At 38.1% G+C, this 72,089-nt stretch overlaps 2 protein-coding genes across 2 annotated transcripts; both read right to left on the bottom strand.

Moving 5' to 3' along the window:
* Positions 1–3,209: 3,209 nt before the first annotated feature.
* Positions 3,210–6,750, bottom strand: sox7 (SRY-box transcription factor 7). The gene is made up of 2 exons (XM_079831282.1): positions 6,214–6,750; positions 3,210–5,034 (listed from the first exon to the last, which is right to left on the bottom strand). Exons 1-2 carry the CDS (start codon positions 6,443–6,445, stop codon positions 4,079–4,081), a joined length of 1,188 nt encoding a protein of 395 aa, XP_079687408.1. The 5' UTR covers positions 6,446–6,750; the 3' UTR covers positions 3,210–4,078.
* An 11,098-nt stretch (positions 6,751–17,848) lies between these two features.
* pinx1 (PIN2 (TERF1) interacting telomerase inhibitor 1) lies at positions 17,849–61,103 on the bottom strand. The gene is made up of 7 exons (XM_079831391.1): positions 60,850–61,103; positions 58,021–58,130; positions 54,168–54,260; positions 53,994–54,075; positions 53,641–53,730; positions 38,243–38,328; positions 17,849–20,900 (listed from the first exon to the last, which is right to left on the bottom strand). Exons 1-7 carry the CDS (start codon positions 60,866–60,868, stop codon positions 20,250–20,252), a joined length of 1,131 nt encoding a protein of 376 aa, XP_079687517.1. The 5' UTR covers positions 60,869–61,103; the 3' UTR covers positions 17,849–20,249.
* Positions 61,104–72,089: the final 10,986 nt, after the last annotated feature.

Genomic DNA, 72,089 nt, shown 5'->3' with positions numbered 1-72,089 from the left:
TTGAACCACTGGAGTCACATGGACTATTTTAACGATGTCTTTACTACCTTTCTGGGCCTTGAAAATGGTTGTTGCATTGCTGTCTATGGAGGGGTCCGAGAGCTCTCGGATTTCATCAAAAAATCGTAATTTGTGTTCTGAAGATGAACAAAGGTTTTACGGGTTTGGAACGACATGAGGGTGAGTAATTCATGACAGGATTTTCATTTTGGGGTGAACCTTTAATCTTCGGCAGTAGAGAGAAAAGAATCTTACTGATTCTCTAATGATAGTGAATCGCAGTTTCTCTATGTTTCACATACTTTTCGCATACTCTCTTTAGTACTTCTTTTGAATAATTACTTCACTTCTGTGTGTAGTATGAATGTAATCTGGATGTACTACATCCACCATTTTGTCATTATCACATGAGCTACCAGCCTCAGTTATGTCGCTTCACTAGGCTTGAAGCGGCCTTGCACAGATTGATGTATGATATCAAAGTACTGCGAGAGCAGACGGCTCCGTATACTTTTGAATAGCTCTCGCGGTACTTCACAAATCCTATCCTCTGGCCTCATGGGATAGTAAAGTGTCCATCGTATGCACACTTCTTGCCGGAAGTAGTAGGTCATCTGGGTACTTTTTGCCTACTGTTTTATTAGCACTGTGAATTCGGACATACTACTTCTGTCACATACTGTTTTTCGCCTACTATATAGTATGATAGTTTGCAATTTCACTAAAACAGCCCACTTTACCTGAATTCACCTATAGGTACCTAGATTAAAGTCGCCATGAAATCAAAATGGACAATTCTTATTTGTTATAGAATATTCCAGTATTTATTATACATGATTTATTTGTGCACATCATTATTTTTTTGGTTACACTTTATTTTAAGGTGCCGTAGTTATATTGTACTTACTCAGATAAGTACTGAGTAATATTAATTAACTACATGTTAGGGTTTGGTTTAGGGTTAGTTACTTGTAATTATGGATCATTTACTGTTATTACTAGAGTAAGTACATATGTGACCCTGCACCACAAAACCAGTCATAAGTCGCACGGGTATATTTGTGGCAATAACCAACAATACATTGTATGGGTCAAAATTATGGATTTTTCTTTGGATATTAAGTAAAGATCATGTTCCATTAAGATATTTTGTAAATTTCCTACCATAAATATATAAAATTTGTATTATTAGTAGTAATATGCATTGCTAAGGACTTCATTTGGACAACTTTTAAGGCAATCTTCTCAATATTTAGATTTTTCTGCACCCTCAGATTGTTCAGTTGTTCCTCAGCCAAATATTGTCCTATCGTAACAAATGGAAGCTTATTTATTCAGCTTTCAGATGATGTACAAATCGCAATTTAAAAAATGTGACCCTTATGACTGGTTTTGTGGTCCAGGGTCACATATTGTAAAGTGTAACTACTTCACCTTGAAATAAAGTGTTACCTTTTTTTTTTATTATTCATTTGCCCTCATAATCTTTAATACAAATATCTTCCCCTCCCATTTGCACGGAAATCTCTTATCTGATTATGTGTTTACTGGCATGAGGGCGAGACAACTTGTCACTCACATCATGACATCACAGCAATAGCAAACCACAACCAAACAATTGTTCTTGTTTGAGAGGCCGTTTCCCTCACAACTTTCATTTCATGCCGATTTTAAATACACGTTGCACATCACCTCGGTCTTAAGCAGTAAGGACACAATGGCGAGGTCAATTGTAGACAAATGACTGTTTCACTCTAACTGAAATCAAAAATGTACAGTATATAAACATATTGATATTGAAGTGTGTGTGGGTTACCATGACACAATGCCCTTCCCCAAGGCCAGTGGTATTGAGCCCACTTACTCTGACCCTAAAGGTGTCCGCATGTATCAGAAGCCACAATTCAGAGCTCGGCCTGCGGCTGGTGGCCCCAATCACCCCCTTTCTCCCAAACCTTAAGCATTCAGTCACAGGCTGTTAATAACAACCTCAGTTGTGAAAAGAACATGATGAATGTGCCTTGACTGAAACATTTCATAACAACGCATACGTCGCATCATAACCACGAGCTACTAGCGCTTGTCTTTGGAGCCGGTGACAGAGACAGATTAAGAAAATCTGTGCTGAGCCCGGTGTGTGGCCAAACCAGAGGAGGGTCAAATCGAAGCCCTAAAAAAACCACAGTGTGAGATATTAATCAACGAGAGCCATGTTTCCTCCCAGCTAAAATGAACAGCAGGTTCCCTTTCCCTCGCCATGGGCTCTTTTAATGCGGGGACCGGCCGGGGCCCAAACATCCTGACGGAGAGAGGCTTTACTCTTATCAGGCAGGAAACACTGCTTCTCCGCCACATCCTCTTTACAAGAAACACGACTCAACCGTTCCCAAAAAACGCAGGAAGACCAAGCCAGACTCCAGGATTTGTCAAACGCCCGCCACCGCCTCCCTCTCTCCCCCACTTCAGATTCCTTTTATCAAAAAAGAGGAGGAATTTGAAAAGAGAGGGAGAGACAGAGGGAGAAAAATAAATAAAAAACGTGTAAAACAGTTGACGGGGACGAGGTGTATTTATTTATTTCGCAGAGATTATGAAAGTCTGCATCAGCAAGATAGGACGGGCAGCAGAGGGGGGCGAAGGTAGGGTAGGAGGGGAGTTCCAGCGTTCTGCTTAAGACACGCACCCAGAATAAGACAGGGGGAAACAAAAGGCCCGTGGAGATGGAGGCGGAGAGAAAAACAGCAGAGCCTGTTTTACACTAATCCTTTGATCCGCGGAGGAGTGAAACTGAGTGCGTAATGGGTGTTGCTGATAGCAAACTACGAACGTAGGGTGGATACCGCCAGTGGTTATGGTAACGGCCTGCCACAAACAACACCAAAAATTTACAGGTCAGCTTCTTGAAAGGACCTCAAACGGTAGCGCTCATAGGCATGGAAAAAAGCTCCAAAAAATATATAAAATTAAAAAAATTTTTTAGCTATAAATAAAAAATGTCTAAGAAATAACTGTGGATAAAAATTCATGAACATTTGTATTCTGTAACTTCCCATAAATCAGTTTCTATACCCAGTAATGATAAATAACTTACTTTTTATATACTATCACTATTATAATAATGAAAGAGCTGAATAATAATAATTACACTGAAAACCTGTAATTACAAAAGCAAGAGGCTTTTTTCCTGTATTTATATTGTGTTTTTATTTAGCGGCATCTAATTCAGATGGGACCTCAGAACATTCACTTTTAATATATCACAAAACGATGCAACATTTCTTCTCAAGTCCAGACCGACAGACAGAATCACTGTGCTGTACTTATATGGGCAAACACAAAGCAATTCATCATGAAATCGGACATCCCCAAGTCCTTTTCATCAAGGACGGTGTTCAACAAATATCAATAATGAGCTACGTTCATCCGCTTGTTATTGACATCTGTGTGGACATCCAATGTGAGACTGCCAAACGTATAAACTCAACATTTTATTCAAATTAAATTATTATGGCAAACCTAAATCGGCATACAATAGTATTCATTATTATTCTTTTAACAGTTTATGAGCATACATATAATTTTTTTTAAATGAATGCAAAGGGAAAAGAAAAGGCAAAATTTCCTTCAAAATGTTCCTATGAAGGAAGAGACCAGCCTCACTTAAATAATTCTTGAGGTAAAACAATTGAGGTTTGAAAAAAAGACAAACGAACAAAAACAAAAAAAAAAAAAAGAATATATCTGGACTGAAAAAACCAATACAATAAGCTTTAATGCAAAGCAATTCGATATATAAATAAGCTTTATCGCATATGTACATGCTTTTGTGGCAAGATATGAGAGCATTTCTATGTTTGTCCATTTTTTTCTTTTTTTTTACTTCCGTTCTCCTTTTGGAAACAAAGATGGGAATGAACTTCAGTTTTTTTTTAATCTATGCATCCCTGAGGTGTCCTTTGACTTCCTGTAGCTTCTCTTTTCCGCTCCCTCCACAGCCCCCCTTTCACCTGCCAGTCATACTGCTGACCCACGTTGAGCCCACAGTCTCTGTCTGTGTCAATTGTCCCTGTTTTGGTGTTTATGAAATGCTGTAGTTGTTGTAGTAGGCTGCCGTGGCGTCAGCCAATACGGAGATGAGACTAGTTTCCGTAGCGCTGCTCGTGCAAACGGAAGCCGGCGTTACCTGGATGTGTCCCGTGACTGTCATCCCACCTTGCTCAGGGTGATAACTAGTGGAATTTAGGTACTGGTCGAACTCGTCTCGGTCGACCTCACCCAGCAATTCAGCCTGGCTCAGCTGGTCCAGACCCTCCAGGTGCCCCTGTTCTGGAGGGGGTGAAAGCTGGCCGAGGTGCCCCTGGTGCCCGTGATGGATCTGAACCTGTGGGAATGAAGGGCTGTAATAGGACAGCGGATGTGCTGGGATAAAGGTCGCCCCACTTCCCTGGTGAGACATCTGAATGTGGCCCAGATGTGAGCTCCCACAGTGCAGAGGTGCCTGCTGGGAGTAATCGGGATGGTAAGGGGGTGGACTGCTCATGTGTGCCGGCGTGTGACGCCTGTCGTCTGGGCAAGAGGTGGAAGACGAACAGGAGCTGGTGGAGACTGAGCTGGAGGACGAGTAGTAGGTCTGGTGTTCGTGATCTACGACATCCAGAGGCGACATCTCAGGTGGCGTGGGCAAGCCGTACGGGTACGTATCGAAGCTGCTGTTGGAACTTGCGGGGTCTCTGAACACTCTGACGCCGGGCAGAGATGCGCTGGGAGAACCGAAGCCACCACTCACGCCACTCTCGTCGTCTTTATCCAGAGGGTGACAGCAGCCTCGCGGATCCGGGAGGGAGTTTTGGTCGGGACCGAGAGTGGTCAGGAGGAAGCCGGGGTCCACGCGTTTACAAATGCGCTTCAGCTGCTTCTTCCTACGGGGGCGATATTTATAATTGGGGTAGTCCTGCATGTGCTGCACCCTCAGACGCTCTGCTTCCTCCACGTACGGTCTCTTCTGCGGTGGAGTTAAAGCTTTCCATGACTTTCCTGTTAGAGAGGAAAAAAGAACAGACACATGAGACTTTATAATGTATTTTTAAAGGATCCATTTGGAGTTTTTGAGATTGACCAATTACAATCAAAATAGCTTAACAATCACATTAGCACCAACACAACATAATCACATGGTTTTTTATAAGCATCGCAACAGAGCCACATTTAGTTTCTCTAGTTTAATGTCTTCAGCATTTTTGAATATTTCAAAAGAAATAATAAAAATAAACAACTAGTATAATTGTTTATAATGTCAGTTTTTCACAAAATAAACAAAACTTTTTAACGGTACATTAGTTGTTGCTTGGCATTAATTGTGTAATGTTTGAGTTCCAATATTGGCAGTATATTGAGTTTTCATTTTTAGCTTTTAAAAATACTTGAAAGAGTTTTTAAAACCAGAGCAGTACATTTGCCTGTAAATGCCAATAACTGTTAAATAATGTGTAGTAGTAAACAACAACAACAACACAACACAAAAATGATACACAAGCAAATTATAATTGGAAAACTTCTTATTAATTCATTAAATTTTTTCATTATCATTAGTTGCTATTTCCTATACAAACCTTACAAATGAATGAATTTAAAATAATTTTTTGTATGTTAATTATATATGTAATTATTTTAGGAATTATTGTCTATTATTTAGATGCTTTAAATATTTACATTAGTTTTTACATTTTATATAAACCTTATATATAAAAATTTATAAAGGCCTAGTATTTAATGTTGAATGTTGAAAAAAAGTCTCCCACACTTGTGAAATTATAAATATGTACCCTTGATCTAAATACAATTAAATACAATCTAAAGATGTGCCGCATTTCACCGTGACTGCTTTATTTATTTCGGTTTTGTTTCAGTTTATTTTCAATTCAGGTTAGTTTCGGATAGTTTCACGCACTCTGTGTGCTTTACGCTAGCAAAAAAAGTATTTTAATTTATGTCTACAATTCCTTTACAATTAGTAGCTTCAGTTAAAATACAATTAAACATCTCCCTTTCTGTAGGCTAATCAATGCAAAAAAACAACAACAACAACTTTGTAACAGTGAATGTCTCACAATGAAGTCTCACAAAACTTGTCACTGACAACATAATCTACTTTAATAATAATAAATATGAGATGTTAATATTAATATTAGACAATTAATAATGACAATATCTTACCCAGCATCTTGCTAAGCTCCGCGTTGTGGAGATCGGGATTCTGCACCGCGAGTCTCTTGCGCTCATCTTTGGCCCACACCATGAAGGCGTTCATGGGTCTCCTGATGCGCGGCTCCGACACCTTGTCCGCGGGAGCTCTGTGGGAGGTGTGTCCGTCAGGTACGTCCGCGTTTCCCGCAGAGCACTCAAAGCTCTCCGGCCAGGACGAATACGCACTTATCAGAGCAGCCATGTGCGCTCTCAAAACTTCCCTTATGTTTCAAACTTTGTTTCTCGGGCGCGAATGTGACCTGGAGATTTTCCTTCGGTTTTGAATCTAAAGCAAAGCAAACCCGCGATAGGAGATGACTTTGACTGAGCAGCTGGTGGTTGAAGAGCACTGTGAGAGAGATCAGTGTATGGTCCTCGACTCCCCCTCTGAAGCTGTGATTCACTGTTTCCTCCGGCATTGGGAAGCGCTTTATATGTGAGGAGCAGCTTCCAGCACAGGCCCACGGGAGGATCTCAGCTCCTCCTTGACTGCAACCTGAGACCAACGACAGAAAAAACGAGGTGTCAAAAATATTTCAACAGCTTTACTAGCCTACTACTAAATCACGTCATTAGCTGTCGGTTGGGTTTGTTTTCATGACACTTTATTTTGACGGTGGACGCTGCTGCCCGTTTTCAGTCAACGTAGAAGACACTTCATAACAATTATTCAATAGACAACAAGATACTAGAATATTAATTTAAAGATATAGCCTATTTAACGTTCACTAAAAAAGTTTTTTTTTCTCTTCTGGTTTATTTGACAAGATAGGAGGGCCTGTTTGTGAGGGGAGAGCGCGGCACAACCTAACGCTTTTTGACTTTATCATTTTGTGTAAATCCACTTGGGGTTCAGAGTATTTATTTTTTCCCCACGTTAATTTCACAAATATCTAGTACACTTATGTGGTTTTGTTTAATTTATACAGTATATACTTTTTTCTTGATTTACCTCGAAAGAATGGAAGTGAAATGTGACAACATGCCCCATAGGTGGGAGCTAAGCAAGATGGGGTACATTGTAACATGTGAGGGGCATGTTTTAACATGAGCACATGTCATGACAGCTTAAAATGTTATCTGATCTAGTAGAAAAAGTATATACAAGACAAACTGAAATATTTTGTCAATAAAATACAATTATTAACTTTTTCAAATAAAACAACGGGATAATTTAATTTGAGTTTGACAACAAACACATTGCAAAACACAGCTAGCATAGTTCAAAACATCATAATAATGAATAATTTATGAACACTGACTCTCAGTCTATATTCACCTGTTTCTCAATAGAATTCATAAAAGTATAGAATATAATAGCATAGTTCTAATAGGGGCTCAATGTAACGCAGTGTGACAACATGCCCCACCTGTGCAACTGGGATTTTCTGCTGGTTAGATCAGCATTAAAGAACTATCTCAACTGTTAAATAACAGATATAAGATTCAAATCATATTAGAGTTGTCTAATTTTACATAAACACAAAAAAAACGGAGATGAAAAATGAACTTAATTAGGAAATTTACTTTTGCCATGGTTAAATTTTTTTTCAGTGATATCTTCCAAATATTTTTTTCTCTATATAGTACTGATGTGCCAACTATTAAATACACTAAGTTCCGTCATGCTGGTATGTGTGGAAAGTTTAAACCATGTGTGTTACAACTAACCCTTCGTCAGGTTGTGCCCCGCTCACCCCTACTAATACAGGTTCTTCAATGGTTCTTAAATTCAATAAAGCACTTTCTCAATATGAATAATTTTCTGGTTCTTTGGAAATTAAAAAAAGTTTATGCCACTTTACAGGTTCTTCAGATCAAGGTATCTGGATTTTTCAAAGCACCGGTATATGTTCTGAAGTGATATTGAAGTGACACAATGACATTATCAAGAAATGATGATAACACATTCTCACAATTTTCCAATTTCAAAACGAAAATGCATCTATTGTATAGCCTTAGGAAGCTATTTAAAAATTGTAGAAAAATAAGTTATTTAGCCAGTAAAGCAGAAGAGGCGGCTATATTGTGAATAGTCACGGCTGGTGTTATTAGACACAACCTGCATTAAAAATAGCAGTCAGAAGCCAGGACCGGGATTATCCTTTTTATGAATTTTGATTTAAAATTTGGAAGCCTGATGATGCCAGGCTGGAAAGAGTGCAAGTGGGGTTATTTGGCATATGGATATAAAATTAGAATAATTAACAATACATTCATGTTGGGGTTGGTTGGCACTGATTTGTTTTACATGAATGTTTTGACCAACTAGTTCCAAATTAAAGCTAAGGATATTAAGCAAATAAAAACTGGTTTCCGCTTTGCTACAAAGGACTAATAATGTTGATTAAAGACAGCAATAGTGTTGACATGCTGCTTAAAAAAATGCTATATTTAGCTAAAAGAAACCTGTTTTGAAGGGGCAGTCTGCAAGGATATGTTTATTTCACAGTCACAAAAGCGTGACACAGAACAGATTTCCCCGTACGGGCTCTACATCATATTACTCATCAAAACCGGTCATTGTGCACATCTCAGATAGTTCAGATCCTCATACTTCTGGTGCTCCACACTGACTTGAGGGCTGCTGTACGTTTGGGTGGATTGAACCCCTGTTGTCATGATCAGACGGTGGAGATCCTGTTGACAGCTTTACTGGTAGTTTATGAAAGCTGCAGGAAAGACAAGAGTTCAGAATAAACCAATAGAAGCTGAACAGAGAAACTGATCCCAGAACTGACTTCAATGAATGTTAGAAGTATCGTTGTGTGAACGACCTTTGAATGAGAGCTCAGGTTCCAGTGCAGCGAACAAGCAGAGGATGAACACCAATAAAATGCGGGACTATTCCTTGCAGGAACAGGAAGAGGAGCTTGTTGCCCCAGATTGCAAAAACATTACCAGTGAATATGACACTACACTTCCTGCTCTCCTCGTCCTATACCTGGGTGTGATGAGGTGCAAACTATGTTTAGGCCTACTCATTTGTTCCGATCACTAGACAAACATCTTTTTCCTTCGCATTTTGAGGCATGATTTCCTGCTTTGTTTGATTGACATTGAGGAAATGCAGACGGATCTGCTGCTTTGTGTCGAGTGTATCTGTCTATCCTCCATGCAGGGTTTAGACCATTATATTTGGACCATACAGACTTTATGTAGCCACGCCCCTTTTCAGCGCTGCATGCGCTCGTTGTGTTCTGTCCTCTGGTTTGTATTTCCACAGCATGAAGGTAAGATCTTACGGATTTATGAATGATCCACTCATTTTCAAATCTTCCCAGTCTAACTGACATTTGTTATGATATCTGCTTCAAACATTACAATGCCGCAAATCCACTTCACCTGCTATAATTACTCTTCGACAGTGATGCCAGTTACCGCAAAAAAGGAAGTTCAAACAAAAACGTCTAAAGATGGCTTCACGCTTGTTTCTCTGCTGCATAAGGTCTATGTACACTGCAATGCATGAGGCTAATAAGATTGATGTTGGCATGATATTAAAGCAAACACGCTGTAAAAAATGCGGCAATAAAATGTCATATGCTTGGTATGATAAGAATAAATAAGAATAAACGCTGCTGTAAATAACGACCCAATTCAAAGGTTTACGTGCTTTTCTTCTTTTTATTTTTTGAGCGGTGATGAAATATATTGCTCTTGTAAATACTTGCCAGCATTTATAGAAATACAAGTCTAGAAATCCATCCAAATTACAGCGAAGTGCAACCGCACGGTGCTCTGCAGTGGTCAAAAAGGATATAAACAGTGAATTTTGAAGTGATATATTCTTAAAAAATTAGAGATGTGGATTCGGACAGCAATTAAATTACCTCACGACCTTGGTGTTTGTCTAAAACGGTGTTTGTTCGCTGATTGGACCGGTAAAAATTTGTTTGGAGAAAACCTAAGAATATACCGCAGTCCCAGACGGAGTACTGAAGGAAAATGAAAATTGAGCCGAAGTACGTAGGAGGGCGTAGCCAGGCTAATTTAAAAGTACAAGTCATTTTAACTCACTATATTACAATTTACATTCAACTGACTTTTTGAATTTTGAGTTGAATCTTGTATAACTTAAATGAAAAAGTTGAAATTGCTTAACTTATTTTGATGAGTTAAATTAACTTAAAAACATATGGTTGTCATAACTTCTTGATCCTATCATTTTTACAGTGCACCTATTAAGAGGTTTTAGGTAATTAAGGTAGAGGAGAGTGGGAGATGAGGGTAGTGCCCCCTTAAAGGGTTAGTTCACCCAAAAATGAAAATTCTGTCATTAATTACTCACCCTCATGTCGTTCGACACCCGTAAGACCTCCGTTCATATTCGGAACACAAATGAAGATATTTTTGTTGAAAGCTGATGGCTGAGAAAGGCTTCAGACAGGCCTCCATTGGCATTCAGTACACTTATACTCCCAAGACCCATAAAAGGCACTTAAAACGTCGTTACAAAGTCCATCTCACCACAGTGACTCTACAATAATTTTACGATGTGACGACAATAGTTTTTGTGCGAAAAAAAAATCAAAATAACACCTTTATCCAACTTGTTATTGTCTTCCGTGTATGCCTCCACGACGCATGCGCGAGAATATGACGCAGATCCGGCGTTCGGACACATGACCCAGAAGCGATTTGTTTACAAGCAGAGGAAGACGCGCGTGTCTAAGCTGTTGAATTCTACATTGATCGTGCTTTAGGTCTCGGCGTAGTTCTCAAAATGGGGCTTAAGTGTGCATTTCATGGATTCCCGAACGCTGGCGCTACGTCATATTCTCGCGCATACGTCGTGGAGGCACACACGGAAGACAATAACAAGTTGGGTAATGGTGTAATTTTGATTTTTTTTTGCGCACAAAAACTATTGTCGTCGCATCGTAAAATTATTGTAGAGCCACTGTGGTGAGATAGGCTTTGTAACAACGTTTTAAGTGCCTTTTATGGGTCTTGGGAGTATTAATGTACTGAATGCCAATGGAGGCCTGTCTGAAGCCTTTCTCAGCCATCAGCTTTCAACAAAAATATCTTCATTTGTGTTCAGAAGATGAACAGAGGTCTTAAGGGTGTCGAACGACATGAGGGTGAGTAATTAATGACAGAATTTTCATTTTTTGGGTGAACTAACCCTTTAATCTAAAACTGACCATTTTTGTCACATTACTATACATTTTCAAGGGGCAATGTTAAAATTTGGGGTCAGGAAGATTACATTTTTTTCACTGAGGCTGCTCACCAAGGCTGTTTAGTTGATTAAAAATACAGTAAATAAAAACTGTAATATTCGAAAATATTGTTCCAATTTAAATAACTGTTTTCATTTAATGTATTTTAAAATGTAGTTTATTCCTGTGAGGAATTTTTACTTTAGTCTTCAGAGTCACAGGATCCTTCTTTGTAAATCCATGTTAATTATTTGGCCGTAAATTATTAAATGATGCAGTTTTTTTCAAAAGGGTAGTCATGGGGGTAAAGTGTGTCAGAAACGTTGTTAGCTGTCAGTCAATCAGCTGTGCTGATTACATGTAATCAGATTCCAAAAATGTATCACTTGTAATTAGACTATATTACATTTTAAAATACTCATAATGGATTACATAATCTAAAATATTTGCCTTTAGAATTAGTTGACTATAAACTGACAGCTTTGGGCAGATTTCTTGCAAACTGTAGTCTGTTACTGATGACAAATTATATGATGAAAATTGTAGATATAGTAACTAGTTAGTAATCTAGTTTAGGCTACTCCTTTTAGATTACTTTTGACTCATGATTACGTGATTGCATGTTTTTTCACACAATGACAGTAAATTATAAAAATAATAAATTAAAATAATTATTAAAAAAGAATCCCTAATTCTTAGAATAAATGTATTTTCTAAAAATGTGCCATATCCGTTTAGCTTTGACTATATTCACAGAATGGATCATGTAAATAAATTTGTGATTCTTCTAAATTTGGAGACAAACACATCCCTCAATTACACCATGTGTGAAATGAATGATTATGCAAGTTACTAAACACTGCTGATATACACCGATCAGGCATAACTAATATTGTGTTCCCCCCCTTTTGCTGCCAAAACAGCCCTGACCCGTCGAGGCATGGACTCTACTAGACCCCTGAAGGTGTGCTGTGGTATCTGGCACCAAGATGTTATCAGCAGATCCTTTAAGTCCTGTAAGTTGCGATGGGGGGGCTCCATGGATCACACTTATTTTTTCAGCACATCCCACTGATGCTCGATTGGATTGAGACTTGGGGAATTTGGAGGCCAAATCAACACCTCAAACTCGTTGTTGTGCTCCTCAAACCTTTCCTGAACCATTTTTGCTTTGTGGCAGGGCACATTATCCTGCTGAAAGAGGCCACAGCCTCCAGGGAATACCATTTCCATGCGTAGGTAGGTGGTACGTGTCAAAGTAACATCCACATGGATGGCAGGACCCAAGGTTTCCCAGCAGAACATTGCCCAAAGCATCACACTGCCTCCGCCGGCATGCCTTCTTCCCATAGTGCATCCTGGTGCCATGTGTTCCCCAGGTAAGCGCCGCACACGCACCCGGCTATCCATGTGATGTAAAAGAAAACATGATTCATCAGACCAGACCACCTTCTTCCATTGCTCCGTTTTCCAGTTCTGATGCTCATGTGCCCACTGTTGACGCTTTCAGCGGTGGACAGGGGTCAGCTTGGGCACCCTGACTGGTCTGCGGCTATGCAGCCCCATACGCAACAAACTGATGCACTGTGTATTCTGACACCTTTTTATCAGAACCAGCATTAACTTCTCGAGCAATTTGAGGAACAGTAGCTCGTGTTTGATTGGAAAACACGGGCCAGCCTTCACTTCCCACATGGATTAATGAGCCTTGGCCGGTTCACCACTGTTCCTTCCATGGACCACTTTTGATAGATACCACTGCAGACCGGGAACACCCCACAAGAGCTGCAGTTTCGGGGATCCAGTCATCTAGCCATCACAATTTGGCCTTTGTCAAACTCGCTCAAATCCTTACGCTTGCCCATTTTTCCTGCTTCTAACACATCAACTTCAAGGACAAAATGTTCACTTGCTGCCTTATATATCCCACCCACTAACAGGTGCCGTGATGAAGATATAATCAGTGTTATTTATTATTACTTATGTTATAGTAATAGTGTTATGCCTGATCGGTGTATAGCTGTGAAACACTGTCTTCATCATATCCAGTGACCTTCATTAATTATTGATCTGCACAAAATTTTGAACAAAATATTTAAAACCTAGAAAACTTTGAATGTGTAATATAATATCTGTTTTCATGCTTATTGTCGTTTGTCCAAGTAATGCAGGGATTCCAAAAAAATGTTGTCAGACAAATCTCTTTTACCTAAAATATTTACTTGGAGACCCCTCACCTCTGAGATTTTAAGTTAATTTTTCAATAATTTAACAGCACATTTGCATGTTCACAGTTCTCTGAAGTCGAATAATGGTTAAGTTGACATGCAGGTAAACAAATAAAATATTCATATTTTATTGTTCAACCATTTTAATTTGAATCTAAAAGTAATAAAAAAGTAGTCAAAATACATTACCTAAAAGGAGTAATCTAGATTACGTTACTAACTGCAATATTCGTCATGTAATTTGTCATCAGTAACGGACAAAAATTTGCAAGTAATCTGTATTATATAAATAATATTGTATTATTAAATAAAGACTAAAGGCAAATACTGCATTTGATTCTATTAACTGAAATAGTTTTTACAATTATTGCTGTTACCTATAAAATTAAATCAGGATCAAATACAATATTTTTGCAATATTATCAATATTAAGCACCCATGGAACTAACATGACACAGCTTACCCCTATTGTGGTTAAAGTTGTGTAACTGTACCACTTTGTTTTTATATGTATTCATAAAATCATCATTTATCATTCACTAGAGGGTAAAATAAGCAAAACGTGTCACTCCCCCTATACCAATTTAAGGATTTGACAAAATAATCTGCATGTTACTTTTTTTTTTAAAGCAACAATTGAAACAATATCCATTTTTTGATCCCTCTCCTTTTGACAAGCACCTCAATAGATTCTGGACATGGACCGTGGGAATAGGTAGGATGTAGCTCCATTATTTCATCATCACAAACGGGTTTGACGATGCTTTCAGATTTACCTCAGAAGCAGATGCCATTTATAGCGGCAGTCAAGACACATAAACAAACTAAGCCATTGCTGTGTGTGGCAGATTCTACAATTATTGTTCGGAGTAACATAAGCTGTCTGTTTCCTTTTCCCTCTTTTTGCTCCAGCGCCCACTCAGACTCCAAACAAGATTATCTTGTTGGGGTTTCTGCTATTCTCTCAAAATGGCGTATTCTTGAAAATGTTACTTTTGGCCCGTCTCTTTAATGGATTCTTGACACAGGTGAACAAACAGCGCAGGAAAACGTCAGTTCCATTGGATTTGATTAATCTGGTAAAACAGGACATCCTTTGGTATGGCAGATTTTCAGAGGATCAATATTGACCGTGTGACAAGGTCATTAGGATTTTAAACAAAAGCATCATATTTGTTTGCCAGTTACTCTGCACCATCTCAAGACTTCAGTCATATATACTTAACATACATTGGATAAGCTCAGCCCAATGGGCAACATTATCATTATGAAAAAGACCACAAAGCTACACATTAGCGTGACAAAGAAAAGCAGGGTCGCACGATTAATCATGCGCTTATAAAAAGGAAGAAGTGTTTGTTTGGCGTCATCATTAAGGATACGTGTATAATAGGGGAGATTAAAATTAAGTCCCATGATCCATGTCCAAAAAAAACGTCTATTTGTATAAATCATACTGACAGTAAACACTGCTGACATGTTGGGCTGGTCAAGTTATTCCAGAGAAGACAAAGATGATGGACTAATGGCAGATTCGAATCAAGACAATCATTTTCCTATAAAACTGGTGAACTTGAATTGGAATGACTCATTTCGTCACGTAAACCATAAATAGCCCTTCAGCCATCATTTGATGCGAATGTTTTAAAGGTGGAAAGGGCTATTACACAATTTGTACAAGCAATATTCACAGAGCTGGTTTGTCAACATTGCTTTGTCAAGTTATGCAAGTAAAGAATGATTCTTCATTGTAATGGAGCTTGAGGTGACTTTTCCCACCTGCCACAAATTTCACAATACACTATAAATAAGCTATTTTAAACACGGTACACTAGTATAAAGCTTAAATAAAAGGAACTGAGACCTTTGTTTTGACTATTTTCAGTCATTTCCAATCATTTTAATGTATGGTTTTGAGAGAGTGCATGTGTTACTCATAGTAATGCCATTTATGATCTGGCAAAACTCAGAATTTAAGACACGAGTCAGAACTTGGACTGGAATGGATTCTCCATTATGTAGAATACTGTAAATGTAAATATACATTTATATTTGGTTCCATTTACCACTATTTGGGGGTATTTTGTTCTGGAAAATTACGTGTTCATATAAAAAAAAAAAAAAACCTTTAAATAGAACAAGAATTATATGAATTAACTTCTATAGGTGGCATCTGAAACATTATTAATATAGTTTCTCAAAACATCTGCATATGTTCATTATTATGAAATGACAGAAGAAAAACTTTTCCCAACTTGGTAACACTTTACAATTAGGTTGTACATTAGTTAATGCGTTAGTTAGCATGAACTAACCACGAACAACACCTCTGTTCGGCGTTAATCTTAACTCATACATATATTAATGCATCTATTCACGTTAACAGTGCAATTAGTTAACATGAACTAACCATGAACAATGCCTGTAGCTTTAAGGTTATCTTCCTGTACATATTTACATTCGTTTACGTAGCAGTTGACACACACTAAGGATGAACATTTCTAACTCACCATCTTACCCTAAATGCTGTAGTGTACTTTATCAACATTATTAAACAAAGCATGTATTAATGGTTTTTGAGAACCGTATTATCAAGTGTACACTATTTCAACATTAACTGATGTGTTAACATTTGTTGGTGCATTACAAAGCAGTATAATAAATGCTTTGTTAATGGAAAGTCATGTTAAAAAGAAGTCTTCACTTCTTCAAGTCTTCGTCAGTTAATGTTGAAATGGTGTACACTTTACAATAAAGGTTCTCAAAAAACATTAATACATGCTTTATTAATGGTAAGTCATGTTAATAAAAGTCTACAAATGTTAGTAACAGGCGGGCCCGTCGCAAGGGGGGTGCAAGGCCCTGTGCGAATGTGATGTGCGAGGCCCGGGGGTATATTAACGGGGGTCTATTGTTGCTATGGTAACATTTTTTTTTGTTTATGTGAATATTTAAGAAAATCGTATATTCAGTTTAACAGCGATAGGTTCAAGAAGTTAAACCGTGTAACTGAACTGCGCATTTTGACGCTTAAATTATATTCTAAATTATGAATGGGTCAAATGCGTTTGCAAAACGGCATGAATTAATTTGGACTGCTCTCTCACCGAATCATCTGAAGCGATTCTTCAGTCAGTAAAACAGACAGTATTGACAGAACAACCAGCGCTGTTTTTATGTAGTTTTCCTCTGTGAACATGCGCTAAATGCATGTCTGACAATTTCTTTGCTTTTTGCAGTTTTCAGATTTAAAAACGTTTAAAACGTCTAGACTACACTCATTCTGCAGCACCGTTGCACTCACTCCGAAAGGTGCGCAGCCTACTAGTTAGGCTATGCTTATTTAACTTTATAGGTAAGGGATAATGTACATCCAGCCGGATGTTATCGCAGAATAAACCCATAGACAGTAAAAGGAAAGGACACAGCGACCCCATCGGCTTCGACGGGGAAAAGTGAAGTTAAATAGAAGCACTCACTTCCTGATGGCTGGACGTACTGCACAGCCGCAGACTGAGCTTGACGACGTAGATGTGATTTAAACAACCAGTCTGACAGTTGTAAGTCTTCTAGTAGTTGTGCAAAGTGAAATCTGAATCACGTTGTTGAAATATTTTGTCCCGTTGCTTTTGGCTCTCTATGGGCTTCTCCCCTGACTTTATCGGACTTTAGCCTCCACGTCCCCCTGATTGCCTCATAGACAGCAAAAGATTGCCTGCGAGCTTCTCCTCCCGTCTATATGGTAATTTCTCTACTATGCGTCAGGGAGTCGCGTGTTTATGATGCAATCGGTAGCCTATTTTTACAAAAACGGCTTCTACTGGGCGATACAAGGTAATGGAGCCTTTTATACATTGTCGTGTTTCTTTAGAAATAAACAATGGACAAATGGAGTCTTTAAACGCCTCAAATGTAAAGTTATTCGCTGCCAAAGTGACACAAAAATGAATGGGAGTCAATGGGATGCTAACAGCAGGTGATGGCTTGGTTAGCAATGGCTGCCCCAATGGAAGGTACGCTTTCCAGGTGCTGGATTACCCCCTTGAATAAACCCCGACAGAGTGATCAGGAGCCCGATGCAAAGCGGAGGGGTCTTGCGTCACTCTGAAGGGGTTTATTCCGATAACAACCGCCTGGATGTACATTATCCCGCTTATTACACGGCTACTTGTCTCAAGTAAATTAGACACAAAATATTGTCTTGAGTTTAAATATTTTATTAGCTCTTACGCAAAGCTTCCATAAAAAAAAAAAAAAAGCCTTTAAGCCTTTATCCATTGCTGAAAATATTTGTTTTTACCATATATGTTGAAATGAATGCGTCCATTGTAACCTCTGGTGGTTAAGTGTTTTTCAGCCACAAGATGGCGCCAGACAGTCAACGACAGCAGAGTGACACGTTAAGCATACAAGTAGTACCGGTCAAGATAACTCGTAGTACCTGGATGAGCAGTGTGTTATTCACATGGACATTGTATAGGGACGTAAAGTAGGAACGAGCTGGCCGTTGCCATCTTGGCAGCGCGTCATCGCACATCACTCCCGGATAATAGAACATGGGCAAAGAGGCGGGACGTGGGTGGAGCTGAAGTGACGCGATGACTAACAGATAGCAGATAAATGGCTATCCACCTGTCACTCAAAGTGGCCACGCCCTTAATTATGCAGAACTTTAATGCTTTATATAATATAAACGAATGAGTTATAAAAAATTCACCCCCCTCACAGTTGTCATGAAGGGCAAAATTAGCCGTATAGACCAAAACCACAATTTTTACCAGGCTGTAAACATGTTTTCTTCTGTAAAGTTGGGCATTTGAACATGGGGCTCAAGAGAGAGATTCTGCTCCCTTCTGGAGCCTGTCTCTAGCAGCCAGTCGATGAATGGCAGTTTGATTCACTTCTGCATTGGCTTCAAGAGAAACTGCGGGAGGTTGTTCACTTTGGCGGTTGTTATCTGGAAATAATATACCGCTGGAATGTGCGATTGACCAATCAGAATCAAGTATTCAACAGAGCCGTGAACTAATGTTAAATAAAAACCTTTTGTGCATACCGTCAGATGAAATCTTGTGGGCGTCCATGCTTTCTCTGTCCATTCAATAAATGTACATCCATGAATGCGTGCAGATTTCTAGCGTATATTTAGACTATTTGAATTTCTTAGCTAATATCTATGGTTTGACCCATTTCAGAGGCGACCAAAAGCAGAATTTGAATGGACTGAATAAATCTCTATACGAACTTGATGTGCGAGGCCGCGCTGATATATAGCCTATGCGCATGAATCACTCTCACACATAGAGAAATATTGTAAGTTACTACAAAATACATTTTAACAAGCAGAATAATACAGCATTACGATACACATTTTGTCTTTTTACATCATCAAGTCAGCTGTCACTTTACTTTGCGCGAGGCCCTGTGCGGTCGCACACTTGGCACAGCCCTTGTGACGGTACTGGTTAGTAACACATTAATGTTGAAATAGTGTACACTTTAAAATAAGGGTCACAAAACCCATTAATAAATGCTTTGTTGAATGTAAGCATTAATAATAAAGTATTCCGTATTCAACTTATGGAAAAAGAGTAGTGCTTCTAGCAGTTCAAAATGCTTACGAGCGTAACTGGTGTGCAATGTCGACAGACATGGCGCAAACATTTTGAACTGTGAGAGGCACTACGCTTTTTCAGTAAGTTGAATACGGAAGGCGGTCCGCCAGAAGCTAGATAATTTACTTTATATAGTTTTAAATAAGGATATTTGTCTTACACAAACGCATCAATTCGCTTCAGAAGGCCTTTATTAACCCTCGGAGCCGTGTGGTGCAGTTATATGATGGACGGATGCACTTTTATGGACTTCAAAAACAGAGCCACATTCACTGCCATTATAATGCTTGGTTAGCCAGGACTTATTTTAATATAACCTCTTGATTGTATTCGTCTGAAAGAAGAATGTCATATACACCTAGGATGACTTGAGGGTGAGTAAATCATGGGCTAATCTATCCCTTTAATGTGAATTGATGCATTAATATACGTGCGAGTTAACGTTAACAAAGATTAACTAATGCTGAGCATATGTGTTGTTCATGGTTAGTTCATGTTAACTAATGTTAACTAATACAACCTTATTGTAAATTTTAACCAAAAACCTAACTACAATTCTGTAGCTTTTTTTGATCTCTGAATGATGAATGAAACACCATTTCATCTCAATATATCATATATATTGTATAGGGTGATCTTTGGTTGATTGGGACACAATTTGCCATCAAGATGACTGGGAAAAAAGTGCCCCAATCAACCTGAATTCACCCTACATACTACGGCCTATATTGGTCTTGTAGAAAGCATAATGCTGCTTTCTGAAAACCTGACAACATAAAAAAAATCTCTTACATATAAATAAACGCGCAACTTCACTTTGAATTGACTTTCATGTTTTTAATGTTTTGTGATTTAGTTTAAAGATGGAGAAACAAACCAATTATGAATTTCAATTCATGGGCTTCATTGCCATTCATTTTGGCGATATCGATATTAAAATCATGATGATATCAAAAAGCCAAGAGTTTCAAAAGCAGTCAGTACAAAATAATTTTTTACTGTTTTTTCTTGTTCTTTTTGGGCATCACTTCCTCAGTCGCTCCCTCCTCTCTATCCTGTTGTCTCTTTTTCTTTTTATCTGAAACTTTAGGGTCCATATTCTCAGTTTCTACTGTTATATGTTCATCTGTATGAACCTCTAGAGATGTTTTTTTCTCCTTCCTCTTCCTTGTGGTGGGAGCCTCTTCTTCAGTGGCACCACCCGTTACTGTAGGGGCGCTGCACGCATCCTCCTCTCTCTCTTCTCGTTTCCTCTTGTTCTTTTTCTTTTTCTGTGAGTAACTAGGCTCTTCAACACTCCCTCCTGTTACTGAGGTCCGAGCATCTTCCTCTACCTTTTCCCCTGTGCCATCTCGATCACTCTCTCTGTCCCTTTTCTTCTTTTTCTTCTTTTTGGACGGTTCCATATCACTGGTGTTCAGGGAGTCCTCCACGGAGGCAGATGTAGTCAGTGGAGATGATGCGTTGCTGCTGACGGCTGGGTCACATGTTCCCCGAGCCTTCTTGATCTTGGCCATCCGCTGGGCAAAGTACTCTTGCATGGTCAGTGTGCTGGTCACTGTATTTAGTTCCTTCTCTGGGTTTGAATTGGTTACGGTGTCACTGTCCTCTTCTCTCTCTTCCTGAGAGTCAGATCCACTGCTTCCCTGAATTAAAGAAATGGAACAAACATGAGAACACGTTATGACATGAGTTATTTAATAATTTATTGTTTAAATATTTGATAATAAAATGTAATAAAATTGTATAAATAATATAAAATTATTATTATTATTTTTTTACAATTAAAAAACAACAACACTAGTACTTTTACTACATTATCATCACTATTATTATGTGATAATACAGTATATATATATAATAATAATGCAGTATTATACATTTTGTTTTGTTTTTTAATTATAAAAATATATACCCTTATCACGTAGTAATAATAATAATAATAATAGTAATAGCGTTTATATGTATTTATTTATTTATTTATTTATGTGTGTGTGTGTATTATAAATTGTATAATATTACTATATTATACAGTTTGTTTTCATTCGTTTAATTAAAAAAAAAAAAATTATATATATATATATTTTTTTTTTATTACTATATTATACAGTTTGTTTTCATTTGTTTAATTAAAAAAAAAAAAAATTATATATATATATATATATATATATATATATATATATATATATATATATATATATATATATATATATATATATATATATATATATATATATATATATATATATATTTATATATATATTTTTTTTTTTTTTTTTTTTTTTTTTTTTTTTTTTTAATTAAACGAATGAAAACAAACTGTATAATATAGTAATATTATACAATTTATAATACACACACACACATAAATAAATAAATACATAAACGCTATTACTATTATTATTATTATTACTACGTGATAAGGGTATATATTTTTATAATTAAAAAACAAAGCAAAATGTATAATACTGCATTATTATTATTATTACTATTATTATACAATTTATATACAATTTTATAATAAAACAATTACAAATGATTAGAATTATTATTATTATTATTATTATTATTATTATTATTATCATCATCATCGTGATTATACAGTAAATTTTACTAAAATGAAAAATTAACATTTTAAAACACACTTTTTACTAAAATTATTATTAATATTCGTATTATTAAGGGATAATACAGCATGATATTTTTATAATAAAAACTGTATAATAAATACATATTAATGCATTACATGTATTGTTGTTGTTAATAATAACAATAAATGTAATACACTAGTATTGTATTATACAGTTTTTATTAAAAAAATATCATACTGTATTATATCACTTAATAATAACAACAACAATAATAATAATAATAATAATGATAATAATAATAATAATAATAATAATAATGTAATAACAGTACTATTCCAAAGATTCGAAAACACATTGTGCAAGTGGAACAAACTGATGAAATGATCGCGTCAAGTGTGAGTAACTGACCCTGTCAGTCAGGAAGGAACAGGACAATTCATTTAAAGTAACATGATGTACACACCCACATACGTGTCATTAAATGCTTAAACTGTTGTCAATCAACTTCCTGTCATGCTGAGACTTGTCCCAGGTATCTAATGACATCGCAGAATTGCGTCTGAAGTATCAGACGTTTACAAAACAATCTTGCTTCATTTTTAAAGAAAAAAATAGAAAAGGTCTAAAGAGACATACATTTCTTCCTCTAAATCGATCAAGAATCTGATTCTGTTCATTTCTTCATATTTTCTGTTGTATAATATTCACCACCACCTTTATAAAGAAAACGGTTTAAAAGGAGGCGTATCTACAAGTCACTGTGCAAATGACTGGATTAAACAACTGATTCCTGAAAAACTTGCCTGATGAGTAAGAGTCAGTGCTCGCTTTGGCCAAACTAAGACCGTGATTATAAGCATTAAGAGAGAGAACAAACTTTCCACCGTAACACACGGTTTAATCATAACAGGCAAACTATAGCAAGACACAGTGACTATGTTGAAAGACCACAGAGGAACACTTTAGATTAAACTGTCGTCCTCCAATACTTTATCACGGTGACTCTCTCTCCCATTCGTCTTCATTTTGCTAATGGCCTCCTCAATGCATAATGATTTGCAGTGAAGAATACCCACTTCTGAAGCCTGCGCTAAACCACGCTGGTGCTCTACATTACGCGAGAGACGGTGGTGAAAACGGCATTTTTCAAAAGATGTATGGAGGGACCGGACGGAAAAAAAAAACAGTGTGCAAAGGATTTGTACAGCCAAGAAACAACAATACACATATGGACTACCTACAATTCTTACAAGGTTAAAAAGCATTCTATATACAAATAGTGAAAAATGGCTCAACTACACACACATTACAATAATAATTATAAATATTGGGTATTCATATATGGGTATTGGTACAACCCACTCTTAGCAGGACTATTTTAAAACACTTAACGTGAAAAACACAGGTTTTATTGATTGAAATACTGCAGCAGGTGCTGTATATGGATCACAAGTGGCCAAAACTTGCATCTTGCAAGAGGTCTTCAGTCTCTGCTGATGATGTTCATTCAGATGATGTGCGGAGTTGTGGGTCGACCAAGACCAAGGTTAGGAACCAATGCTCTAGATGGTCATTGTGACTACAAGTTGCTGCCACAGGCCCCTCAAAAGTTGGAAGTAGCCCAGAGGGAGACTGGAGAACTGCAGATGTAGGCTCATTAAAACAGAAGTCTCACTTTTCCCTCCCCAAAAAATAAAATCTATATTTCTGGTTTAAGGGGACCAAAAGAGGTCTTCAGAGGAGATGCGGCTGACAGCGTGTAGCAGGGACTTAGAGAAACGACTGGGGGGCATTTTGGAGCGAACTGTGAAATTACTCTCCGGAGAGAAAGAACGAGGGAGGAGAAGAAGAAGAGGAAGAGAGATGGAGCGAGTGGGGAAATCCTCTTCATCGGAGAGGTGGTGATAGTGTGTGTGTGTGGTGCGACGTCTCACCGCCTGGGGACCTCCATTAGGCTTATCTCTCTAATGTGCCGAGAGAAGTGCTGCTGGTAGCATTCCCTCAACAGTGCTGAGCACGGATTGGGTTATACCACACACATGCAAGCACACAACAAGCAAACAAACAAGCCAGCAGGAAGGCTGACACGGAGATAACGCAAGTCCAGGTTTCATGACTATGCTTGGACGTCCTAATGAGGGTGTAAACACAACAAAAATGGCCCCTGAAATGTTCTCAGACACTCTCTGGCTTCTTCTGCCTCCACATTCCCCTCGTTCTTTCTCTCCTCCTGGCAGATGGGAGGCCCCAGGAAGAGGATGCGTTCCCCGAACTGTGTGCAGCGTTCAGATAAGGCCCCTGCAGCAGGAGCTATGGGCTCTTTCCTGCTCCGCTCTCCCCAGGCATGGGCGGCTGGAGGGGTGGGGGTGGCGCGGCAGTGGGGTTGGACTTGGAAGGGGGCGTCGGGACATTCAAAAGGCCGCGATGAGGAAACAAGAACAAGACATCGTGGCTGACGCCAACACATTGCAGCAGACAGTCCAAAGCAGCCAGGGACAGTGGGAAAAAAAAAAAAAAAAAAACCTTTTTGAAATGCCTCAATGTGTTTAACAAACCAACAATAAAACAAATCGTGAACACTCTTGAATTTGCTGCTGAAAACTGCAACTAATTTGTCCCACTCTGTGGTATGTCAGAGAGTCCCTAATTTATAACACAAAAGTAATATTCCTCCCAGCATTGAGACACGGCGCTCTGACTACGCTAGTTTAACACCGCAAATGCTGCGTCAGCAATGAGAACTTCTAGTGTCCAGGGATTAAAGACTGCAATATGGTACAATAATACTGTGCTATATATAAAGTTAAGATTATTTCTAGTACAGATATTTTGTAATACTTTTAGAATAACCCTGGCTGAGGATGTGAAACCATCAAACAATACCTGTAGTAATGCATTAATAAAGTTACAATAATAAGTTCAGTTTGTTAGCAATGTGCTATCATTATAAAAATGACAAAATAAATGTATATTTATTCATTTTTAAATGAAAATAATGGTTTGCTTTGGTCTCTTTTGGTTTGATTGTATCTTGCAAACCAGACTTAAAATTGTCATATTTCTGCAATAATAACCCGTTTAGATAAACTTAAAAGACTTAACATAAATAAACGTACATAAATGTGCCTGACTAGCTCTTGTTGTAGCATTCAACTGTAGAAAACATCATTAGATGTTAAAAAAAGCTGTAGTTGAATGATCAATCAATCTTCATTCGGGGGACTTTTATTTCAAAGAGACATCAATGGTGCTTTTCCTCTTTTTAAATCACCCCAATGTTTGAGGATGGAAGCATTTGAGGATAATTTACTCCTTCGAGGGTTCCAAGTTAAACTATATTCTAAACAAAACGGATCACGGCCCATTACGCTCGCAGGCCAGTGGATAATATTGAGACAATATTAGGAAGAGGGCTGATTGTGTGAGCGTGTTCTCATTGTCCTGCCACTATTATAAATTTGGTGGTGGCCTGGGCTTATGGATCGGGACCCAGATTACCCAGCTGTCCCTCCCTGATGAGGAGAAAGGACCCTCCGCGCCATCCTTCATATCATTCACGTGGGCGGACAGCAAAACAGGTGGCACCCACGCAATACAGTGCTTTGCATGGTTTAATGAGCATTTTAACATGCATCATGATATAATACATTATGTTAACGTAATGTAACGAAGTAGAACAAAGCAAATGGTCCAATTACAAGCCATCCTTTGATTCAAAGTACTTTAAATGTATGCTTGGTATAATGCTCTTTAACAAGGCAACAATACACAAGTTAAGTACACAAAACTTTAGACAACTTGCTCATTTAAAACAATGCATTCAAATGTTGCGTAAAATGGCTTCATAGCATTGGATCAAATTGAAATACAGATTAATGGATGCAAGCACATTGCTGCTTATAATAATAATTATTATTATTATATTAATATTGTTAATAATAATAAACCAGATATACACCAAAGGCATTCTTTTGGGTTGTATGGTGTATGTTCATTTGGTATTATAACAATAATTATAATAATTCATAATAATAATAAATACATTTGTATTAATATTAGGGCTGTCAAACGATTAATCGTGTGTGTGTGTGCGCATTCAAATATACATAATTATACACAGTACACACATATTATGTAAACAAAATTTTATTTTGGATGCGATTAATCACGATTGTTTGACAGCACTAATTAATATTACCATTGTCATCATTATTAATTTAACTACACATACACAAAATACATTGTTTGGGTGCATGGTGCATTTTAAATTGGTATAATAATGGTAATAATAAATAGTGTTTTAATAAAGATATTATTGTTGTTATTATTATTATTATTGTTATCATCATTAAACCAGATATACACCAAAAACATTCTTTTAGGTTGCATGGTGTGTTAATTTGGTATCAATAATATTATTATTATTATTATTAATACAATTTAAAATTTAAAACAGGCAACATAAAAGTAAATACATTTTTTTTAAAAATTCAAAACCCTGAAACGGAATGAATAAAATAGGGTAAATGAAGGTGTAATTGATGAAGGGGTTTTTGAATAACAAAAGACGTAGACCTAATGCAAACAGTAAGCCTGCGTGATGCAGACCTCTCCACCAACCCTAGACTTCATTACTTATCACGAGTAACAAATGGCAACAACACACTGCATAGGGCATCATCACTAAACTCTGCTTGCTTTACAATGTAAAGTGCTTGCCTTTCTGTGCCCTCCAAGGAGCTGATGTGTCAGCCCCAAGATGGAGGACACACCATTTATTCTCTGCCCTGCGGTGATTTATTAGATTAAACTGGCGGTGATTAAATGCAAGCCGAGACCCACGAAAACAGCAGTGGTGGTGGCTCTCAGGAGCGTCGGGTGGTTAGCTTCCTCTGTTCGCACTGTAATCACCATGCCAGGGCAGCCCTGCCTGGGCTTACAATGACTGCTGAAGTTGGCCACTTCAGTTACCCTTTTTAGTTAATGCCGTTTTTATTTTCACACTAATTTGTACATGTCAGTGGGTTGGGAATGGGCGTAAAGCCAGTAGCCGGATGGTATGTAGCAAGCAGTCATTTTGGTCCGTTTCTTCATTATTCTGTAGCCCTGTCAACAGCGTAAGGGAGGTTGTGCTTTTGTTTGAGGCAATTAGATGTTATCTGAGAACATATTAGGGCTCTCTTGCTTGAAAACAAACATGCCTTTGAACACCGGCGCACAGGCGTCGGTTACCGCATTAGTTGAGAAGTTAAACATGCTGGACCACATGGTTGCAACGTGCCAGTTTGCACTGCGGTCTGGTCCTGACTGAGCACACATCTTCTAGTCATAATATATGCAGTCCTATTGTGGGCTCTTGCAATTTATTGTGCAATAATGGGAAAAAGCTTTCTGGTTCTACGTTTTTCACTTTTTTATTTTTAGCAATTTGCTACAGAGGACAGAAAATTATAGGGATAGAAAAAAGGAATCTGGAAATGTCGCACGCCAGATTTGAACTTGCACCACCCGCATAAGCACCAGAACTCAATACTAACCACCAAGCCATGGTTCCAACATTTACACTATCGTTTAAAAGTTTGGGTCAGTAATTTTATATATTAATATTTTTATTTAGCAGGGATGCATTAAATTGATCAAAAGTGACAGGTAAGACAGTTATAAATGTTACACAAGTCTTTTAATTTCATATTAATTTCTATTCATCAAAGCAGCATGACATTTTTTCCCACAAATATTAAATATTAGGCAGCACAACTGTTTTCAATATTGATAAGAAATGTTTCTTGAGGATCAAATCAGCATTTTACAACAAGACATTGTGACACTGAAGACTGCTGAAAATTCATACTGAAAATTCTAATTTTAAAATACATTACAATACATAGTTATTTTAAATTGTAATATTTCACAATATTGCAGTTTTTACTGTACATTCTGACCAAATAAATGCAGCCTTGGAGCATAAGAGACTTCTATTAAACCCATTTAAACTTGCCGACCGCAAACTTTTAAACAGTAGTGCAACTTTAAAATAAAAAGACTAATTTGCTAACAAATAAATGTTGAATTGGTAATGAAGCTAATCTTTAGAATTTTAAAGTCTGTAGTAACCTCTCATATAATTTCCAAAACATCATATATGTGTGTAATAATATATTAAATGTGAAATAGAGCTCCCATAATAAAACCGCTGAGTTTTAAAGCCTGCTGGCATATTTGGAGCTCAACTTTTGCATCCTCAGCAGCATTTCACTATTCAACTCCGCCCACCAGCCGACTCCCATGCGGCCAATGACATCGCTGCCTCTCGCCCCTTCACCATATCTGCCAAATGGTGCAGCCTCTTCTCCTCATTTGGTGAGGTGGCGGCATCGGGGGAACGGACAAGTCAACTGGCTGGCGATCCTTCATGAGGACGGGCGTGGGCTGATTCAGAACAGCTACAGGTACCACCCTCCAGTCTGAGGGCTTTGTGTTAGAGCTGCCGTGGGAGTGGGAGAGGCCACAGGGGGTCACGCCAACCCCTGGAAACACAGCGCGACGAAATGTCTGACTGGAACCATGGAGACAACCACAGACGCTAACCCTCTCGCCGCTTACTTTAATAAAAGAAAATCACAATTCACAACAGTTTAAAAAAAAGAAAAGAAAAAAAAACAATATATAGACGGTTTGCGCATACCGGTATGCATGTAGTATGTTTATGTAGTGTGAAGAGTGGTAAAAAAGGTACACAGATGTAATATTTGCTGAATAAAAGATATGCATGACCATTCCTAATAATAATAATAATAATAATAATAATAATAATAAGAGAGTTATATATACACATTTTTGAACCACACAAATCTGGACTTAATTATTAAAATATTCAAGTACAATTTATATATTAGAATTTTGAGTTGGGAAAATATTTTAATGTTTTTGAAAGTAGTCTCTTCTGGTCACCAAGGCTGCATTTATTTGATTGAAAATACAGTAAAACAGTAATATTGTGAAATACAATATAAAAAGACTTCTCTATTTTAATATATTTACAATATAATTTATTCCTGTGATGGAAAAGTTGAATTTTAATAAAATAGATACATTCTAGATAGATTCTTTGAGGAATAGAAAACATTTATTGGAACTGGAAATATGTGGAAACATTGTAAATCTCTTTACTGTCTGATCAATTAAAAATGTATAAAGTCATCTTACTGAGCACAAACTTTTGAATGGTAGTGTACATATTGTACATTTTGAAATTAGTTTATTTTAAGCAACGCACTTCCAGCAACAGGTAGCAATTGATCTCTTTTGGGCATAATTTTGGGGTAAATCACAGGCACAAATATTAAAAAATAAAAAGTAAAATGGCCAAAACCATACTAAATTTATTTGGATTTAAAATCACAAGAAATATCAAATTTATCATTGGATTTTCAAACTAAAAGTCTATTGTTTCAGGCTTCAAACTGAAAAATCTAGGGCACAATAATATTGAAACTAAAACTTTGATGTGGACATTATGCTGAATAGACGATATTTATTGAGCAATTTAAAGTACGCAGACCAAATCAGACGATTGTCTGAAATGCATTCCACACACACACACACACAGACAGAGTTTCACACAAAATATATAAGTGTAGGCCTTAGCGATCCACCATTGACGCAAAGAGCAGTGGTAAAAAATGACTAAGTTTCACTGATGTATGAAGCAGGAGGGAGTCCATTTATCAGCGGGCCCTCAGCGGTCGCCTGCTCGGGTCCCTCAAGTCACAGGCCGCGACGCTCCCCTTTTGACTGATTAATTAGCCAATCACAGGACATTTTTCACCAGCAGCAGGAGGGTTTATTTCAGCTAATGCTGGGGCCTCGCAAACCGAGCCACGTTCAAGCAAACTCGGCTCTTTCCTTTGGGCCTGCCGGAGTGGAGGGGGCTACGGAGGGGCCGAGGGAGATAAATCACACCCACTCCTCATGACTCCGTACACACTAGCCTACAGCCTAACTAAGGCCCCCGAGAAGAGAACGAGCCAACGAGAGAAATGGGATGGGGAGGGAATGAAATAAGAGACATCAAGAATAAATACTGAAAGCTAAAAACACACAAAAAAATGTGATGAAGTAAAAGACGGTTGTGAGCAAGGCACAAATGCACTAGTCATGAACATTGCTCTCCCTGCCACTGAGACTTTCCCACATCCTTCAGAGAAAAAGGCAGTGATGGATGGCAGCACGGCCTCCAGACAGCAGTCTGTTCGGACACTGCTGGCTCTCTAACAAGGGGGCCGGGGCCCACTAGGGGGCCTCAGCAAATTTCCAAAGACCCGCAAGATGGGTTAAAAATATTTTGAAAAAAGACAAAACAAGATTTAAGATCAGAAGAAAAACTGATAAAAATTAAGATGGAAGCTTGCATTATGATTCCTACTTTAGGTTTCTTCAACAACTGTTTATTTATTCCTTTTTATTTAAGAACAAGGATTCCCACGGCCTTGGAAAACCTGGATATAGGAGGACATTTTTAAATTGTGGAAAAGTCATGGAAATTTCTGGATTAATATATTTTTTTATAATTATGTAATGGTCTGAAATATTTTATTGAGTGGAAATTGCTATTTGTGAGTCAAAACTGATCACAGAAAAGTTGAAATACATTGGTAAAAGAAAAAAGAAAAAAAAGCGCAAACACTAAAGTACATTAAGTTATTGGAATTATGGCATTATTTTAATGAATTTATAATTATTTTAATATATTGCCACTCCTGGTTTCTATAAATAAAAAAGGGGATATACACTCACCTAAAGGATTATTAGGAATACCTGTTCAATTTCTCATTAATGCAATTATCTAATCAACCAATCACATGGCAGTTGCTTCAATGTATTTAGGGGTGTGGTCCTGGTCAAGACAATCTCCTGAACTCCAAACTGAATGTCAGAATGGGAAAGAAAGGTGATTTAAGCAATTTTGAGCGTGGCATGGTTGTTGGTGCCAGACGGGCCGGTCTGAGTATTTCAAAATCTGCTCAGTTACTGGGATTTTCACGCACAACCATTTCTAGGGTTTACAAAGAATGGTGTGAAAAGGGAAAAACATCCAGTATGCGGCAGTCCTGTGGGCGAAAATGCCTTGTTGATGCTAGAGGTCAGAGGAGAATGGGCCGACTGATTCAAGCTGATAGAAGAGCAACTTTGACTGAAATAACCACTCGTTACAACCGAGGTATGCAGCAAAGCATTTTTGAAGCCACAACACGCACAACCTTGAGGCGGATGGGCTACAACAGCAGAAGACCCCACAGGGTACCACTCATCTCCACTACAAATAGGAAAAAGAGGCTACAATTTGCACGAGCTCACCAAAATTGGACAGTTGAAAACTGGAAAAATGTTGCCTGGTTTGATGAGTCTCGATTTCTGTTGAGACATTCAGATGGTAGAGTCAGAATTTGGCATAAACAGAATGAGAACATGGATCCATCATGCCTTGTTACCACTGTGCAGGCTGGTGGTGGTGGTGTAATGGTGTAATGGTATGGGGGATGTTTTCTTGGCACACTTTAGGCCCCTTAGTGTCAATTGGGCATCGTTTAAATGCCACGGCCTACCTAAGCATTGTTTCTGACCATATCCATCCCTTTATGACCACCATGTACCCATCCTCTGATGGCTACTTCCAGCAGGATAATGCACCATGTCACAAAGCTCGAATCATTTCAAATTGGTTTCTTGAACATGACAATGAGTTCACTGTACTAAAATCTGGCCCCCACAGTCACCAGATCTCAACCCAATAGAGCATCTTTGGGATGTGGTGGAACGGGAGCTTCGTGCCCTGGATGTGCATCCCACAAATCTCCATCAACTGCAAGATGCTATCCTATCAGTATGGGCCAACATTTCTAAAGAATGCTTTCAGCACCTTGTTGAATCAATGCCACGTAGAATCAAGGCAGTTCTGAAGGCGAAAGGGGGTCAAACACAGTATTAGTATGGTGTTCCTAATAATCCTTTAGGTGAGTGTATAGTGTCCATCACAATCTGTCAATGTGTTTATGCGAACAAAAAAAGTGGGCAACTGGATTTTGAGAGAAAAATGAAGAGCAATTAGGTCACTTTCCAATTTTTGTTGAACTTCCTCAGAGATGTGATATTTCCAAGACCTTGAAACATTAAGTAGTGCCTAAAAAAAAAAAAAAAAAAAATTCAAAACTCATGTTACCACAAAAAAAAACCTACAACAAAACAATTGCCACTCCGTAACAGTTTTAAATCAAGGTAACGAGATCAGGGGAGACTTGGAACGGGCTCCCATGTGCACGTATGTGTGTGTCAGAGAACACTGTGACAAGAGATAAGGGACTGGCAGGAAGCTCTGAGAGAGGGGAGGAAAACCCCTGGTGCAAGAGGTGGGAGTGAGGGCGACCAAGACACAGCAGTAGTGAGATCGGCCCTTTGCATGGTCGCTAACTGCGTGATGCACTTAAAACCTGCAAGGTAACAGCGATGACACAGGCTCAGTCACTAAAAACTGTATTAAACAGGTTTACAATCACCTTCACGTCCCGTTGTGAACCCAGGATGCATCTATGAGGCAAAAATCTTCCACAGGCTGCATCACCGCACAAGCACACAATGCACACATAAACAACGCCCCCTCTTTGGCTTCCTATGCAGGCCTAACTGCCCCTCGTTTACAGGGCTCGCCACCAGCCCTTCGCCATACGGCCTCCTGGGATACCATTGTGAGCCTGTTCAGATTGGTTTTCAATCCGGTCAATGAAGTCCCTCCAGAGTAGGACAATAACAAACTGCAACAAAACGATTAGCGGAAGAAAAAAAAAAATATATAGCACACTGCCGGCACTTCCAAATTCAAGCAAAGCATGAGATGCTGCTATTGTGTTGCTTTCTCAGTAAAGAGGCAGTTCGGCGGGGGCTTCAGACCTGCAGCACATACATTATGTACTTGGAATTGCTATGTCACGAAGGCTGAGGTAACCACAGACAACCAAGAATGAAAGGTCAAGAAAATGAAACTGGGATGTAATGTGAAAAACTAAAAATGGCACCTGAACACCAAGATATAAAATGTATTAATTTAAAAAAAAAATTAAATCCCAATAACCAATAGATTACTTTTGAAAAATGTCAATATGACCTCTGTTCAGACTCCCTCATTTCATTTATTCAGTTTATAACACAACCCATAAGTATGTCGCAAGAATGTGAAATTCCATACACAACTGGCACTTAGCAACTAGATCACTAAAAACTAAACAAAACAAAGTAACCAAATCTTTACAAGACACATTAATAAATTGGGCAATTACCTGTTTGCTCAGTTTGTTACACTGAGGAATGAATTTACTTGCATTTCCTTCAAGGCAACACTGTTTTTCCTTCTCTCTTTCCACAATTGCCCACAATAAATTCAACTGGAACTGCTTACCGTATATTCAAACTTTAATTGTAAACTTTCTACTTAAAATGTTTAAGATTAAATAGTAGTTGAAAATCCCCATTGACATGGTTAATTTTGTTTTGAATGGCAAAGATTCTAACAATCTTTTTTTATTTATTCGCATTCTGAATTGTGGTATAAGAAAACACCAAAATAACCAAGCGTTTTACACTGTATGCGAATCAACATATAACACAACACCGTCTTTGCACAGCAGCCAGAAAACGAGACATGCCGAGTGTCATGACAACAGCAAAGCTGCTCTGATACGACATTTCATTCACGAGCCAAAGCTTAAAACCTAAGCTTACCTAAAACTATTCTTCTGCTGCCTTGCAAGCAATGGTGTTTCTTTGTGGGAATACAAATCTCACTAAGAACTAAACCACAAACAAAAAAAATCCAGTATACATTTACATTTATATTTAGGACGTGTCCGCTTGCAAAGTGTCGAAATAATTACAATACCAAATTTAAAGGTGGACTTCCAAAGGAAATACAAACACAACCATGGCTGGTGGAGCTACCTTCAAACTGAATCCAAACTATTAGAGCCATGTAAGCCAAAAAGTCTACTAAATAATCCCTTCAAACCAACTTCTTCAAACCAAGTTTTGAAGGGATCATCAGTAATTCTGTTTTTTTTTTACTTCCATCACTGCCTCCTGTACCTAGGAGATGATGGGGAAACGGAGTTTGATCGTGCCCACCAGCACATAATCAGAAATACACTACCTGTGATTTGACCACAGAGGTGGCCGACAGGACTATGGGGTGAAAGAGGAAAGAGCGGGAGCAAATCCGTTAAGGGGATTTGAGCGGGATCCCTGCCTACAGTGACTTGTGTGTGGAGTCAGACTGCACGCTATGACACGGCTCATTATCAGCCTGCAACTTGCTGCGAGCGGGTCACGTGAAAGCAGAGGTCAGCGGTGCTTACAGGTGGGCTGGACCGTAAGGTGACATGCAACCCGCAGCAATAGCTTTGCCACATCTCAATATCATTCTCATGTTTTATGTAACACTTCAAATGTCAGCTCAACATTGAGGAAAAGCTCATATTTGGATCTTTAAGGATTTTTCTGGTTTAAACAAGTGCATTTGAGGCATAATGCTGGTTACCATAAACAACCTTATTCTTTTGCTTTTTTTTTTTAATGCCAGTGATTTCAGCAAGTCTATAAAATCATTACAAATCACACTGTACAAGATGGATCTAATAATTTTGGGTAGGACATATTGTATAGTTATTATAGAATAATAAAATGTCATCAGCATGTGTTAAGTGGAAACCAAACAGAGCAAGATGAATCTCATTTTGGCAATTGTGGTTTTTATGTGGGTTGAAAAAAAAAGAAGAGGAAGCGAAAGGAGAATAAGGACATGGCCATGGCAAGGGAAAAGAGGCCAACATTGCAAGCCAATTTTGTAAATGGAGCTAGAGGTAAGTAGTACAATACGCCATTTCATGTTGCATTTTTATTGGCTAGTCAGTAGACATAGGTTGTAGCAGCAATTTTCAGTCCATCTTTGGTCGCAAGACCGTGACAGCGGCCATTTTTGAAAATCTGTGTGCAAATTTTTAGGATCCACGACCCCAGAAATCACCATGATTGGTCATCTTTCGTCTGGGACAGCCCAAAATCTTACAATGTGTACTGGGCATTAGGTTAAGGTGAGGCACTTACAATGAAAGTGAATGGGGCCATTTTTTGAAAAGTAAAAATTGGTGCTGGCGAGTATATGAGACTGTCAATCGCCAGTTAGCCGGTAACATTTTTATAAATTCACACAATGCAAAATTGTGAGAACATGAATGTGAACGACGTTCGCGGCAGATGACAGGCCAGTGCTGCATCTTCGCAAAAGTTTTAGCCATGCCAATTTAAATATTAATGCTCAAGAAGATGCGAAAGGGAACTCAATTCATTACTCACATGCTGTGTGGGAAGTTACAGTGGGCAGAACAAGTATTTGATACACTGATGATTTTGCAGGTTTTCCTACTTACAAAGCATGTAGAAGTCTGTAATTTTTATCACAGGTACACTTCAACTGAACAAACAAAAATTGCTGGTCTCAACAAAAGTCCAGAAATTCACATTGTATTATTTTTTAATAATTATTTTGCATTTTATTGCATGACAGACCTGTTCGTTTTTCTTTAAGAAGCCCTCCTGTTCTCCACTAATTACCTGTATTAACTGCACCTGTTTGAACTCGTTACCTGTATAAAAGACACCTGTCCACACACTCAATCAAACAGACTCCAACCTCTCCACAATGGCCAAGACAAGATAGCTGTGTAAGAACATCAGGGATAAAGTTGTAGACCTGCACAAGGCTAGGATGGGCTACAGGACAACAGACAAGCAGCTTGGTGAGAAGGCGAGAACTGTTGGCGCAATTTTTAGAAAATGGAAGAAGTTCAAGATGACGGTCAATCTCCCTCGGCCTGGGCACCATGCAAGATCTCACCTCGTAGGGCATCAATGATCATGAGGAAGGTGAGGTATCAGCCTAGAACTACATGGCAGGACCTGGTCAATGACCTGAAGAGAGCTGGGACCACAGTCTCAAAGAAAACCATTAGGAACACACTATGCCGTCATGGATTAAAATCCTGCAGCGCACGCAAGGTCCCCCTGCTCAAGCCAGCACATGTCCAGGCCCGTCTGAAGATTGCCAATGACAAGCTGGATGATCCTGAGGAGGAATGGGAGAAGGTCATGTGGTCTGATGAGACAAAAATAGAGCTTTTTGGTCTAAACTCCACTCGCCGCGTTTGGAGGAAGAAGAAGGATGAGTACAACCCCAAGAACACCATCCCAACCGTGAAGCATGGAGGTGGAAACATCAATTTTTGGGGATGCTTTTCTGCGAAGGGGACAGGACTACTTCACCGTATTGAGGGGAGGATGGATGGGGCCATGTATCGCGAGATCTTGGCCAACAACCTCCTTCCCTCAGTAAGAGCATTGAAGATGGGTCGTGGCTGGGTCTTCCAGCATGACAACGACCCGAAACACACAGCCAGGGTAACTAAGAAATGTGGCTCCATAAGAAGCATCTCAAGGTTCTGGAGTGGCCTAGCCAGTCTCCAGGCCTGAACCCAATAGAGAATCTTTGGAGGGAGCTGAAAGTCCGTATTGCCCAGCGACAGCCCCGAAACCTGAAGGATCTGGAGAAGATCTGTATGGAGGAGTGGGCCAAAATCCCTGCTGCAGTGTGCGCAAACCTGGTCAAGAACTACAGGAAACGCATGATCTCTGTAATAGCAAACAAAGGTTTCTGTACCAAATATTAAGTTCTGCTATTCTGATGTATCAAATACTTATGTCTTGCAATAAAATGCAAATTAATAACTTAAAAATCATACAATGTGATTTTCTGGATTTTTGTTTTAGATTCCGTCACTCAAAAAACAGACTTCTACATGCTTTGTAAGTGGGCAAACCTGCAGAATCAGCAGTGTATCAAATACTTGTTCTCCCCACTCTATGTGTGCAAACATCTTATAAAATCAGCGCACAAATACTGAGTGCACTTCTTGCAAGTGAACAGACATTCAAACAAAATTGTCAAAATGTCCATCTTGGAAAGTATCCTTGTAAACATAACACAGCCGGTTATGGCTTTAGTGAACGTAAAGAAAAGAGTTGAGAAATAAAACACATGTGTAACAGTGCATTAGCTCTTAAAAGTGACAGCAGCCTAATATTCCTGCTGCCGTCTGTGTTTTTAATGTTAATCAAACAACAAAAGACAAAAAAAATAAATCACTCATTGCTCTTGACTGAGTAACTATTATACTTTAATAAGGATTAATCTATGTTTCATGGCTGGTAAAACATATTTATGGCCATTACATTTCAAGTCACCAGCCATTGGCAGATGCAGTGTTGGGGAAAGTTACTTTGAAAAGTAATGCATTACAATATTGTGTTACTCCCTTAAAAAGTAACTAATTAAGATACTTAGTTACTTTTTAAGAGGCTTCAAGGGCGCAGCACTGCTTTGCTGTGCTGCCATTCTGGATAACGGAAGAAAAGGATGCCGGAAAAACCTAGTAATTTTTGCTCATGGTATAACTAAATCATCGAAGGTCAGCAGCAAGACATTGGTCAATAAAAGTAGATTAAATGGATAAAAATATTTGTTTTAGTTAACATTATTGGAGGTTTGCATAGTATTCTGATTTTGCATTTTACTGATTTTATTCATTTTGAGGAGTACTGAATCTTTGTGCAAATGAGATGAATAAATGCTCACATTTCATCTAGAACTATAATAACCATCATGTTTACACACAACGCCTCTGCACTTACTCTCGATTTTTCTCAACATGGGGACAGGAGAGATGTCAGTCAAATAAATTTGAAAAGTAATGAGTTCCTTTACTCGTTACTTGAAAAAGTAAACTGATTACGTAACTCAAATTACTTCCCCAACACTGGGCAGGTGTGACTGTTAGTTTCTAGATTTGCGTTGTCATGGTAACATTGTAAAATTGGATATAACATTACACATGAAAGTTTAAGCTTTTTCTTCGCACAATTTTTTTTAATTGTAGGCACAATTATTTGAATGTTAAAATGATTTAAAGTGATCTAAAAAAAAGGCCCCATTCAATTGTAGGCGTTTCACTGTAACGGTGAGATCACAGAAAAAAAAATGCTAAAAATGTATATTGTATTATTGTCAATAGTGTAGTAATGTATGAATCACAGCTTGCACAGCTTTCTGTTGGTCAATGCGGCAAATCAGTAAAAAACTTGAACCTGTTGAAATCTGCGTGTGGAAACCCACATGAAATTCTCAATCGTATGGATTGACAAATATGATTTTTTTGGGGGTAAATAAGCATTATGCTTATACTAATCTTAAATAAAAAAATTAAAATTAAAAATTGTGTCGCCAAAGTTACACCGCTTACCTCATTTTGGTCTCTTGTTTCTTGTTTCGATCGCTTCCCAAAAATACAAGCCAGGTCTGTTTTGCTGCGACTGGACAGGTCCTTTCCTGTGAGAAAAGGTTAAAAACATGGGAGACTTTTTATAGATCTTTGACATTATTCCACACAATAGAACATTTGTGTAAACATTTTGAGTTTTGCTTCATTGTAAGGGCAGCAGAGTTAATTTCAACCTGTCCTTCTGTCAAACTATCATGCACTACCAATTACATATTTAAAAAGACATTATTGATCATTACTTTCCAATTTAAAAGGGGAAACGTGTTTATGCATTTCACAAACGTCTGGAGAGATGAAAAGGAAATGTTTCCGGTCGCAACCTGTTGACAAATGGATATTTTTCTAGTGGCGTTGAACGGTGTAAACTATTGATTTTAATGGATAAGGGTCACAGGACAGTTTTGAACTCCTGCCGAGAGGAAAGGTTTAGAGGTAAAAAAGGGCACATTGCGTGGTCGCAGGGGATGAAACGGCTGAGGAAAAACAAACGGTGCAGGGCCGGCCCCACCTCACACCTCCCGTTTTCCAACAGCTCAAAGGCTCCAGGAGTGCCTGGGCGCCCGTCTCAGCCGCGAGTCCTGTTCGTACAGCTGCATCCTCTTCCTCCAAGCAGCTCCTGATAACACTCGCTTATTTATTGCTCTAGGGTCTTTTTCAGCGTGGCTTTCAAAGGGGAGACCTTGCCTTCAAGTAACCAAGGTATCCTGTAAGCAGTCTAAACAAAAGGCCAGGCCGAACAAGCTTTCCACTGATCATAGTGGACATCAAGTGGAGCCTAAAAATGACCTTTTTACTTTTGGAAAAGAGATCTATCAACTAACAAAGGTTAGTTTTGGGTGTAACTACAAGTGCCACAGAAAACCTTTAGAGGATTAACTCAACCAAAAAGGAACATTTGAATCATGTACTGATTGAAACTTCTGTCATTAAAGTGTAACTTCAGTGATTTAGCATTAGGCTTTGTGTATCAGTAGAAACCCGGTAGTATATTCAAATGATGGTATTTCCCCCCCTCATATCCCCCTGAGACGAGAGAATTATGCATTTTATTTCTGGAAAAAATCCTCTGATGACGCAAATATCGTCATTTTGAATCATCTGAGGATTTTTTGGCCAGAGGCTAAAGACTACAGCCACTAGATGGAGCTGTTCCACATGGTATCAACCCGCCCATAGGGGAGAGATCTCACGCACAGGCGGCCGCACAGACAATCATAACGGAGCGCGGTGCAGAGTAAAGTGAGTGTTTCAACTTTTCAATGAATTCCTGTGATAGTTTAGCTTCCATATGCGATCTGAAAACGTGCCAGACTGACGCTTTACGTTACCTCAGCTCGAATGAAATCTGACACTGCTGCGACTGTGCCGACTTTCGTTCGGCTCACTCACACTTTATTGAAAAGACACGTTCAGTTTTTAATTGTAGTGTTTATTCTCTAACTGAACAAAATTATTGTATTACTATGAAGATCAAAACGACAGTGTATGGAGTGGCCTCGTAGGGCAGCGAAACAAGTGCATTCTGGGAGTTGTTGTCTTTCATCCACATGAGACAAAAATAAATTCTGTCTTTTCTCAGTCTCGAAGGCACCAAATTCAAAAATAATTTCACATTTCTACTGCACAAATGACAGTTTAATTACAAAGCTTAATGCTAAATCACTGAAGTTACCCTTTAATTACTCATCCTCATGTCATTCCAAACTCCTTCGGAACACAAATTAAGATATTTTTGATGAAATCCGAGGGGTTTCTGAACCAGTCACAGGCAGCAACGTCAATGCAACTTCCAAGGCCCACAAAGGTAGCAAAGACATCGTTAAAATAGTCCATGTGACTACAGTGTAGGGCTGTAATCAACCAAAGAAAATCTTGGTCGACTGAAGTCCTGAAATTTTCGACTAAAAATCGACTAAAAATTACGTTAGGAAAAAAAACGTTAAATTAATTAGCTGCACACTGTGCGCAGTACTTGGTAGCCTTGTTGTCTGCCTAAATGAATTATAAATAAATATAAACTAGTAGGCTATTTGCAGTATATTAAATCGTTTATAAGCTGATTATTTTGCACTGAAACGAGTCAGACACACGAGTCTGTCGGCTCTGACAGCATTGCATCACGTGCACCTGCGCAATATAATAGCCTATGATTTCCGAAAATATAGTCCTATGTTGTCAACTATTGATATCATCACAAGAACTTTTGAGGAATATACAACATCATTTAGACAATTGTTATTGTCATATGTATTATAATTGACAGATAGTATCATTTCAGCCGCTCTGTGCAGCTCGAACATAGGAGCTCAGCTCACCTTCGCAGCTGAGACACGAATAGACTATTAACTTAAAGCTTTTACTCTTAAACAAAAGGCACATCCACTTTAATAAAAAAGGAATATTTATTAAACAAACCAGATCAAGAGCAGAAAAAACGCTCACAATTAAATAAATAATACAGCAAACTACCGGTACTTCAATCGGTCTCTCTTATCCAGTGGGTTGTGCTAATCCAAAAGAAGTGAAAACAAGGGGGGTGTTCTGAAGACAGAATGTTACCAGTGAAACAGGGGTGCTCTGAAAACACCCCCATTAGCAATTAGTGCTTTCCACCTGATGAAATGAACACGGCAAAACTGAGAGTACAGATCCACTTTTGCGGCACGACTGAAGCGTGGTGTTGTGACGCTTCCCCTCATGTGTATATTGATGGGCGTTCCTCAAATTTACCGCTATGGGCATGCGCAAGTGTTTCGCTAGTCCTTTGTTTTTCATTCCCCACTGGCTCAAACGCACGCCCATCAACATACACATGAGGGGAAGCGTCACAACACCACGCTTCAGTCGTGCCACAAAAGTGGATCAAGTTCTGACTCATCCTGTCTACTTACAAAAAAGGCCAAAAATATATCTTTGGGGAAAAAAAAAAACAGTGCTGTCAAAATTAGTGCAAGGCATGCGATTCATATTTTCAGTTTTAACGTGTTAAAAATATTTAACGCAATTACCGCAGCATCCGTTTTTCTATCATCCTTTGGCTAGCATTACATTATATGATCACGCTCTTATGCATGCTTATATCATTTAAGCGTGACAAGACAAAGAGAATGTGTTGTCTGTGAATGTCCTGTCTATGTCACACACACACACACACACACACACACACACACACACACACACACACACACACACACACACACACACACACACACACACACACACACACACACACACACACACACACACACACACACACACACACACACACACACACACACACACACACACACACACACACACACACACACACACACACACACACACACACACACACACACACACACACACACACACACACACACACGACAGTATCAGAACAGAATTATGCCAAATCGCCTGTTTTATCAAGTATTCTCATAAGAGCAGTCTTAAATGAGTTAAATAACATCTTAAATTACCTTAAAGAGTTGTGAGAAAATCAGATGCATGTGACAGCGCATCAGATCGGCGTCATGATCGAAAGGTGACAGCAGCCTAATAAACCAGTTGCTATGATGTCTGTCATTAATTTTAATCAAAGAATAAAAAGCTATCAGAGAAGATTGTTGCTTTAAAGGGTAACCCAACCCCTGGTCAGAGCCTAACTCCACCCACTGGCAATATTATAAAAAAATGCTGGAAAAGTGGTCGAGCCCAGCAGAGACAGAGGGGACGAACCGAGGGCGGGGCTGAGCGGGGGGCATGCACCTGAGACCCGCAGTGATGGATTGATTGACAGTTGTCAGTCAGACTCGCAAAGATACAGAGTGACTGGAGTGACGCCAGTAGCTTTGCAATGGAGCGGCCATTCGAAGAGGACTTATCTCCCCCACCTTCACCTGAAGTGGAGGAGGGTGAATTGTCTGTGGACACAGGGCCGCTGGCTCAAACTGCGATCTTAACTCCCGATGCCGACGATGCTACCGAAGCAGCAACGATGCTACCGAAGCAGCAACGCAAGAGAGAATGGAACCACTGACCTAATCTATGAACAGTCAAATCCTGATACTGAATGCCACTAAAAATAGATCAGATACATGCAATGTATTTATATTCAAATGAACTGAATCAATAGGCAGAGCAGGACCAATAAGTTAAAATCGAATAGCCTATTATAAACAGATTTCCTCAAATAAAAGTTAGACTATCTACGCAAGCACGTTACGGTATTGTTGTGCGTTACCACGGCAACCACTTGTGTGTCAAGGTTTGAAAGCATGTCTCATGTATGAAAAGTATCTATACACACGACGGACGGCAAAAATAGCGCAAGAAAAGCTTGACGTGTACTGACAACTGCCTTATTTAACCGTATTTTCGTCATTAGAATGTAAATAGCAAGTTTCAAGTGAGTTTCATTCATAATGTTTCTACTTCATGTAACATGAGAGTTCATTCTGGAGTGAAGCAGTTCTCATGTGATCAAAACATTTCTTAGGGCGTGGTGAGCTCGTGCCAGGGGTGTGGGTAGTGAGCCGTTGGAAGAGCTAACATGCGTCACGATGGCAAACAACATCCAATAGGACAATTTAACTGCAGTAGCCACCGTCCAACCTTAAGAGGGCACTAATAAAGCCCAAGTCTTGTAGATCATTAACTAAAAAAAGTTGTTTTAGGGTTTAGTTACCCTTCAATTAGCATTAATTAATAATTTATGCAGTTAAGAAAGGCGTTTAATGACTTCAACTTTAATACATTTCTGTATATGTCTAACAGGTAGGAAGACCACAGGTAAATATGAGATTTATAATAATGGGTTAATGTGAAGATTGTTTTAAAGGGGTCATAGAATGGTACATGCACTTTTACAAGTTGATTATACGGAAATGTGTGTTGGCAGTGCCTGTACACAACCATCCTATAATGATAAAAATACATCCAGTGTTTTTTTTTAATCTCCTTATATATTTTCCCCTGTCTCAAATCGAGCCGTCTGATCGTGTGACGTTACACGGTGTACGCCCCTCCTAAGATTGTTGATTGACAGCAGCGTTTCAACACAGACCCGCCCTGAGCGAGCTGACATCAGTCCGCCATTGTTGATACGCTGGAGCAGAATGGCGTCTAAGCGATTGTGGTGTTGTGTTGTTGGGTGTAATAACGAACACAGCAGTCATTTTGATGTTCCTAAATCCGAACCGCTGAAGACCCAGTGGCTGCGGAGTTGTTTTAGAAGGGAATATTCCCCCAGATCAACGTCAATGTTTGTGCGAATCATTTCTCAGCAGACTGCTTTATAAACGAGCGTCAGTATAAAGCAGGTTTTGCTAATAAGCTGCTCTTGAAAAAAGGATTGTGTTCCTGCTGCACCTCAGGAAGATGTGAGTGTAACGTTTTATTAACCTTTATATTAATCTTTGCAAATCGCTTGCATGCTTCACAATGAATGAGGCTAAAGTTTACAGGGTAAGTTACATTACGGCATGCTTTCTGTGTATGACGTTCTCAATATAATTCATAATCCCACGTTTATAATGAACAACGCGTTATGTTTGTTATTACAAACTGTGTACTCCGGTGATAAAGTTAACGTGGTAACACTACACTAAGCTTACTTTTGTACATGGTTTATAACGGTGTCTGTTACTGATTAAGAAGTAATGTAAAAAAAAAATCTTATAACATAACATCAATCTGTCAATGAACTAACATATACATCAGTAAACACATAGCAACTACGCTACTCTGCCAGTACAAAGATAGATCAAAGTGACATGACGTTAACCAACCATTCAGAAACGTCCTGTTCGAACTTCGATGGGTTCGTCATCTGTTCCTGGTCCGACTCCGGTTCAAAATGATAAGGTTGCTCAGATGTTTCCTCAGAGACTCCCGTTGCCATTATTTCTCGAAAATATACCCTCAAATGTTGTCAAGGCAACACTCCACGTGTGTTGTGGTGTTGTGTCGGGTCGAACCGAACGCCCCACAGAGCAGAGGGGGCGGGGTGAGCAAAGCTCATTATCATTTAAAGTCACATACACTGAAATGACTTGCTGAAAACTGAGCTGGTTTTGACCAGGTAAAATGAGTGTTTTCTTACAATACTAATGAGAATTTTTAATTAAAGTATATTACAAACTTTTCATTTAGACACTAAAGAATCATATTAACTTGTACAAAAATGTCATTCTATGACCCCTTTAAGTTCACTTAAAAGCTGCAAGTCCGCAAGTTTTGCCTTTTGTCGCCATCTCTGTTGAAAATCTGGAACTCCAGTTAGTTGCGGAATGATTATATTTACGTGGGTTGTGGATATTCACGGCTCATCAGCGCAGATGAATCTAAAGGCTGATTTATACTTCTGTGTCAGACCTACGCCGTATCCTCTACGGCGCAAGTTACGCGTTGGTTTTCATTTATACTTCTGCGTTGTTGTCTGCGTCAATATGCAATTCCACATGCAGACCGTTAGTTGGCAGTGTCTACGGGAATGTTGATGGTAACCCAGAGTATCAAGGCAAACGGCGAAGAAGCATGTTTACATTGTCGGAGTCAAGTCAACTTTAAGTCAAGTCAAGTCAACTTTATTTATATAGCGCTTTTAACAATGTAGATTGTTTCAAAGCAGCTTTACAGTGTTAGACAGGAAAATAATGCAGCATAATTTTATTCAGCTGTATAGCCATTCTGGAAAAATTTCAAGTATCATACAGTGACAGTGTGGGCTTTAGATTAATAATTTGATCAGTAATTTAGTTTAAATGGTTAATTTAGTTTATTATTTAGATGTATTTCGATGTTTAGTTGAAAAATTTTGTGTCCCCAACTGAGCACGCCAAGCCAGAGGCAACAGTGGCAAGGAAACCAAAACCCCATCAGGTGACCTAATGGAGAAAAATAAACCTTGGGAGAAACCAGGCTCAGTCGGGGTGCCAGTTCTCCTCTGGCCAATTAACAAACAGCGTATTATTATTATTCTGGCAGTTTTACAGCTCGGAGGTCATAATAGATCAGAATATTCGAGGGACCGGGGGCAACATGCTGGAGACGGGTTTATTGAGGATGATGTTGATTAAATAATTATTAAAGTGCAATATTCGAATGATCGGAGGCAACACGCAGGAGACGGGTTTATTGAGATGCCGTGTCGATGAGGCAGTTTCAGGGGGAGTCTAATCACGGTCTCCCAGACACTTATCAGCAGCCGTCATGGCGACAGATATCGGCTTTTCTTGCGGCTTGAGTTGTTGTATGTAATACAAATTAAGCATCTCTAGTTGATTAGTAGAGTTACAAAAGAGGCGATCTGGCGCTGGAATGCATTTTTTAAATCATGCCGAGTGCTCGTGACGCTTTTTTCAGTATCGGCTCATGCACAGACAAGCGCTTCAATCGATTGCTGTTGCGGAGACCATTCATTCCGTTGAAATCACAAAACGAAATAAACCCTAATGTGTCCCTGTTCTTGATATACAATCACTGATTAACATCTTTGGTTTTAATGAGAAAATAAATAAACTATACACAGCGGATCTATGTATTTATTCACTAACATAAACAATCGCTGCACAACAAAATATTGTGTTATATAGCAGATATAAGGATGAAACTATCATCCCATTTCTGGACACACACATTCCTATCGCAGATTTATTTATTTATTGACCTGAGGGAGGGGTTCTGGCAGACCAATCACGGCGCTTGCGGTCCGCGTAGAATTGACGCGTTTTTACATTTTTGGAGAGGTGCGCGTCAGGGTACGTCGTAGGGTACGCGCGCATCACACAGCCTACGGCGTACACTCGACGCCGAAGTATAAATTGGCCTTAAGGAGTAATATATGTGGGCTGTCACTGCACCGGTGTGGATACTGTACTTCGGAATTACAGATACTACACTATGTCTTGGAAGTACGACCAAAATAATAAGTTTCACCGAAAAAAGTACAAGTAACATGTCTGCCACTTTTGTTCTGACTGAGGGGGGGAAAAAGCAGAAATAAATGAAGCTACCATCAGTGATTAAATCTAACGATCGATTAGCTCATAATTTACATAAAACCATGCAAATTATTAGTATCGTTATACCTCGTTCTAAATTTGTTAATGTTAACAACATTAGGATTGCGTGCCTATGTGTATTTATTGTGTATTGGCGTTTTTTCTGTACAGTCTAATCTTTTGATTTTGACTACGGGTGAATCTCCAGTTGTCACTGATGATTGTTGTTTGGACCTTTCTGGATTACAATCCGCCATCAAAATTATAAATGTAATTATTCCAGTTGCTGTGAGGAACATGCGATACGCTCCTCACATGCAATACTGCTACTAGCCGGAATCCTTCTTTATGTATACAGACGTGACGTAACGACGCAAAGACATGCTCGAATTTCCCGCGGAAATCCACCAGTACCACTAATAACACATTATTACCGTTGTGAATCGGGGCTAAGATGAGGAGATCGTTTTGAACACTGGCTGGTTATGTACTTGCTCAATTTGAGTTTGGATCGTTTTTAACCAAAAAGTGTTATCGACAGCAGCTTTAAATTAAAAGTTGTTATTTTTTTAAAGCCTAATGTTGAAATTGATATAGCTTTCAGTTATACTATAATGTTGAATGTCTATCATGTAACGTTTTTTAAATAATCTATTACATCGAGACAGTAGCCGTATTAGCGTCAGTGATACTGGCCTTCATTCATAAAAAGATGCCATTTCAACAAATAGTTAAAATATAGTCTTTAAGTTGTTTCTACACTAATTTGGAGAGTAACTGAAATTACAAATATATATATATATATATATATATATATATATATATATATATATATATATATATATATATATATATATATATATATATATATATATATATATATATATATATATATATATATATATATATATATATATATATATATATATTTTTTTTTTTTTTTTTTTTTTTTTTTTTTTTTTTTTTGTTGTTTTTTTTGTTAAACGAATAAATCCTGATTAATACAGAAAAAAAATGTGTGGTTATGTAATTTTTTCAATCGATTGACAGCACTAAAATAAATAAGTGATGTCCGATTACCTGTGGCAGTTGTTTTCACAAGTTCCCACTTACAAATGATCGAATAGAGTAAAAGAGTAATAAAAAAAAAAAATTGGGGTGCTGTCCGAGAGGAGGCCCAAACACGGAGTGCTGCCCTTTATCCCCTACTGGGAATAGGAACCAGGCAAGAGTGAGTCGTCGGGGTGGCGAAGGGATGCAGAAAACGGTTGAGGTAATTCGGTGGGACATTTGTGTATATAATATATGCCTCTCTCGACCTGATTAGATAGACCATTTGAACGTGTTCCACCCGACCTTTGTTTATAAAACATATGTCGCTTGAATTCTGCAATCTCTCGAGATGCAGACATGCAAAATGCTGACAATTGCTTAGTTATTGACACTTGGCCTGCATTCGAAAATCTTTATTTGAAAATGGCAACATTTTTATTTTTAGAATCTTTATTTGAATATGGCAATGGGATCCCTAGTTCTACAATATTTCTATGATTAAATCACTGACAGAGACTCCTCCCCCATCAGCCAATTACTGTGTGTGCATAGTTAGTAAGCATGTCGACATCATCCATAGCAACGAGGTTAAACCCACCCTTTCTCTTAGCTGAAGGCTTCTCTCTGTTCCCTAGTAAAAGTCGGTCACCGCAGCTTTGTGAATGTATTAAGAGGAATACCCAAGAACTTTTACTGCTTTTTAGGAGAACTCTTAGTGGTGAGATCAAATGTTTTGTGAATACGGCCCCAGACATTTATTTTCTTTAAATAACAAGAAAATGAGTGTTGTCATTGCTTTAAAAGGCTTCACCGGGTGTATGGTGCCCTTTTTGCTTAACTTTGTCATTTTAGAGATTGACAGTCCCAGTCATCATTTACTGTGATTATATTGAAAGTAGTAATACATTTTAACTTTAAAGCATTTTTATTTTATTTTTATGATTATCATTTTGTTTTTAAGCGTCGGTGAGTGGCAGTATAGTCTAGCGGTGCACATGAGGTTATGAAATCCCGTTGGGAGCAAGGTCACTGTTGAGATGGCAACGAATGTGACGGAACTCTGGCCAAACCAGATTAGCAATCACAGAGGCTTTTTTGGATCGACTTCCTAATCTGACAAGTGAAATACTAATTGACTGCCCCATAAGACACCTGGATAAGATCTAAGCTTTTCAGTTGCAATTAAATGAACAAAGAAAAAGGCTTTTCTGGAACAAGAAGTGAAGGTGACAAAAACGATCAGGAGGTGTTCTTTTAACTGCTTAAATAGCAATGATGAAAATATCATACGCACTGGTTTGTTTCTCAAAAGAAATTGGGTTAATTATTAATGAACGGGTCCAAAATTGTTCCGTTCATCTGTGTAACAGCTTGACCCACTCAGATGATGAAGTGCTTGCAGTTCAGCTCACATCAAGAAATGCTGGATCAGTTGATAAATGGGCAGCCAATTAAATCTGGGTTACTGGTTTACGCTGCTTGTGTCTGAGATGGGTGCTGGAGACGCTGGTGCCTTTCTCCTGTTCTGAAAGCCATCAATCTTTGAAACAAGCTACCTCCAACCTGTCTAGAGCGGTGCTCAGCTTGCTTCCATTCTAAAGGATCAGTCCAAAATCACTTATTAAAAATGACATTAAAAAAAATTGTAGAAATATATGCAGTTGCACCTTTATTATCTTTTGTCAGGATATGAATCAACAACAAGAGACCTCTATACACTACATTTAAGGTTGCTAATATTATAGTCAAACATTTGGACAACGTCTCATTATTACTGTTTTTTGAAAAAATAGTGAAGTCATCTAACTAGTATTGGAATTATTTGACTAGAAAAACATTTGCTTAGATAAAAGGAATATGTGATTTCTAGTCCAATTAAAATGAATACAAATACATACAAATATAAAAAAGACATTAAAATTATTGTTTTTGTAGAAAGTTCTGTTTTTTAAATATATTCATACCTTACCATTCAAAGGTTTGGGGGGCAGTAAGATTTAAGGTTTTTTTTTTGCAAGGATGCGTTCATTTGATCGGTTTTGAAAGTAAAGACATTCATAATGGTATATAAGATTTCGGTCACACTTCAAATTAGGGTCCAATTCTCAATATTAATTACGACTTTTGCCTCAAACTCCTAATTACTTCTTACTAATAGTTAGAAGGGTAGTTTGTAAGTTTAGGTATTGGGTAGGATTACGGGATGTAGAATATGGTCATGCAGAATAAGGCATTAATATGTGCTTTATAAGTACTAATAAACAGCCAATCGCCTAGTAATATGCATGCTAATAATAAGCAACTAGTTAATAGTGAGAATGGGACCTAAACTAAAGTGTAACCAATATTTTGAATTCAAAAATAAATGCTGTTCTTTTGAATTTTCTATTCATCAAAGAACCCTGAAAAACTGTAGCATTGTTTCCATATTATCAATGTTGATACTTTCAACATTCATAATAAAAGGTTGCTTGAGCAGTAAGTGGCAGCTTTGCATCACAGGAATAAATGACATTCTAAGATATATTCAAATAGAAAATCATTTTAAATTGTAATATTTCACAATATTATTGCTTTTACTGTATATTTGACCAAATAATTGCAGCCTAGGTGAACTAATAATAGCAATAATTTATATTAATATTAAAGAAACTAGATCAAAAGATTGTCCACTTTTTATCACAACTGTATTGTGGTAGTTTACCGTTTAATGGACTCCAGACTAACTAATGTTTAAAAGTGTAAATGTAAATACTTCAGATATAACTAATTTATCTCTGTTAAATCCATTAAAAGCCTTAACCTGGCAACGGCTTTGGTGGGGCGTACCTGGGAAACGTACAAAGGGTGAGGCCATCTGTGGGTTACAGACCAACTAATATCAGCAAAAGGTGATCCAATCAACAAAGCCTCCACGGGGGACATGGGCGGAAACCCCACGCGCTACACAACGAGACAATTGCCATGACAACAAACTACAAATCCATTAGCAGTTGTAACAACCAGTGTCACGCCTGCAATTTCAAAGACAGTTAGACATCTTAGTTCCACTTTCAGACACAGCAACATAAATCCCAAACAGACTGTTATGGATCAAATTACTGACATCACACATTCAGAGAACAGAGTCGTCTACTGAGAATTCATGTATCAATACAGCATCCCATTGCTATATTTTTACTGTTAAAGAGTTAGTCCACCTAAAAATTAATTCTGATATTTATGTTGTTTCAAGCATGCATTTTTTTCTTCTACAGAACGCAAAAAAATGATATTTTGAAAAATTTCCGTAACCAAAAACAGCTTTGGTTCCCATTGACTTACATTGTATTTTTTTTAACAAATAAACAAAGTCATACAGGTTTGAATGAAATGAGGGTCAGGAAATGATAACAGAATGTTTATTTTTGGGTGGCCCATCTCTTTAACCTCTAAATGGTGATGCTTTTACAATAGGGTGTCAATCACACCAAGAATAGAAAAAAAAAAACATTTTACTAATGAGCTTGAGGTGATGCTTTTTCACTTCAGGAAGACACAAAATGAGACTTATGGAGGCAGAGGGCAAAACAACCAATCAGAGCAGAGCTGAGGTCACGGACATGAGGTTAGCGAGGTAGCCCAATTGCCACGGGGGGTCGTGATGAGGTTGTGTAAGACGTCCATTCTGTCTCATGAGACATGAGACCCATCCACTGAAAGTACGGTCTTCCTTCTTGTAGTTAAACAAAGGCTTTAAACAAAGACAACAACAACATTGTTCTGGATGCAGTGTTATCTGTGAGACTCATCAGGTGCTGATTGAGACCTTTTTGAGAAGTAAGTGCACTGGCCCGTGCTCCTCACAGGAAACAGGAAGTCAAGCTTAGGAGCGGTATGCTACGGTGTCCTCTCAGGTGATGAGACATCGAGTTTTTTCCCAACATTCCTGGCATTTTTTATAAACATCCATCATGGAAAATAAGACAAGGTCTAAAAATACTACCCGTAAAAGTGTCATAGCATCATGGATGTTTAGACCTGAGGCCAAATAAATTTCCCACTCATAGAGACCACCAACAAACATCAGGCCGCCCTGCTTTCCATGCTGGGAAGGATGTGAGCCATTCAGCAGAGGTCAACTCTACGTGACAAAACATTCAGGGAGATTGATCAACTGCCTGATCAGACTCAGGTTACTTGTTTGTCTACACGATAGTCAGAAAACATGAAGCGACTCCCTGTACTAGGGGCGACCCAGGCTGCTGGTTAAGCTGACCGCCAACTCGATCATGCTGATCTACTGCAGCAGTGACCCGTGAGCTTTTACTACATACGCCAAAGCATACAAGGTTCAGCTTCTGAACACAGGAAGTGATGGAAGGGGGGCTTTATTTATAAAGGAAATTGAAAAATAATACCCAAAAAAAAAACCTGGCTTTGCTGCATGAATGTTTTTCAAATTATCACGTCATGTAGGTTATTTAAAAATAAAAAAACAACAACCTTTCACCGCCTGACTTAAAGGGATAGTTAACCCAAAAATGAAAATTGTCATCACTTACTCACCTTCATGTTGTTCCACCTGTAGGAGTTTCTTTCTTCTGCTGAACACAAATGAAAATCTTTTAAAGAATATTGTAACCAGACAGTTGACGGTAGCCATTGACTTCCATAGTATTTGTTTTCCCTACAATGGAAGTCAAGGGCTACCATCAACTGTTTGATTACCAACATTCCTTAAAATATAATTTGTGTTCAAAAGAAGACAGAACTTCATACAGGTTTGGAACAACGTGAGGCTGAGTAAGTGATGACAATTTTCATTTTTGGGTGAACTATCCATTTAAATAGACAAACCTGCCTATGTAGAGATCAACTCAAGTCATCTCTTCCCAGACAGACCAATCAATCACCAAATATAGGCACACAAATAAAAAAATGTTTCTTTTTCAATAAAATTATAAGAAAACTATTCACTCTACAGGAGTGGTTCTCAACCAGAGGGGCTTAAGATGACTTAAAAAAAAAGACAAAAGCATTAATATAAGACAAATCAATAGGGATGGGAATCTTTTGGTACCTCGTGATTCGATTAAAAATCGATTTTTGATTTTGAACCAAATTTTTAATCCAATTTATGCATAGATTTGATTCTAGTTTACAGTTGTGTTACGTTTTCTAGCTACAGTTTAATAGGTCTTGAAGAAGAAAAAAAATCCCTCTGAATTAAATGTGAACCTTGAAATGCATTTTGTTTCTTCCCATTTTAGTCAACCCAATATTATAAAACAAATCCCATTTAAGCTGACTGCAATCATTATACTCATGACTGCCATTTTTATTTTATTTTTGATATTAAAAATAGGAACAAAGAGGCAAATTACAAACAATAGGACAAATACAATAGAAACAAAATATGTTTTTCAGGTACAGTAGCTTAGGTTTATTTAACATGTCATGTAGTAAATACTACATATAATACTACTAAATAGAATGGTCGAATGTAAAAATAAAACACTAATATGAATTAAATATAAATTGATTCGTATTAAAAGATACAAAAGTTAATCAGTCAAAAAGTAGTGAGTGATTTTTGTATTAACATTAATTAAACGGATCTGATTTTCTCGTAACGGTTCACGCTCGCGTAGAACATAACAGACTGAGTTTACGTGAATACTCCACACACGATATGCTTTTTGACATAATTGCGTGTATTTGACTATTCAAGCACAATTAGTTGTGAAAGAGAATTGAATTCGGGATTGCATGCATCAGAGCTCCCCGAATTAAGTCCTTTTTGTGATTAATAACACTCTAATGAGTCAATAACGGAGTAGTACTGAGAAGTTAAAGAAATGTAACACTTTAGAAATTGATTTTTGACATTTGTGAATCAATACAAATCGGTAGAAGATAGAAATGGCAATTCATATGTAAAACTACTTTTTCCCCCACACCTACAAAACAAATTTTCTTTGAAAAAAAAAAACAGAATTCCCACTGTCTTGAAACCCTGGTTATATAAGGAAGCCAACATTAAAAAGTGTGATTTCTAGCCCTGGAAAAATCCTGTAACACTCATTCATTATTATATATATATATATATATATATACACACACACAATATATTTTATCACGTACAAACTGTGAGAAATTTAATTATTGTAATGTAAATAATTATTTAAAAAATTTGAACATCACAAAAAACTGTCATGGGGCCTTTGAATATTGTTGTGGACAACTGGCCTTGGAGTTAAAAAAGGTTGAGAACCACAGTTCTAGAAAAAGCTCTCAAAATACAGTAATGTCAGATGTGCAAGACGACACTGAATGGCTCACCTTTAGTGAATTTCATGTAATGGACCCTTTTCTTTGAGGTCTTTGATTTCTCTTCCAAACTAAATCCTTGATCCTGTGAGGGTGTGGGGTCTGAAAATACACAGCAAGATTAAAAATGTAATAAAAATAACCAGTACAAAAATGGCATTACACAATGTTTTTAACATAAGAGTGATTCACATGAAAAAGATAGGCTGTATACAACATTAAAATGACCACAAACCATAGCCCAGGTCATTTCAACATCACAATAGCACCACCTATTGAACATTAAGGAGACTACACACACAAACAACCCAACTGACTTTTTACACAAGTGGTGTTTTGCCTTTTATGTTCAAAATTCAGCTTACTGTCAGTGTGGTTCTGTCCATGGCAGTTGTTAAGGTCAGCAAGCAGTTGATTAAAATCATCCTGGTGGGCAATCCAGTTGTCCTAACACAAACCACCAAAAGGAAGATTGATGTGACCAAAAAAACTAACAAAAAAAAAGTTTAAAAGAGTAAAAAATGGCAAATGTTTCTCACCTCATTGTTTACAGCGGTGCCCAGACCCATCTTGTTGTTCTTGACTTTAACCTTAATGTTTTCTGTAGACCCCTGTTCAGTCTTGCCAAGACCCTGCCATGCAAACAAACCAGGAAAAACATGTGAGCACATGCAAATAATTAGAACTGTTCCATTTCCATTTCCACACAAGCAAGACATGTGCTGCGTCCGAAATCACATACTGTACAGTTCTTCTCAACTATTAAAAAAAAGAGTATGTTCTATATAGTATGAATGTGTGTAGAATTAAATAAATTAGGACATACTACATTTGCCATGTTGTCACTGTCATGTGACCTACGGCATCCGTACTGCCATTCACAAATCATCTCCCGTGGCCTCATGGAATAGTAAAGTCTCCATTGAATGCGCACTTTAGAATCTCACCAGAAGTAGTAAGTGATCTTTTTTATGAATACTATGAATTGACATACTACTCACCTCACATACTATATAATATGGAAGTATGCATGTTCAGACGCAGCGATCGAGTTTAAAAAATAAAAAAATATTCCAGTTCACTGATTTTCACCATGAATTCCAACTCATCCAACAAACAACATTAATTAAACAAAGTAATTTCAGCTCATCTCATTCTAAAATGTCAAATGGGAGGCCAGCAGAAAAAAAGTATATTGAAATAAAAGGAGAAATAAACCAAAAGCAATGATTACAAATTTTTAAATGCTGAAAAAGCCTTTGATTCAGCGAGCTGGACCCATCTCTACAAGTTATTACACAAATGTGGCCATCACAAAATTATAATTAGAAATATACAAGCACTTTATGATACACTAACTGCATATAAAGATTAATGGCTCTTTATCAAAATCATTTACTTTGGAAAGAGGCACCAGGCAAGGATGCCCAAGGTGCCCTCAGCTATTTGCACACTCTTTGGAAACCTTAGTACAAAGCATCAAACAGGATAAAACAATTCAAGTTATTAGTATAAAAGAAGTGGAACACAAAATAGCCTGCAATGCAGATGATATAATGATTTATCTTGGAGACCCAACCAAGTCCTTCTATATCTATTGCAATGTTTACCTGTAGAAATAACCGGAAGACAATTCACAGAATGGGACAAAATGCATTCACGATTCATTTGGCAAGGGAAAAGCCCAGAGTACGCTTTAAAACACTACAGCTGCCAAAGGAGCAGCGCAAATTAGGGCAGTGGAAAACTGGTGTGACCCACATTATCATGCTCAATGCAAGGATATGAAAAGTTGTAATACAAAGAATATCCCTTTACAAGCAGTATTAAGAGAGAGCAAATTATGACAATATACAGGGAGTGCAGAATTATTAGGCACGTTGATTTTCTGATCATATTTTTTTTCCAGGCACATTTGATCAATTCCAAACCACAGTAATCCTAATAACTACTATTGATTTAGTATTTAATAATGTATAAGTGATATATAATTGTTCATGAAGGCTGGAAATGAAAAACACCTTATATTCAGGTGTGCAGAATTATTAGGCATGTTTTCTTTTACAGATAAATTGAGCCAAAAAAGAGATTTAACTCAGACTGAAAAGTCAAAAAGTATTAAATGCCCATGAGAAGGATGCAATACTAATGCAATACTAGACATTGCAGTTAAGGCATGACCATTGGACAGTGAAATGCTCGTTGGGTCAGCAGGATCTGACAAAAACAGGTGGTGAAGAAAAGACACCTGTTAACTGCAAAAGAATTAAGAATTAAGGTGAAGAATTAAGGGTGAAACCATCAGGAACCCTTTAGTCTCCAGCGCATCCATTTTCCAGAGCTGCAACCTACCTGGAGTCTCCAGAAGTGCAAGGTGTCAGGATCTCAGAGACTTCAGTTAGGTAAAGAATCCTAAAAAATGACCCCCACTAGATAAGAATCACAAGCTGAAGTGTTGTAAAATACATGAAGAAGGTTTTTTTTATAGGCTTTATGGACAGATAGGTTGAGAGTGACTCTTGAAGGACCAGCACCACATCCTCTAGTACCACTGTTTGAAGAATTCATCTTCCAGAATCTGGCAGTACGTTTTGGGAGTTCCTTTTAGTCCATCCTGAAGTCCGTTTTGCAGAGATGGGCTAAAAATGAACTCCCAAAACGTACTGCCACAGTTATATATGACATTATATATGAGATATATATATATATATATATATATATATGTATATATTTACATATTGCCCCTTTTTTACATTTGAGCCCCTGCCCCTGACGAACTCTCTGCACGGCCCTGATCTATATCTATATCTATATCTATATCTATATCTCATATATATATATATATATATATATATATATATATATATATATATATATATATATATATATATATATATATATATATATATATATATATATATATATATATATATATTTATTATATTATACAATACACAAGGAATGTGTACAAGGTTTTTTTTTTTTTTAAAGTAAAGTTTTAAGTTTAAGTAAGGGTTTTCAATTCTTTTAAGTAAAATAAAGAAAGTATTGCAATAAAAAGTATTTTTTCTCCTTAATCTCTTGCTGTTCCTGTCGCCTAAGAATAGAATAACAAAAAACTGATGTGACAAGCCATCAGAACCGAACCGAACCGAGATATGTATTGAACCGTGGACTAACTGTATTGTTGCATCCCTAGTAAATACCTGATGGGTGTGCTTTTGGCAGCCAGTAATAAGGCAATTACACGTAAAGGGTTTAAACAAGAGAGACTCACATTAGATAACGGGATAGATGTGACAATAGAGATTAATATGACGTAAAATATGTACATTTCTGTTAATTTAAAGAAGGATGTGTTCCAGAAAATAAAATTGAGGAAATGAGTTGAATATCAGAAAGGTCTGATTTTGCTGCTACACATAAATGGGAGATTATTATGTAGAGAGATGTATTATGTTTGCACATATATAGGTACACATTAATGTGGATATATATGAATGAAGGACTAATATCTACATGAAAATATATGCATTTTTATTTATTTTTTGTATAAAAAAAAAGGACGAAAAAGGTTTAAAAACCTTTTACATTTAAAACACATTAGGCAATTGTTCTTGTCTTTATACTGTAAAGACAATTTATGATTGCATTGAGCACTATATGTTAATTGAAATGCGTTACAAAAAAAAAGATAAATAAATAAATAAATGAATAAATAAAAGCATGATTTGACAGTGTATTTATAATGTATATTAAAATATATCTCATGGGTCATGGCTTAACAATACAATTTCTTTCTTTGCCAGACCACGACACTATTCAAAATAAGTGAATAATTCAAATGAACCTTTATTAGTTTAATAGGTACTTTCAAGACTATCATAAATAGCTATGGAAATTTAACTCCTCATCTATGTCAGCCAGCTAGATAACATTGCCATGGCAAGCAACATATATGTAAAAGCAGAATTTAAAGGTGTTCAAAAGCAAGAATACATAAAGTTGAATCATGTTATTTAAGTCATAACATGTAGGTGGATTGACGAATTTAAGATTTATGTGTTGATTAATTGATTAAAAAATATAATTATAAAGACCTTAAATTATCTTACATTAAGGGATACAAGGTATTCCTCATGTTTTTAGAAACACTGGAACAAATGTTTGTTACTTCTACATTTGTTGCTTTGAAATATACTTTTTATTGATATAGAAAAAAATATATAAAGTAAATTTAAGATGTAGAGAATGTGCCAGCTGTCATGGCAAGTGAAAGATTTGTCAATTGGCTAAAACTCTCTCCAGCGTTCTTACACCTTTTGATTTTGAGTTTAATATTCCCTACACACATTTGGCATATGATTAATGCTTTACTTCATCACATTTTACCTTTCCTTTGGCCCAGCCCATACGTTCCAGCATCTTCTGTCCAAATTTTGACTCATCGTTGCTCCACGCGCTGTTTCTGGGGTCCACAGACCACTTCTGTTTACGACGTGCTAATAAAATATGGAAATTATGAGAGATGTAAGTTTTACAAACACTAAACAACTACGATAACAGATTTCATTTCATGTTATGTTTCTTTATCTCTATAGTTTATTTAGCCACTTCGGTCAAAAATGAGATAACGATACGGAGTGAATGCTCTCCGCATATAGTATGATTTCATAAAATACTTTCACTTCAAACCCACTAAATCTCAGCCTCAGCCCATTCAGACGCACCAGTACTTAGGTAGAAACCTATACATAGGAGCCTGACAAAATTGCTCATTTTAAAGAAAAACGTCAGACGGACTTAGAGGCTTTTGCATCTGAACTCATATTTATATATATATATATATATATATATATATATATATACACATACAGTGAGGAAAATAAGTATTTGAACACCCTGCTATTTTGCAAGTTCTCCCACTTAGAAATCATGGAGGGGTCAGAAATTGTCATCGTAGGTGCATGTCCACTGGGAGAGACATAATCTAAAAAAAATCCAGAAATCACAATGTATGATTTTTTAACTATTTATTTGTATGATACAGCTGCAAATAAGTATTTGAACACCTGTCTATCAGCTAGAATTCTGACCCTCAAAGACCTGTTAGTCTGCCTTTAAAATGTCCACCTCCACTCCATTTATTATCCTAAATTAGATGCACCTGTTTGAGGTCGTTAGCTGCATAAAGACACCTGTCCACCCCATACAATCAGTAAGAATACAACTACTAATATGGCTAAAACCAAAGAGCTGTCCAAAGACACTAGAGACAAAATTGTCCACCTCCACAAGGCTGAAAAGGGCTACGGGTAAATTGCCAAGCAGCTTGGTGAAAAAAGGTCCACTGTTGGAGCAATCATTAGAAAATGGAAGAAGCTAAACATGACTGTCAATCTCCCTCGGACTGGGGCTCCATGCAAGATTTCAACTCGTGGGGGTCTCAATGATCCTAAGAAAGGTGAGAAATCAGCCCAGAACTACACGGGAGGAGCTGGTCAATGACCTGAATAGAGCTGGGACCACCATTTCCAAGGTTACTGTTGGTAATACACTATGACGTCATGGTTTGAAATCATGCATGGCACGGAAGGTTCCCCTGCTTAAACCAGCACATGTCCAGGCCCATCTTAAGTTTGCCAATGACCATTTGGATGATCCAGAGGAGTCATGGGAGAAAGTCATGTGGTCAGATGAGACCAAAATAGAACTTTTTGGTCATAATTCCACTAAACGTGTTTAGAGGAAGAAGAATGATGAGTACCATCCCAAGAATACCATCCCTACTGTGAAGCATGGGGGTGGTAGCATCATGCTTTGGGGGTGTTTTTCTGCACATGGGACAGGGCGACTGCACTGTATTAAGGAGAGGATGACCGGGGCCATGTATTGCGAGATTTTGGGGAACAACCTCCTTCCCTCAGTTAGAGCATTGAAGATGGGTCGAGGCTGGGTCTTCCAACATGACAATGATCTGAAGCACACAGCCAGGAAAACCAAGGAGTGGCTCTGTAAGAAGCATATCATGGTTATGGCGTGGCCTAGCCAGTCTCCAGACCTAAACCCAATAGAGAATCTTTGGAGGGAGCTCAAACTCCGTGTTTCTCAGCGACAGGCCAGAAACCTGACTGATCTAGAGAAGATCTATGTGGAGGAGTGGGCCAAAATCCCTCCTGCAGTGTGTGCAAACCTGGTGAAAAACTACAGGAAACGTTTGACCTCTGTAATTGCAAACAAAGGCTACTGTACCAAATATTAACATTGATTTTCTCAGGTGTTCAAATACTTATTTGCAGCTGTATCATACAAATAAATAGTTAAAAAATCATACATTGTGATTTCTGGATTTTTTTTTTAGATTATGTCCCTCACAATGGACATGCACCTACGATGACAATTTCAGACCCCTCCATGATTTCTAAGTGGAAGAACTTGCAAAATAGCAGGGTGTTCAAATACTTATTTTCCTCACTGTGTGTATATATATATATATATATATATATATATATATATATATATATATATATATATATAGCATGACACAAGTCACAAGGCTATTGTGTCAAAGATGTACAGTATAAAGTACAGTATAAACGGAATTTGACAGCACTTGACAACTCTTCTTCTTTGATTTTTTTAACGGTCGCAGTGCATTACCGCCACCCTCAGGTTATGGATGATCTCTAATAGCTTACATGCTGTCATTATATGAAGAGAGAGGGAGGAAAAAACAATTTAATCCAGCTTGGTAGCTCTCAGAACCTGAAATAAATATTTAATTATTTTATGGCCTGACGATTTATTCAATATTTATTTTCGACTGAAAGTCTCTCCCATGTCCTCAATTTTCCTCTTGACTACTGCTCTTTCTCTATCATATTTATTACACATCATAACAACATGCTCTGCTGACTCAGGTACATTACAATTATTACGTAAACCAGTATCATGCTTGCCTAGTAGATGCAGAGTTTTGTTTAGTCCTGTGTGGTAGTGTGCCATTTGACAACTTGTGATTCGCCCTGATATTAAAGAGCCAATATGGCTAGCCTGCTAGCAAAAATGCTAAACAACTTGGGATGAATGCAAGAATGACTTTAATATACGATATTCATCCAAACCAAATGCACATCACTAATTCAATTTTACAAAAACTGCCAAATAATATTTTCAAACAAATAAAACTATCCTAAAATACATTCCAAATTGGAAACTCACGTTCGGCAAGCATGGACATCTTGGGGTCCTTGAACACATGGAGGAGGAACAGGCGGCAGGTTGTCCTATTTGTGCATGATTAAAAAAGATGTGCATGATTTTGCAGTTCATATCTGTGGTCTCAAGCATTACAATATTATTATATGATCGATAATTATTAAAAACGCCAACAAACTATATCATACACACCAATTTGGATTATTTACGCCATTAACAGAATACACGTCATCGTAGTTGAACACTTTTGTAACAGTAGGTGTCGCAAGTGTGTTAACTGCTCAGGATAATTTTTAGATTTTATTTTTTTTACATTAATAACTGCTCATGGAACTTATTTTAGCTTTTACAATTTTAGTTTAATTTCTTTAATGATATATATATATATATGTATAAATATATGTATAAATATATATATATATGTATAAATATATGTATAAATATATATATATATATATATATATATATATATATATATATATATATATATATATATATATATATATATATATATATATATATATATATATCCTTTTTTTTTTTCTTTTTTTTTGAAAACAGTGGTAGTGCTATCAAGATCTTAATATTAACATTTTATATAGTAATAACTGCATCTGACAAACTCTGGTTTCCATGGAACATCATTGTAATGCCTGGCCAAAGTTTCTTAAAATGATGTGCTGTTTTTAAAGTAATTAACAATAATATCAATGAAAATATTAAGTAAATGCGTATAAAAGAAAATCCCCATAAAGCAGTATAAGCCTTTATGTCCTCTGTTAATGTGGTCCTTAAGAACAAAGTTTCCTATGGAAAATGTTTTTACCGAGCACTTCCACAATGACTGTTACTCTCTCCAGTCTCTAAGCATTGAGCCGAGGATGAAGTGATTACCATAACAACCAATGCAGGTATATCAGATATTGACAACACTGTATGAACAAACAGATCAAATTTCATCACTTACAAAATTACACTGTGGGCAGTAAGTCCAAAAGATCAGATTTGAAAGCCCAATCAAATGTATGTGCAATGTTAGCAAAGTAACTTGTAATGTTCTTCAAATCTTAAAAGTATATTTATAAAAAAAAAAAAAACTGTACTTGCATGATAGTATAATATTAATTACATAAAGAGAGTATAAAAAGTTTCAACGAGTTTACACTTTTATACATAAATATCATGTCATGAGCCTGTAATTACCTCAAATGTATTGTGTTCTCTGATTATTGGGTTTATTTCGGTTTTAGACACAAGCTAACTACAATAGGCCTAATTACCAGAGAATCCTTTTGTCTGTTTTCAGACAGAAAAAGTCTTAGACAAGAATGACTGCAGATGGGCTGTTTCTGAACATGAGCTGAATAAATAAACTACAGATGGATGATTTATGTAAGCAATACAAGGCTGTGCTGTATCATGAATAAGTGAACAAAAATATGATGTGACTTCCCTGTTATATGACATATGCTGGTTAGTTATGCTTTGAAGCATGGCAGCTGGTTTGAGCTGGTCCTCCTTAGCTGGTCATGAGCTGGTTTAAGCTGCATGAGCTGGTTAAGCTGCTCAAGTGCTGGTCCTAAGAAACTAGCTTCAGTTCAGGACCAGCTTATTACCAGCTCAGGACCTGCTTAAACCAGCCCATGACCAACTAGGACCAGCATTTAACCAGCTGCCATGCTTCACCTACCTAACCATCATATGGTGTTTTTTTCAACAGAGTTATGAGACTTAATCACGATACAGCACTAGCCTCGAGTACCTTATCGCTTTTGTAAAACGGTTACCACACAATACAAATACTAAAGCTAAAAAAATGTGTCAATGCAACTTTCATGAAGTAAAATCATTAAAAGCCCTCATTCCGCTGGAAAAAATTGCCGTGAACAGATACAGAAGTTACTTTATTACGCCGTTAGATGGCAGCAAAGACTGTCTTTATGAGTGAGTCACTCAGAGACGAAGACTTTTATATTGAAAAGACTGAAACTTGTTGTTTTTTATTGTCTATGTTGTGAGCACGGAGCAAGACAAAACTATCGTGACCATGCAGCGCTGTCATCGCAGCAGACAAACGGATTTTTTTATTATGAACATAGGACTGACCTGAAGAAAAATGCAATATCTAAATGCAGGTAATTTAATACTCTTAATCTTAACTTAATATCTCTCTCTCTCTCTCTCTCTCTCTCTCTCTCTCTCTCTCTCTCTCTCTCTCTCTCTCTCTCTCTCTCTCTCTCTCTCTCACACGCACGCACGCACGCACACACACACACACACACACACACACACACACACACACACACACACACACAGAGTAAGCTTCAATGACCAATATCAATGAGAACAAACATATGTTGCTAAGAGTGATAAGGTGTTGTGTAAAGGCCGCTACATACTCTGCAAGAACAGAGAAAAACGTTTTTGCTCCCAGGGCTGCGACAACAAAATGACGTAATTTTGTTCTCGGAGCCCTGGTTTGGGAGTTCTCGCATCTCGTTCTCGACACATCGTCTGAGCAGAACTTTTTTCTTGTGGGTGTCCGAGAACTACGTTCGCTCAAATCCCACTCTGACATGACATTTCTCTGTGCTATAATTGTTGCAGCCATTAAGGTATGTTTAAATATTATAATGTTGTTTTTATGTTGTCAATCTGTCAATCTATGTAGATTATGAAAAGTGAACAGCATGAGTGAGAAAGGACACCTCATAAGATGCATGGAGTGGGTCAGACATGATTGTGACCACTTCATTAAGTTTTGTTTTGCATAAATTGTATCTTAATTTGAATCAATGTTTCATCAGCCAATTGGGGCATTCTGGGTTGAGCGAGCGGAGCTTAATTGGTCAGTATTATTAAATTGCAGACAAAGATTTTGGATAGCTAGGTTGGTGTGGTAGAGGGCCCAACATCATATTCTTTCATAGGGCCCAAAATTGCTAGTGGCGCCCCTGCCGAGAACTATTGTGTGATTGGTCAGGATTTTCAAGTGACCGGGGTTAATGCGGAGAAACGGAGATGCTCGGCACCTGCTTTTCTCGTGAATGTCCTGGCCAGAACGAACTTTGTTCTTGTTCTTGCCACCTCGAGAAAACGAACAAATTTCTTTGTTCTTGCAGAGTATGTTCCAAGCTCAATGATACACAGATGTTTTATCGAACACAGCTATTGGCCAATCAGAATCATGGACTGGAAGTAACCTTAATTCATTTAATGAAAGATTTAAATATAGTTTAAAAGTCAAACTCTTTGAGTGGATTTAGAAAAACATTCTTACAAGGCTGAAATGTCATGATCCATTTTGGACAACACATACGGTAATTTCACTGGAAGCATGTCATTATGAAAGTGAAGGCTGAAATTTATCTTGAGGTTGAAGAGTTCATCTGCTGTCTGTGGTGATATACAGTGAAAGAAGAGTCTGGGTGAATAATGTTACCTGCTGCTGATGTCTTATTGAATTCCCATCTCACTGGTCATTGATCCTGCATGCTGTAGGCTACTCTGCACAACCGTGGAGGTGAAAATGTCACAGATTGAATTGCCATTAGTAATCACTCAGAATTGTGGCAAAAAGGGGATGTACTGGAGCACGTATTGCAATATTTATAAAAAAAAAAAAAAATACTACATGCACTAAATAAATACACTTTGGTGCCCCACTGATTTTTTTAAATGCATTAAAGGCACAATATGTAAGATTTTTGGATTAAAATGTCCAAAAAACACTAGAATAATGTTATATATTTTGTTGACTTGTGTACTTGCATTATCCCAAATGTTTCCAAGAATGTTTAAATCCAGAGAAATAAGCAATTTTAACCAGGACAAGGATCGTGTCCGTCTGCGCCTATCAATGACATCATACCGGTTTTATTTTGTAGAAACCATGGAAACACCAAAGACACTTTAATATACAGGTGCTGGTCATATAATTAGAATATCGTCAAAAAGTTGATTTATTTAACTAATTCCATTTAAAAAGTGAAACTTGTATATTATATTCATTCATTACACTCAGACTGATATATTTCAAATGTTTATTTCTTTTCATTTTGATGACTATAACTGACAACTAAGGAAAATCCCAAATTCAGTATCTCAGAAAATTAGAATATTGTGAAAAGGTTAAATATTGAAGACACCTGGTGCCACACTCTAATCAGCTAATTAACTCAAAACACCTGCAAAGGCCTTTAAATGGTCTCTCAGTCTAGTTCTGTAGGCTACACAATCATGGGGAAGACTGCTGACTTGACAGTTGTCCAAAAGACGACCATTGACACAAGGAGGGCAAGACACAAAAGGTCCTTGCAAAAGAGGCTGCCTTTTCACAGAGCTCTGTGTCCAAGCACATTAATTGAGAGGCGAAGGGAAGGAAAAGATGTTGTAGAAAAAAAGTGTACAAGCAATAGGGATAACCGCACCCTGGAGAGGATTGTGAAACAAAACCCATTCAAAAATGTGGGGGAGATTCACAAAGAGTGGACTGCAGCTGGAGTCAGTGCTTCAAGAACCACTACGCACAGACGTATGCAAGACATGGGTTTCAGCTGTCGCATTCCTTGTGTCAAGCCACTCTGGGCTAAAGACAAAAAGGACTGGACTGCTGCTGAGTGGTCCAAAGTTATGTTCTCTGATGAAAGTAAATTTTGCATTTCCTTTGGAAATCAGGGTTCCAGAGTCTGGAGGAAGAGAGGAGAGGCACACAATCCACGTTACTTGAGGTCCAGTGTAGAGTTTCGACAGTCAGTGATGGTTTGGGGTGCCATGTCATCTGCTGGTGTTGGTCCACACTTTGTTTTCTGAGGTCCAAGGTCAACGCAGCCGTATACCAGGAAGTTTTAGAGCACTTCATGATTCCTGCTGCTGACCAACTTTATGGAGATGCAGATTTCATTTTCCAACTGGACTTGGCACCTGCACACAGTGCCAAAGCAACCAGTACCTGGTTTAAGGACCATGGTATATGGCCAGCAAATTGGCCAGCAAACTCGCCTGACCTTAACCCCATAGAAAATCTATGGGGTATTGTTAAAGGGTAACTAAACCCCTGCTCAGAGCTTAACTCCACCCACTGGCAATTTTCAAAAAATGCTGGAAAAGTGGGCAGAGCCCGGCGGACACAGAGGGGACAAACCGAGGGCGGGGCTGAGCGGAGGGCGTGCACCTGAGACCCGCAGTGACGGATTGATTGACAGCTGTCAGACTCGCGAGTCGCAAAGATGGAGAATGACTGGAGTGACGCCAGCTTTGCAACAGAGCGGTCATTCTCCTACTTTTACCTGAAGTGGAGGAGGGTGGATTGTCTGTAACAGACACAAACCCGGAGCCTTATCAATGCGAGCCGCTGCTCAAACTGCGTTAACTCCCGATGCAGACGATGCTAGTGAAGCAGCCGCGCAAGAGAACTGACCTAATCTATCTGCGTCCGCGGCAACCACTTGCGTGTCAGGGTTTGAAAGCGCGTCTCATGTATGAAAATTATCTGTACACATGACGGGCGGCAATAATATCGCAAGAAAAGCCTGACGTGTACTGACAACTGCATTATTTAACCGTATTTTCTTCAATACAATGTTAAAGCAAGTGTCAAGTGAGTTTCATTCATAATGTTTACTTCATGTAATATGAGTGTGACAGTTCATACCGGAGTGAAGCCGTTCTCATCATGTGATTGGGGGAAACATTTCTGAGGGCGTGGTGAGCTCGCGCTAGGGGCGCGGATAGTGAGCCGTTGGAGGTACCATCCTACGTCACGATGTACCACAACGTCCAATAGGAAAATTCAACTGCAGTAGCCACCGTTCAACCTTAAGAGGGCAGCACTTTGGCGGTTTTACACCATATTTTATAGAATTAAAACACTTTATACTCAAATGTCAAAACATTTACTCGAATCAATGAACAGCATTAATAAAGCCCCAGTATTACAGATCATTAACTAAAAAAAGTTGGTTTAGGGTTTAGTTACCCTTTAAGAGGAAGATGCAATATGCCAGACCCAACAATGCAGAAGAACTGAAGGCCACTATCAGAGCAACCTGGGCTCTCATAACACCTGAGCAGTGCCACAGACTGATCGACTCCATGCCACGCCGCATTGCTGCAGTAATTCAGGCAAAAGGAGCCCCAACTAAGTATTGAGTGCTGTACATGCTCATACTTTTCATGTTCATACTTTTCAGTTGGCCAAGATTTCTAAAAATCCTTTCTTTGTATTGGTCTTAAGTAATATTCTAATTTTCTGAGATACTGAATTTGGGATTTTCCTTAGTTGTCAGTTATAATCATCAAAATTAAAAGAAATAAACATTTGAAATATATCAGTCTGTGTAATGAATGAATATAATCTACAAGTTTCACTTTTTGAATGGAATTAGTGAAATAAATCAACTTTTTGATGATATTCTAATTATATGACCAGCACCTGTATTATGTGTTTTATTAGACAGGTGAGCAACTGTTTGGATACATTCATCGACAGAAAACGAATCACTGTTATACAGCTCAACACAGTTAGTCTTATTGTTTAAATCTCGTTTTCTTGATTTACCGCGAGTACCATGTTTTACCATGCCTAATATTGATCTAGCTTACTGCAGTGTGCAACAAGTGTCTCAGAGTTGCCACCAAGCGAACGCACAGAGTAGCATTATAACATAACTTTCAACACACTCAGATGTATCTAATATGATAAAACAGTGCTGCGTTACCCCATATATATATATATATACGCATGACCGGAAAAAGCGTAAGCGATCGTCTGTGGAATAATAAAAGCTCCGCTTTGCTCTCCCGTTATGAACTACATTCCCCATAATCCATTTCTCCCTCCTGTGGTTCATTAGCTTGTTTGTGTTTGCCTATTTAAGCGGTGTTCTCGTTTACTTTTGTTGCGTAGTCTTGTTAGTGTTACTACTGCATTTCTGAGCACCTGTGTTCTTGTGCTGTGTTTCAGGTTGTGATGGTGAATGAAGCTTTGCAAAGCACTTCCCCTCAACTCAAAAAATGGTTCATTACTGGAAGCTTTTCAACACTGTGCACACTAACAACATCTTTTGGTCAAAAGGTAATTCAGTTTGTGTTACGAAAACAACAGTATTAAGGCAATACAAATATTTAATATATATAAATAATGCTGCCTTCATGTGCTATTGGGATTATCGTAAATACTAGTTGAATTTGACATGAACAAATCAAATCTAAATTTGAACGCAATAAGCTCATAATCATGAAGTGGGAAGTAGGACATTTCTGATAGCATGTGAAGGCAGCATAAAGCCCAAAGTATGCTTGTTTTTTTATGCGTATGCTTGTGCACGCACACACAGCCTTGCAAAGTATACTTTGTTTGACTCGTACGTGTACACGGACATTCGACGCAGGTTTGAGCAATCTCTCACCACGAGTTACAACCCATGTAAATGCTGCAAAAAAATAAAAATGGGCATGTACGACCCAGTTAAAAAAAATCTGGCGTTGCACGTAGTCTTCTGATGATGAAATTCGCGTCACGCGCACAGTACACTGACCCTCGCGTATGCGTAAAAAGTGAAGTGTACTTCGGCCTTTCTGATGATGAAATTTGCGTCACGCGCACTATATGCTGACTTTCACGTATGCGTATAAAGTGAAGTATATTTCGGCTGTTCGCATCTGCACATTGTCCGCATGACGTAATTATCGTCATCAGGAGGGTTTCGCAGACGTCTGCAATCTAAAGCCCTAAGTATACTTCGGTCACCCTCGTTCGTTTACGTCCGCGTGATGTAATTTTCATCATCAGGGGGGTTCGTGAGCATCCACACACCCCGTCCACGTGCAGCCCAATTTTTGAGACCGCGAGGACTGTCCGCGTACAACAGCCACGCGGTCTCAAAAATTCGGTAGCCTTTCTTGCGCATGCGCTGTTGTGCCTGAAAGTCTGAAGAGTCGCAACAATTGTACTGCGCATGTGTCGAACTCTGCCATCCGCGCTCATCTGCGGTTGTGCACGTCCGGACGTGGAAATTGAAGTATACCCGGGGCTTAATTTGAGACCACGCAGATGGTGCGCGCACAACAGCACCTGTGCAAGAAAGACAGAAGAGTCCACTAGGTGGCAATATGCACAGTACTGTGCACAGTATGCAGTCGTCAAAGAAAAGTGTGGAAAGAGCGATTCAAAAACAACACACTTGAAACAGCAGGAAAACACTACAATGGACGGCGACCTTAAAGAGCGTTTGTGCGAAGTTTGTGCGTTGTTGTTTCTTCTGAACTATGTTGCAATAGTTGATCCACTACTTTTCTTCTTCGATCCTGCAGAGCGAATGTCCTGTTTATGACATTACTCGGTGCTGCCCTCCGATGTCTGGTAGATTATCAAAATTAAAAAGTTGAGTATACTTTGAAAGCTGTGCGGACATGGCTGCGTGCAAGAAGTGTCCGGACGCAGAAATTGAAGTATACCCGGGGCTTTAGTCTTTCATGTGTCATCACTTACATAATGTATTAATACATTTTGTAGTGTTGTACAGTACAGGCTACTGTAGCAGTTTTTAGGGATCTTCTTCGATCGGCACAATCAGCCTTATTCACTTAAACTTTTAACTTAAACTTTTAACCTAATAAGCCAAACATATATGAGTTCATAGTAGGGCTGCAACGACGCGTCTACGAAAATACGTCGACATGCGTGAAATGCGTCGGCGTCACATTATTTACGTCCTAGAATAGAACAGATCTAGAAAAATGCCGGCTTCTGCTCCTGGGCATAGTGAAAATGATCATTTATCATATAAAGCCAGACCGCGACATTCAAAAGCGTGGGAGTACTTTAAACAGAAGCCGAGTAAAACTGTGCTTGGTTCGCTCTGTAACACCGGTTTCTTACTGCACTCAGTGGCAGAGCAGAAGCTTTGCGCGTGGAGAGCGGGAGCCGCGCGCGCCCGTTGGGCTTTCAGACTGCCAGTGTTCGTCTTGCGCAGCTGAACCGTGGCGTGTGTATTGAAAATACAGACGAATATTGTCCATTCGGTCACATTTTCCGGTGTTATTCTCCGACCCCAGTACGTCTCGTGTATTTATTTGTTATGGCCAGCATATATCTGCTTCAAATGCGACCGGGTTCCCCTCTGTCCCACATACATGCATAATAACATGCTGTATATAGGTCGTTTACAGGATTAAAGTAACATTAAAGTTAAGATATGCCTCTAGTTTTAATCATTTAAATGTGAATTATAAGTTTGGGCAAAAACTTCTGGCAGCTTTAGTCGTTGTTAATGCACATGTATATCTTCAAAATAGACGACTAGTTATACATTAACACTATCTGAAAGCTCCTGTATGTGAACTTTTTGCAGATAAATACAAGTGCATTTTCGTTTACTATTGACAAATCAATAAGTAAATCATACTCAACTATTATAGTAAACAACATTTCCTAATTAGGCCTACTCTGTATACATTTTATGATGAATAGTAACATTAGTTATACATAAAGGCCTGGACACACCGGGACGAATATCGCACGCGCTTATCGCCAGCGTTTTTCGTGACGTTTTTCGGCGCGTCTTGAGTGTTCACACCCAAGCGATTTTCACTGGTGATGCGCCGAGTGAACGTGCACATTCAGAAGATGCGCTCCCGGTACACAAGGTGGTGCTGTGGCACTTTGCGCTTCTGACACTCGCTTGTCACACAGAAGAAGAGGAGAGACAGTATTTACGTGCTTGCCAAAACCACAGATATAATATGTCTATGGCCAAAACCATTCACACACTTTTTGCTAACTGGCAAGCAGCATTAGCAGCCCATCTTCTTCTTTGTCTACTTACTACTTCTTCGTCGTATCAATGTGTGCTCGGCAAGACCGATTTTGTGCTTGAGCGCCACCAAGTCGTGTTTTACTGTCACTTCAGCAGCTCCAGGCACGTGAACAAAAGCGCTGATCTCATTGGTCGGCCAGTTTTTAACGCGCCGCGTCAAAATAAAAAACTAACCCGAGGCGTTTTTTTTTTAAATGACGCTTTTACGCCTGCAGTTTTACACGTTGGTGTGCACACTCACATTGGCGCCCATTGTTTGGTCTCGAGGCGTTAAACGCGCGCGGAAATCGTCCCGGTGTGAACAGGCCTTAATGTTTAAAATGCTTCTTGTGTTCATACATTTCATTATAAAATGGCTTAAGTACACTACCCTTCCTGAAATACATTTAATTTTGTGATCATTCATTGATTTCATGTTAAAATAATACAAATTCACTACCCTCTTTGAAATACAATAATCGAAAAAAAAAATATTCATCAGATGAATCTGGAAAAATAATCGTTAGATTAGTCGACTAATCGAAAAAATAATTGTTAGATTAGTCGACAGAAAAAATAATCGTTAGCTGCAGCTCTAGTTCATAGGCTCATTTAGAATATATGATCAAAATCAATTAAGATTATTGTGTAACGGTCAGTTGAAGTGCTTGTGAACTGGGGCTTAATACTGAAATGCACAAAACTACACGTTATGATTTAGCGAATGACAGTCGAGCTGATGTTATACACCGATCGGTCTGTGCAGCGCCTAGTGCCTCAACATGAGATGTTTCATTTGTTTGATACAAGCTTTGAAGCCTCTGTACGGAATGTCACATCACTAGTTTCAGGTTGGCCTGTTTCCTGGGATTCTGCCTAGTTTGGATTGCTGTTTGACCATTTGCCTGTTTTAGACTACTCTTGTGGATTGTTCTAAATAAATGGATCACTCATAAAGTCTTGGAGCAGTGACTCCGTAACAATATAAAATATTATCTAACATACAATTAACCATGAATGAAAATACATCATGAAAAGTAGCTCATTTTAAACACAAATGTCTTTTATAAGGTAAATGATCTTCCACTTCTCACAGATTGTAGCTTGACTGCAAGTTATTGTAAGAAATTGTATACATTTTGTCTATTTAATTTTGATGTTTGACTGAGTTTAGCAACTATCTTATTCATGGAAAGTATCTGGAAAAGACCAGTAAAACATGTTTGTTTTTTTTCCATTTAAAAGACAGTCATCACAGCAATATGGAAGTCCTTATATGGTTGTTGTGGGTGATTTGCTATGTGTTTCCATAGCAACAGGTTACCAAGTGGCAGCTGCAACACAGAATTTTCTGGCACTCCGCTCTTTAAGGAACTAGCCAGGAATGTTGATATAGGCCGATCTTTACTCAATACAGACAGATTGCCAGCTCTGATATTGAAGACT

This window comes from Gobio gobio, assembly GCF_949357685.1.
Source record: "Gobio gobio genome assembly, chromosome: 12".
NCBI lineage: Eukaryota > Metazoa > Chordata > Actinopteri > Cypriniformes > Gobionidae > Gobio > Gobio gobio.
This window is presented reverse-complemented; position numbering and strand designations above follow the sequence as displayed.

Bases quoted from the DNA above. Each gene is read 5' to 3' on its own strand.
- pinx1 (XM_079831391.1), bottom strand. The intron at 53,731-53,993 runs GTAAGCTGAATT...GTGTATTTTCAG, and splicing joins TGGACAGAACCACACTGACA to ACCCCACACCCTCACAGGAT. The intron at 20,901-38,242 runs GTAAGCGGTGTA...TCTTTAATTCAG, and splicing joins AAACAAGAGACCAAAATGAG to GGAAGCAGTGGATCTGACTC.
- sox7 (XM_079831282.1), bottom strand. From the start codon at position 6,445: ATGGCTGCTCTGATAAGTGCGTATTCGTCCTGGCCGGAGAGCTTTGAG. The intron at 5,035-6,213 runs GTAAGATATTGT...CCTCTCTAACAG, and splicing joins GGAGCTTAGCAAGATGCTGG to GAAAGTCATGGAAAGCTTTA.